Source organism: Cucumis sativus, chromosome 7, assembly GCF_000004075.3.
Source record: "Cucumis sativus cultivar 9930 chromosome 7, Cucumber_9930_V3, whole genome shotgun sequence".
Lineage (NCBI taxonomy): Eukaryota > Viridiplantae > Streptophyta > Magnoliopsida > Cucurbitales > Cucurbitaceae > Cucumis > Cucumis sativus.
This window is the reverse complement of record NC_026661.2, coordinates 16122991-16195079: the sequence shown is the minus strand read 5'-3', so window position 1 is coordinate 16195079 and position 72089 is coordinate 16122991. Positions and strand designations below refer to the sequence as shown.

At 32.5% G+C, this 72089-nt stretch overlaps 6 protein-coding genes across 10 annotated transcripts; 2 read left to right on the top strand and 4 right to left on the bottom strand.

The window, feature by feature from the left end:
• Positions 1-6051: 6051 nt before the first annotated feature.
• LOC101215949 (13S globulin basic chain) lies at positions 6052-7621 on the top strand. Its single transcript, XM_031889293.1, has 2 exons — positions 6052-6562; positions 7290-7621. Exons 1-2 carry the CDS (start codon positions 6138-6140, stop codon positions 7414-7416), a joined length of 552 nt encoding a protein of 183 aa, XP_031745153.1. The 5' UTR covers positions 6052-6137; the 3' UTR covers positions 7417-7621.
• A 6780-nt stretch (positions 7622-14401) lies between these two features.
• Positions 14402-32546, bottom strand: LOC101213787. 2 transcript variants are annotated; one of them, XM_031888459.1, is made up of 15 exons: positions 32108-32245; positions 29026-29189; positions 26822-26931; positions 26335-26397; positions 25989-26181; positions 25142-25246; positions 24931-25061; positions 24299-24845; positions 24047-24112; positions 23759-23835; positions 21002-21283; positions 17107-17440; positions 16841-16993; positions 15090-15629; positions 14402-14909 (listed from the first exon to the last, which is right to left on the bottom strand). In XM_031888459.1, exons 2-15 carry the CDS (start codon positions 29077-29079, stop codon positions 14721-14723), a joined length of 2844 nt encoding a protein of 947 aa, XP_031744319.1. In that variant the 5' UTR covers positions 29080-29189; positions 32108-32245; the 3' UTR covers positions 14402-14720. The 2 variants fall into 2 exon arrangements, with proteins under 2 accessions (XP_031744319.1, XP_004149321.1); XM_004149273.3 differs by lacking the exon at positions 29026-29189 and having other exon boundaries at positions 32108-32546.
• A 2184-nt stretch (positions 32547-34730) lies between these two features.
• LOC101214033 (ras-related protein RABA5e) lies at positions 34731-37374 on the bottom strand. Its single transcript, XM_004149274.3, has 2 exons — positions 36788-37374; positions 34731-35394 (listed from the first exon to the last, which is right to left on the bottom strand). The coding sequence occupies exons 1-2, from the start codon at positions 37122-37124 to the stop codon at positions 35084-35086; spliced, it is 648 nt and encodes a 215-aa protein (XP_004149322.1). The 5' UTR covers positions 37125-37374; the 3' UTR covers positions 34731-35083.
• Positions 37375-39955: 2581 nt separating this feature from the next.
• LOC101216192 (asparagine--tRNA ligase, cytoplasmic 2) lies at positions 39956-44564 on the bottom strand. Of its 2 annotated transcripts, none has more exons than XM_004149283.3 (8): positions 43884-44564; positions 43103-43339; positions 42086-42661; positions 41706-41891; positions 41541-41611; positions 41326-41455; positions 41163-41221; positions 39956-40423 (listed from the first exon to the last, which is right to left on the bottom strand). In XM_004149283.3, exons 1-8 carry the CDS (start codon positions 44280-44282, stop codon positions 40240-40242), a joined length of 1842 nt encoding a protein of 613 aa, XP_004149331.1. In that variant the 5' UTR covers positions 44283-44564; the 3' UTR covers positions 39956-40239. The 2 variants fall into 2 exon arrangements, with proteins under 2 accessions (XP_004149331.1, XP_031745191.1); XM_031889331.1 differs by lacking the exon at positions 43884-44564 and adding an exon at positions 43440-43652.
• Positions 44565-56395: 11831 nt separating this feature from the next.
• On the top strand, positions 56396-64718 carry LOC116405216 (EPIDERMAL PATTERNING FACTOR-like protein 9). 3 transcript variants are annotated; one of them, XM_031889146.1, is made up of 4 exons: positions 56396-56671; positions 56768-56835; positions 57675-57847; positions 64349-64718. In XM_031889146.1, the coding sequence occupies exons 1-4, from the start codon at positions 56566-56568 to the stop codon at positions 64413-64415; spliced, it is 414 nt and encodes a 137-aa protein (XP_031745006.1). In that variant the 5' UTR covers positions 56396-56565; the 3' UTR covers positions 64416-64718. The 3 variants fall into 3 exon arrangements, with proteins under 3 accessions (XP_031745006.1, XP_031745008.1, XP_031745007.1); XM_031889148.1 differs by lacking the exon at positions 64349-64718 and adding an exon at positions 64073-64278; XM_031889147.1 differs by lacking the exon at positions 64349-64718 and adding an exon at positions 64055-64115.
• LOC101216437 (TBC1 domain family member 15) lies at positions 60680-71013 on the bottom strand. Its single transcript, XM_031889145.1, is given in 13 exon segments — positions 60680-61029; positions 61265-61348; positions 61461-61712; positions 64427-64524; positions 65417-65522; positions 66361-66449; positions 66694-66816; positions 67741-67976; positions 68733-68794; positions 68796-68837; positions 69478-69573; positions 69869-70011; positions 70667-71013. Coding segments are annotated over 12 exon segments (1329 nt in total). The 5' UTR covers positions 69998-70011; positions 70667-71013; the 3' UTR covers positions 60680-61017.
• Positions 71014-72089: the final 1076 nt, after the last annotated feature.

The following is a 72089-nucleotide window of genomic DNA, read 5'->3' as shown; positions in this document are numbered from 1 at the left end:
AAACAATTTATATATCATATAATACAAATATTGTTTATATTATATATAATATAATCAATGGTTTAGATATCTCATGTGACTTACAGTTTTAATATAAATCGGATTGATATTAATTTTAACCTATAATTTATTTATTAATCTTATTGATACTATTATTATTATTTGAATCATATTTAAATATTAACTTATCTCATAAAAACTTTATATTATAATGTATCAAATACATTATATTAATTGTATCATATACAATTTATTTTCTTTAATCAATTTGAACAATTTAAATTTAAATCAAAATAAATTTAGTTGTCATTTATTCTTATTAAGCTAACGAGGAGATCTTATGGACCTACATATTGGAGCTCCATTGATATGAGGTTAATTAATTAAACTCTTTAATTAAATTAATCTTCATTCATTAACTATCAATCATTTCACTGAAGACGAACAATTGCACTCTTCTTATTGTAGATATATTTTTGTGTCCATTAGATATAACCAATCAACAATGTAATGATCCTTCACAAATTGCTCGTAAGTACAAAACTAGGCCAAAAATTATCGTCTTACTCATGTAGTTACATCTAACATCTGGGTACATATGATATATAGCCTAAAATGTAACTACTGGAACTATAATAACTTATTTTTAAAGAGAAGAAAATAAAAGATCATTTTAAAAAAAGTCTTGTGTTTTTTTCTTTTTCTCTACTTTTTACGGAGAAAAAAAAGAATAAGGTTTTTTTTTTCAAAAAAATAACAATGAAAATAAAAAAAAGCAAAAAAAAAAAAATCTTATATATTTCTTTTTCTTTCATTCAAAAATCTTATATATTTCTTTTTCTTTCTTCTATCTTTAAAGAAAAAAAAAAGAAGAGAAAAAAAATTCAAATTCCAAAGAAAATTACTCGTTGATAAGTGTGGATCTTTGGAGAGTAAATTCTTACAACGAGATTTGGTTTGCTTAAGAGAAACATAAAAGAAAAAGGTACCAAACAAACAAAAAAAAGGGTAAATCTACTAAAAAAAAAAAACTACTTTTGCAGACATTTTTCTCCGAATTGATATAGATTCTCTAAAAAAAACTTTTCTCTAACAACTTTCTCTAAAGATTTGTTTGTAAGAAAATTTTCTCCCATTTTCCAAAGGACAAAAAGTCCTATTTATAGACTTGGGAAGTACCACACATTGGAAAAAAAATAATAATAATAAAATCAAAATTGATATCATATTAATAAAATAAATTTCAATTTTTTCTAAAATGAAATATTATGGGATTTTGTAAAAATAAAAATGATTTATTTTTTCCTAAAATAAAATAAATGAAAATTTATGGGATACTGTAAAAACAAAAATGATTTATTTTTTTCTAAAATAAAATAAATGAAATATTATGAGTTTTTTTGTAAAAATAAAATGATTTATTTTTCTTAAAATAAATAGATTTTTTTTTTTTACTTAAAACAAGTTAATTTCTCCTTTTCGTAAAATGAGTTAAAAAGAAAATTTTATTGATTTCTTTTTTTCAAGAAAAATGAATATAAATAAGTTAAATGTGGTATTACTAAAGTGGTTTTTCTTTTTTCTTTTCCTAAAAGAAATTAAAAAAAAATTTAAAAACATTATTATATAAAAAATTCTTTTTTAAAAAAAATAACAAAAATATTTAGGATAAAATTAGGTGGTTACAACAGTAAAATAAATGGTACGAGGAGCAGCCATGAATTGACTAACAATGTGAACTACATACGCAATAATTGGACGGATCACAGTTAAATAAATCAGTTGCCAACAAGCTGCCGATACAAAGTGGAGTTGTCAATAGGAACATCATCAAAAGGAGTGAGCCTCACATTTGGATCCATGGGCGTTGAGGAATATGTGGTAGAATCAGTAATACCATATCAACTAATTAATGAGTCAGAGACATATTTTGCTTGAGATAAGTAATAGCCGTTAGATGAGGATGAGATCTCAACGCCAAGAAAATAGCTGAGAGTTCCTAATTCCTTCATCTCAAAGTGCTTACCTTGGTAACATTGCAAATCATATATGGCTTGAGGATCACCACCTATAATAATCATATCATCAACATATAAAAGAAGGAGAACAATACCACTCAATGTCTGGCGATTAAATAAAGTTGAATCGTGGAAGCTAGAGGTGAACCCAAATTGGGTAATAGTGGAACTGAACGTTGCAAACTAAGCTCGAGGAGCTTGTTTGAGACCTTAGAGAGCACATTGAAGAAGACACAGTTTCTGAGGTGACGGAGTAGTACCAAGTGGTGGTTTCATATAGACTTTTTCAGATAGGGTTTCATTGAGGAACACATTTGTAACATCCATTAGAAGGACGGGTCATTATCTTGCAGCTATGATAGCTAAAAGACTATGAACAGAGGTCATGCGAGCTACTGGAGCAAACGTTTCTTCATACTCAATGTCATATTTCTGATAATAGCCTTTAGCCACAAGTCGTACTTTGTAACATTTAATAGAACCATCAGAGTGAGTTTTGATTTTATAAATCCACTTACAGCCGGTAGGTTTATTTTCGGAAGGTAAATCAACATAGTCTCAAGCATGAGTCTTTTCTAAGGTGTGAAGTTCTTTATTCATTGCTTTCTGCCACAAGGGTAGTACTAGTTCCCTTACATAAGGAAGGTTCAATCAAAGACCTAATAGTGGAAAAACAATGATAATCTTTGAGATGAGGAGGAGTTTCTCTTACCCAGGTGGAGTGTCGAACAGGTGCATATTCAGGTTCCTCATAAGGGTTGGTGGAAGATCCAAGAGCACATAGATATGATCAGATTAAATGAGCTTAGATGTGCATAGAGGATAAGGTGTAATGTCGGGTGGAGAGTTAGAAGTGAGGAATAGATCTAAATAAGTAGAAGAGTTGGTGAATAGTAGGTGAAATGTAGATGAAGATGCATGGAGTGAGGAAAACCTAGAAAACATACGATGCTCCACAAACGTGACATGGCAACATATGCGTAATCGTTGAGAGACCAACAACAAAAACCCTTATGTTCAGTACCATAACCCAAAAAATAATATAGACAAGCAGGGGGTTTAAGTGTGGTATGTTTACAAGGATGTAATAACACAAAGCATGCACAACTAAAGACTTTGAGACTAAAGTAAGAGGGGGGAGTAAGGCATAATTGTTCAAAGGGGGAAACATTGTTCATAAGGATGAATTGGCTCGTTATTTGATTAACAACTGCGCGCGGTTGACGAAAACCTTAGACAACAGAGATCTTACTGGATGGAGGACGTGAACAAAGTGGGGAGACGACCGGGATTGACGATGAAACGACTTGGACAGAGGACGACGTTAGGGAAAATGAAACAGCTGCCAACGAACGTTTACGAACGAATGGGCTTCATTGGATGGTAATCAGAGACATGGGCGGCTAGAGTTTTGAGAGGAAGAAAATTGGAGAAATGAAGTGCACGCTTCACGAGCTGGGATCTTAATATATTATTATTATTATTAAATATTTTTACTTTTTTCTTTAAATAATTTCATTTTCCTTTTTCTTTTTACCTTTTCAAAACAACCAACCAACTTCTTCTCTCTCCTCATTTTCCTATCAAATCTTTAATAAAATACCCTTAACAATTATATTATCCTTAATATATTTATTTTTCACTCTCAATAAATGAATTATACATATTTATATATAAATATATATAATTAACCAAAGTTGTTGAATCTCACCAAATTAAATTACCAATATCATTCCACATTCATCAAATCTTTAACATCGAAAATTTCAATGAAATGATTGCATTATGAGAATTCTTTATCATATACCCATTACCATCTAAATTCATTAGCAATCTTAACTAAAAGATTGCTAAATTTACCATGGGCATCAGCTGATTTCTAAACAATAATTGATGAAAACGAGAATTACATATAAAATAAATAAATATAATGATAATACCGTTCAAATATGGTTTTCCTTCGATCCTATATAATAAATTTGAAGTAATTACCTAGAAATAGAATCATAGATTGAATATCTACAAACGTTTTATCAAAATATATATATATATTTCTTCATGTTTACAATATTAGTAGGGAGTAGGGATGTCTTTAACTATTGGGTTAAAAGTTGATAATGGCTTCCACCATATGTTATTAGAACAATAAAATGTCCAGGTGGTAATTGGTATGAATCTCTTTCATGATACAGTAATAAAAGGTTTACAGTTAGAAAATCTATAAAACACTAGAAGACAGATCATGAAAGTGAACCGTAGAATAATCGTCGTATGAAAGAAGTGGCCTGAACCCAGACTAAGAAACGATCCAATGTTCACACGTATGAAAGAAGTCCTTTTCTTTTTTAATCTCTCTCTGTCCATAGAATTGAAATCCCTTACGTTTTTCGTAAGCTCCCCATATGCTATGTAAAAATTTGAAGAAATTTCATTGTGAAATAGGGAAATTCATCCAAGCTTCATAAATTTTACATTAAATTATATGTATTTTAACGACTGTTCCATTGTTCATGATTATCGATTACTATTTTTCGCAGTGAGCTGTGAGTGAGAGAGAGAGATCGCACCTTTGGCGCTAAAAGAATTCTGAAAATCTATGCAATCAACGGAATGTAACCGGAGAAGGGATTTTGGTCGGTGGCTTTTGGAGAAAATGAAAGGGTTTGTCCTCAGATGAGTAACGTCAAATTTGAAAATGAAAGGGTTTGCCCTGAGATGATTAATGTCAAATTTGAAGAAAAAATGGTTTAAATTTGTCACCCAAATTTAAATTACCAAAAAATTTGGAAATTTGAAAAAATTAAATTTAAACATCTTTGACCAAAAATAACTAAATCTAAACACTCCACTACAAATAATTTTTGTTTTCCAAATTGTTATATATATACACCTATTGTAATATCTTTTTTAAAAATTCCTTAGTTTATTTATAATTTTTATTTTTATGACAACAAATAAATTTGAAAACATGAATTTTGACATTTATTACATTTTTATTCTCTCCTTTCAATTTGAGTTGTGGTGAGGTAACAGCGTGACTAATTTTTTCATTAACAATTAGATGCATGCAGTCTAATTAATTACATGTCACTATTCATCTATTCATAGCTTATTTTTTTATATAGTAAAAATAAATAAAATTTATTTTTGAGGAAAGTACACGTTTTAGTACGACAAATTTTTTATTGGAAATATATAGAGTACACGAAAATGCATGGGTGCAGCTAGAAATATAATGAAACAGTAGTGGACTAATTGGCTACGTTTTATGAGTGCAACTTAGAAATGAAGTGAAATAGTTGTTTTGGCACTTGGCTAATTCCCTATATAAACGGCCAAAAGCTACAACCCCTCCTCATTATTGAATTTCAAAACGAAAGAAAGAAAGAAAGAAAGAAAGAAATCCTTCACTTCAACCTACATCAATATGGTGCAAAACATGAAGGCAATGAATCCAAGAAAATACTTCCAGGGAGTTGGCGGATCATATAACAAATGGTATCCTTCTGACTATCCGCTCCTAGCTCAATCCAAAGTCCGTGCCGGTATGCTCCTCCTCCACCCTCGAGGCTTCGCCATTCTTCACTACTCCGACGCCTCAAAAGTTGGTTATGTTCTTCAAGGTAACAATGGAGTAACTGGATTCATCTTCCCAAACACTTCCAATGAACAAGTAATCAAACTACAAAAAGGAGACCTAATTCCGGTCCCTGCCGGAGTCACTTCGTGGTGGTACAACGATGGAGATTCCGATTTGGAAATCGTCTTTTTGGGTTGTTGGTGATATATAATTAAATTTGCCTTCAACCACTAACTTAAGCTTTTGAATGAATCGGTGATTTAGTATGGTATCAGAGCAGATGGTCCAGACAGGTCCTGTGTTCAAGCCCCACTTATTGGATCTTTTAAATATTTCAAGTTCACAAGTTCACAAGTGAAGAAAGTGTTGGTGATATATAATTAAATTTGTCTTCAACAACTAACTTAAGCTTCTGGAGGTTTAATATGGGACGTGGAACCAAATACACACCCTTACTGTCATTCTAAGCGACCCTCGAGGAATCTTGCAAGGCTTCTTTCTCACAGGACTATGTAGCCAAAACTTTTAACTTGAACGAAATGGAAACCTCTACACTTCTAAATAGCCAACAAAATGGACTGATTTTTAAGCTTCAAAAAGGCCAAACTTTGACGACTCCAACTAAGGCGACCAAGTTTATTTATAACCTTGATAATAATGAGTCCATTATGAAGGTCTCTGAATCTGAATTTCCATTTATTGGAGAAACTGGCTTGGCTGTTGTTGTGGACAGGCTTGGTCCCAATGTGGTTCGGTCACCGGTGCTTCTTGTCAGTCCGGCGGATCAACTGATCTATGTTGCTGGAGGATCAGGGACGTTTCAGATCGTCGGATTACCATCGTCAAGCAAAACAGAAGTTCATGTGGAAAGTGGTCAGTTGGTTTTTGTTCCCAAGCATTTTGCTGTTGGTAAGATTGCCGCTGAACAAGGCATGGAGTACTTCTCCATTCTCACTACTAAAATGTGAGCATCTCTAGTTGATTTTTTACGATATACATGAATTTTCACTTACCCAATTTGTAGTTTTTTTTAAAAAAAATCTATAATTCATCTCTTTAAGGAAAAAAAATGTTTAAAAAATTCTCCTTCAATAATTTAAAATCAGATCTAAACACATCTTAAATTATCAAATTTTAATTTCAAAAAAGTTTATAGAAATAATTTCTCTAAAAGGACTTAAATTTTTTCTTCTAGACATAACGTACCAAAATTTCATCTTAAAATCAATTATCAATAAGGGAAGTAGTTTATTTATCTTATAAAAATTGTATTGTCCTTAATTTGATATAATGTACTCAACATCTCTTCGTAATGGTGCTTTTATGGATTTACTAACTTTTGCTAGGATTCCATTTTTTTATTATTATCATATGGTCAGATATCATATTAGTTTGCTAGCTTTGATTATCCAAATGGTTAATTAGTCGATTGGACTACGAGAAGTTAAATTATATCAATTAAATATTATCTTAAGGGTAATTGGAAGGACAAGGCTAATAGTCTCTTGAGTTGATTTAAATTTTGTTATATCTACGAGTTATTTTTGCATGTCATATCTACTAATACTTTGGACATTATTGCTATATAATTTTTAACAACCCCTATCTTTACATACATTAAGAATTATCTAATTAAAATATTATGGTTTCTTTTTATTTTTAACTTATGTTTGTGAGGTTTTTGATAATAGGGGTTTGGTGGAAGAATTGAAGGGGAAAACATCAGTTATGGAGGCTTTATCTGCAGAGGTCATTGCAGTTTCATTCAATATCACAGCTGAGTTTGAGAAAGTTTTGAGGTCAAACACAACAAATTAAAAAGAAACATATTAAAGCTTCATCTTTGGATTAAAACTGGATGTTCTTTTTCATGCACGTTCTTCTTCCATGTGTAAATGTGCTATGAATTTTGGTTAATTACCTATAATCTATCTATTTGTAACTATTGAGTTTGGTGTGTGCTTTTCAGCCATTGTAACTTGTGCTTCTCTTATTTTGAATAAATAAACGTGTGTGTTGTGTATGTGTGCTCTTTTTTCTTTAATTATAAGTGTGGTGAATGGTTATTATTTAACTTTATGTTTGTGTTTGTTGCATATATAGAATAAATCAAGGAATCAAGCCATCAAGGAATGTGGGGAATAGTAAATTAGAGAGAAATTTCATTGTTACAATTAGAGAGTGAATTGAATGTTAATATGTTTACATTGTTACAATTGAAAAAATTTTAATAGAGAAAATGTGTGACCTATATAAAATGAACAATGCATATTTAACAATACATTGACACCCTAAATATTCTAATATTTCTAATATCCTAATACTCTCTCGCAAGATGGAGCGTGAACATTCATCATATCCATCTTGGACAATAAAGAAAGAAATTTTTTGGATCGCCAGGCATTTGAGAAGACAATCGATCTTGAAGACAGGCTCTGAATACAAGGGATGAACATTTCTAGAGACAGGGAGCAACATCTTCAGCTTAATTTAACAAATTAATGACTAATAACTAAACGTAATATATATTTTCTTGATTTAAGGCAACTTTCTTGACTAATAACAAGTTAAGGCAACTTTCTTGATTTTCCTCTCCTTTTCTTTCTCATATGTTTAAAATTAACTATAACAAACCCTTAGTAATTTAAAAAATGTTTGCCACCCAAAAGTCCATTAATGTGATTTGTGTCAATAGTTGTAAAAATTCGAAGATTAACATGTTATCATTTGTGAATCAAAAGACGATTGCATTTAGTAAAGGATATCAACCACATACCAAAGGATGAATAATGCTAATAATGTGTGATCATACATTATTGGAAGGACACATGATGTGTGATTGTGACTTTACCAAAACATATTGGTCGAAACTCACAAACAAGACAACTTTAAAGGGGCTCATTAATTTCACACCATATACTTCTCTCAAATGAAACAAAATTATGAGAGGGATATAATTCGATCCTTTAGCTGTGTGAGGGTATTTTACACATTGTTAGATCTATCGTGAAGCCATTCGTCACATGTTACTCATCTCCTTGAATAATCAATCCATTTGAAGGATTTGTAAATAGTAATATTTTGTTCAGTAGATTTCATAGATTAATCAAAACCATAAACCTAGCAAACCCTAAATTCAAACGAGGGTTTGGCTTAAAAGGCACAATTATCACCACAAACACCCTTCAAGGGGTTGACCACCACTTGTTGCCAACCAAGAGAGCAATTGCTAAGGGACCATTGTAAGCTTCTTCCTTTTTTTTCACTTCATGACAGTTAAAAACCACTCCCGTCATGCTTGAGTGAGAGATTGAGAAAGTAAGAAAGACTTTAGTGGAGAACAATGGATCATCATATGAAACAAAATGCTCAACTTTTTTTTATTATTGAATTAATGTGGGAACACAAGCAACAATAGTTGGTGGAAAAGAGTGGGTAAAAGAATTGCAATTTGCTTGGTTGGATTTTTGGACTAAGAAGGTGTCTTTACAATATGCTTCCTTCCTCCAACAAAGTTTGGGAAAGGAGAAGGCATTATGTGAATCTCAATTCAATGCACAAAAGAGGAACATCCACCACTATTTTAAAGAGGTTGAGAAAATTGGCATAGAATTCCAAAATTCTTTCTTAGTGACCACAACAACCACTTATATAAGGATGGAGGCAAAATAGTTCCAAAAGATAAAAGGTTTTATCAAACTTGCCATTTCTTTTTTTTTTTTTTCCTATTTAACGCAATGAGATGGTAGCTTATGACATCATCGCATTCAACAGCACAAGATATGGCCTAAGAGGGGAAAAAGAAAGGGAGATAACTTTTAACCCATTAAATTAGATACAAGTTACATATTGATCCTTGAAAGTTTCAAACTCAACATCTGCATTCCTTAGGTTTGGAAAAACCATTTTCTTATTTCATGCATAATTGTCAACATATTATTTTTCATGCACATACAACTTTGGGTTTAAGTTCTTTTGATGCTGAAAAATTGGGTTTTCAATGATTTGTCAACATAGAAATCAGAAACAACAAAAGTTCAAACCCAATATTAGATGGAATAACTCTATGTAAGCCAAAGTGATCGAGTTTGACACAGGTGACATTGACATGTGACTTTCACCTTTAAGGGTTGAAGATTTAATTCTCCACCTACGCATATTATTAAAAAAAATATAGAACATTATGTGAGAAGCTAAAAGCACCCTTTTCCACCCTACTAGGGTGTGCAAACACGGAGAAAATTATCATACAAAATCTAAAATTCAGTTTTATAGTAAAAAAAAAATAATAATGTTAGAATTAGTGGACTTGGCTCATAGGGTATTTATGGAAATATTTACCCTAATTCCTAAATCTTTTTCTTTTTTATACCATTTGTATATTCTACTTATTCTTCCTTATGGTACCTATTATTCATCGGAATACAATAAAAACAAAATATTGTGATTTTTCTTCCAATACTCAAATATCTATGTAAATCAATGTTTCATGTTTATTCATTTCAATATGGTATCAGAGCAAAACAACAATGAAACCCTAGAAACCCTAGAAAACAATTTAGAAGAAACCCAGACCAACCCAGTAGCCGTCGTTGCCGTCACCGTAGAAAAATTACTCCATCAGACTCATAAGTCGTTGATCTACACAATGGGTCTACCCTCACCGTGGTCTGCATAATCAAACGGTTAGAAACTGTCTCACGCGTTACGTCTGTCAATTGTGTGGGCCTACGCATCATCGTTCGTTCATCTCACCACCCAGATCAACCTCTTCTACGCGTCTTGTGTATAATTGCCGCACCCTTTTGGTCATTCACAGCTCCACCCGCTGCCGGCATCCTCCGGTTACGGGCAGCCATCAAATCCTTCTCTCCACACACTGGTGTCATTTGACCCTTTACAACAGCCATATTTTTGTGGTCCCATAATTAACCAAATCCACAACATATCTGGTTTTGAAGTTGGTGAATCCTGGGCACACTCTAAATTGACTAATCTATCAATGTATTCAAAGAAACTGGTAACTTCACTCTTTAATGTGACTTCGAATTATATAACTAACTCTGCTGTCTTTAGTGCTCGGTTCTTGAGTCATGATAATGATCAAAAGAATAGTGAAAAACTAATCCTCGTATGTGAGCACTGCAAGAAACAATGGCACACCAAGGATCAGCATTAGAAACTCCACAGTCAAGAAGGTAATAAACGTTCCTCCATGGTGCAACAAAACTCAGGGCGTGTCAATGTTAGGGCGATTGCCAACACCTCTTAGTCAACTGGCCCTATTTCTAGCCAAACCAGCACTCCTACTCTAGGCGTCATTGCTCAATTCGGTATGCATCAATCCATTGGCCTTATTAGTGTTTATGGAAAGAATCCCTGAATTTTGGACTCGGGTGCCATAGATCACTTGACAAGTTTTTCAAAGAACATTGTCTCTTATACCCCATGTGTCAATAATGAGAAAATCTAAGTAGTTGTCGGCTCTTTAGCCCCAATTTCCGACAAAGGAAAAATAGTTCTCTTTGACGGTCTCTCTCTCCATAATTTTTGCATGTGCCTAAGCTTTCTTACAATTTGTTCTCTATTAGTAAGATCACTTGTGAGCAGCACTATAAAGCTACTATCTTACCTGAATCTATTTATTTTTCCAAAGAGGACAATTGGCACTGCTCGACATAGTAAAGGACTTTACATCCTTGATGACAATACCTCTAGTAGTAGTATCTCTAAGACTAGTTTACTGTCTACCCATTTTAGCACTTCTGAATATGACTTTATGTTGATGCATTTTCAATTGAGTCACTCAAACTTTACTTATATGAAATATTTTCTTTTCCATTTATTTTCTAAAATTGATGTCTCCTCTCTCTATCTTGTGATGTGTGTATTCGAGCAAAACAACATCGGGTTTCATTTTTCTCCCAACCATATAAATCTATATAATCGTTTACCCTTATCCATAGTGACGTTTGAGGTCCTTTCCAAGGTCACCACCCTAACTGGAAAACAGTGGTTTGTAACCTCTTCATTGATGATCATGTCAATCTTACCTAGGTTTACCTTATTACCGACAAATCTAAGGTTTCCTCTATTTTCCAAAACTTATATCACATCATTGAAACACAATTTCATACAAAAATTGCAATTCTTTGGAGTGATAATGGTTGAAAATTTCAAAACCATAACCTTAGTGAATTCCTAACCTCCAAGGGGATTGTTCACCAAAACTTGTATGCCTACACTCCTCAACAAAATGGGGTGGTCAAGCAAAAACCAATCATCTTCTAGAAGTAGCTCGTTCCCTTATACTACCTACTTCATTTCCTTGATACCTGTGGGGAGATGTTATTCTTACAGTAGCTTATTTAATCAATCAAATGTCTTCTCATATCCTCCACCTTCAAATTGCCTTAGATTGTCTTAAGGAGTTCTACCCTTCTACTCGTCTAATTTCTAAGGTTCCTCTTTGTGTGTTTAGGTGTACCGCTTATGTCCATAATTTCGCCCCTAATCAAACCAAACTTACCCCTCGCGCTCAGGCATGTGTGTTTGTTGGGTATCCCCTTAATCAACACAATTATAAATGTTTTCATCTCCTATCTAGGAAATATTTCGTCACTATGGATGTTACTTTCTGTGAGGACAGACCCTACTTTCCTGTTAGCCATCTTCAAGGGGAGAGTGTGAATGAAGAGTCTAACTGTACCTTAGAGTTTATTAAATGTACTCTTAGTATTGTGTCTGACTTTGATCCTCATCTCATTGTCATACCCATAAACCAAGTTTCCTGAAAAATGTATTATAAAAGTAATCTCAAAAAGGAAATTGGGTCCCCTACTGGTAAGCCGCCGACTCTAGTCCAAGACTTTAAACCTCCTCAAGGTTAAGGTATGAAAAATCCTACTAAATCTTGTACCAATAATAAGTTGAGTGAAAATGGCACGTCTGGTGTTGTTGTTCTTAAAATTGTAGAAGAAAAGAAAAGTGGTGATGAAACTGAGGTCAGAGCAGGAACCAGTAATAATAAAGCTGAACAGGATCATATAGGAAAACTTGATGAGTATGATCCTTCTCTTGACATCCTCATTGCTATAAGAGAAGGTTTCAGGTCTTGTACTTATAAACATTCCATTTGTAACTATGTTTCCTATGATAATCTCTCCACAGTTCACAGCTTTTACAGCAAGCCTTGACTCTACCGTAACACCAAAAAAATATCTACACTACTTTAGAGTGTCCTAAATGGAAGAATGTTGTCATGGAAGAGATTAAGGCTCTTGAAAAGAATAAATTAATTTAGAATATTTGTGCTCATACCCAAGGGACACAAAACTGTGAGATGCAAATGAATGCTCCCCCTAATATAAAGCAGATGGCGCACTTGACAGACAAAACAAGGTTCGTTGTGAACAAAGATTGCCTCTATACCAATTGGATGTAAAAAAATACTTTTATGAATGGAAACCTAGTGGAGGAAGTCTACATGAGCCTCCCCACCTAGTGAACAAAGATTGCCTCTATACCAGTTGATCGACAAGTATGTAAAGTCTAGAAATCCATATATGGTCTTAAACAGTCACCCAGAGCATGGCTTGACAGGTTCACTAGTTTTGTCAAGTCTCAAGGGTACAGTTAGGGGCATTCTAACCGTACTTTATTTACAAATGTTTCCAAGACAAGGAAGATTGCAGTTCTTATAGTTTATGTGAAAGACATTGTGTTTGTCTGGAGATGATCAAGCAGAAATCAGTCAACTAAAACAAAGAATTGATGAATTTGAATTCAAAGATTTGGAAAATCTAAAATATTTCCTTGGAATGGAGATGGTCAAACCTGAATTAGAAAACATCTTCATGTCTCAGAAAAAATACACCATTGATTTGCTAACCGAGAAAGATACGTTGGGATGTTGTCCTTTTGACACTCTTATTGAATTAGCTATAAACTAAGAAACTTTGATGATCAAGTTCTAGTGGATAAAAAACAATATCAAAGCCTTGTGGGTAAATTGATTTACTTATCTCTTGTCGTGAGTGTTGTTAGCCAATTTATGCAGGCTCTCTATGAGTAACACATGGAAGTTGTCAATAGAATTATGAGATACTTGAAAACGGCATCTAGTAAAAGGTTGATATTTAGAAAGACGAACATAAATATTGTTGAGGCATATACTAACTCAAACTGGGAATGATCTGTTGTGGACAGAAAGTAATCTACCTCTGATTATTGTACCTTTGTTTGGAGCAATCTTGTAACTTGGAGGAGTAAGAAGCAAAATGTTGTGGCCAAAACCAGCGCTAAAGTCGAATACCGAGCTATGAGTTTCAAAATATGAGAGAAAATTTAGCTCTAGAAAGTTCTATTGAGTCTTAATCAGGAGTGTGGGACACCTTTGACACTTTTTTGTAATAATAAAGTAACTATTAGTATTATAGAAGCATATGAATTTCGTACATCCTTCGAGCCAAAGGGTTGTTAATGTTCTCACCAAGGAGTCGAATTTCTCAAACCAAACTTCAACTTTTGTATTGGCAAGTTGGACCTCATTAATATTTACGTCTCAACTTGAGAGGGAGTGTAAAATTAGTGGGCTTGGCCCATATGGTGTTTATAGAAAGATTTACCCTAATTCCTCAACCTTCTTCTTTTGTATTCCATTGTTTATTTTATTTCTTCCTCCTCATTGAACCTATTATTCATCATAAAATAATACGAACAAAATATTGTTGTTATACTCGGATTTTCACATAAATCGGAGTTTCGTGTTTATTGCTTTCAATAAATAATGACAAACTTTTGCTTTTAAAAAAAAAAGAATCCAATTTCCTCTAAATAGTCTACAAAGATGGTGTTTTTGAGAATACAGCTGGTAGAATAGGAATTGGGGGAGCTAAATTTCTAATGCTGATCTGTACATTATATCCAATCTTGCGAAATGTGTGAGATCCAGTTTTCTTCCCTATTATAATGTTACATGAATAGAAAGCAAATAATGCATTGTATGTAATGGTAAATCAATAGAGGAACCTTAACTAATTAAATAAACCACTATGTAAACAAAACTATTCATCTCCTTTCATCCACAATATTCTACTCACAAATTATGGTGAGATGAAGGATCAAGGTTTTCTCAATGCAGAGGCTGCTCCCATAACGACTGCCAGAACAATGCCGAGGCCAGCGCCGAGGGAGGCACCAACTGCTGCAGATGTTAGAGAATTTTCCTTGGCTTTTGCATCTCGAGTTGCATCCATGGACATTCCACGTTCGTATTCCAATTCCATGAAAAGCCTCTCTCTAGCCAGCTCCTTCAGTTTCAAAAAAAAAAAAAAAAAAAACCATTGATGAGATGAACTTCAGAATCAGACCATGCGAAACAAAAAGGAGATCATTACAGAAAGACAAATTTTCTGGGGAACTGAAAACGAAAGCAGAAAAAAAGGAGATGATCGTGTTAAAGCCACAGATTCTGAGTTAGATGTTTGAACCTGAAATGATGTCTCCTCATGGCTACGAAGCACACGATGGATAAGCTGACAGAGAGAGTTGACACCCTCCACTGGTAGAACAGTCTCCTTCCTCTGAAAAGGCCTCCTAACTAGATTGATAGGAGCAAGGAAAAGCTTTTGAGCAGCCATTTTCACATCCGAGTTTTCAATAATTGCGCTGGTCGACAAGGAAGCAGTAGCAGCACCAGGAATAAAAACATAAGGACTCGAATTGATTATTCCAGTAGTGGATGGAGATGCTTGATAAGCTTGCAAAACGGCTTCGATTACTGCTTTCTGTTGATGCGCACTTACAGAAAACTTGTTTGTTATGGCAAGGACCCAAGGAATACCAAGAGATTTAGCCTCATCCAAAAGTAGACATAGTGCCGGCTTTGGCTGTGATCCATCTGATTGCATGCATAAAGGTACTTTATGCGACAGATTATGAACTAGAACTAGCAAATCGGTTTTCCGACTGAGGTCACGAATCCCCATCCATAATTCATCCCTGAAATTTGATGCTTCTTTCTTAAGTTCCTACAACATAATGATAAAGTAAGAGCAAACTCCATATATAAATATAAGAAACATATGCATGTGCACAAAAGGAGTAAAATCTTTAACAACCAGAATAGAACCACCTCTAATATACAGCAAGTCACATTCCTCTACATGGAGATCCATTCAACAGAAAAACATGTCAAAGCAAGTTCAAATACAAACCTACTTCATATGTTTCAGAACACTAAATTTTGCTTCGTAGTATAAGCTGCATCGAATGAAACAGTATATTTTATTTTTAAAAACACAAGATCATCTTTCGGTAATGGATGATATTTTATCAAAACCCTGGACAAAGATTGTAAAGTGCAATGGCCAACCAGTACTCAATCCTGAAGTATTAAAATAGAAAAATATTCTAAATTTGCCTTAATACAGAAACCCATAAAAAGGCCTTGGAAAATAAACTCTATGTCACACCAAAACCATACAATTGCAAATTCAAAAATTTCTTGAAATAGAAACTCTCGGATTTCTCTGCTCATCATTTACATTTGAAGTTCCAGTGTTGAGAGAAATAAAGGAATGCACACTAACTTTTTACAACATAATTTAATATTGAACACAATATATACATTTTTGGTCCTGCATTTTGGTTTTTGAGTTTTCAAACACATTTTAACGCCTAGGTTTGAGATGTTCTCGCTTTTTCTCCCTACTGTGGCCTTCCTGGAGAAAATGATGTTGCCGGCAGAAGAATGGGGTTAGGACAGTAGTTGAACAAGGAGGAGAGGAGAGAGAAGATGACTAATATTTATTTTATATTTTTTGTGCCCCATCAGTCCAAAAATATTTTTTAAAAAAATGTTTGGCCAACCCTACATAACAAGAAATTACCAGAATGAAAATGTTAATGGTAGGGACCAAAAAAATATTTTTTTTTTTGAGACAACTTCGAATTTGATAACTTAGGTACAAAAACACTACCAAATCCGAACTTCAAGAATCAAAAGTTCAATTTTCGCTTTAATATTAAAGGTAAGCCTAGTGAAGGAAAGACTATATATTACTTCAGAGCTTACATTTGCGCATTTAAAACCATAAAGGGAATTGAGAAAAAGAACTCATTGACTGCTATGCTTATAAGTCTACTAACAACAATACAAAATAGGGAGGAAAAGAAAAAGTGAAACCTATACATAGTAAAGGCAGAGCATTGAAGAACTTTGAACGAGTTAAAGTCAAACCTGCAGATTCACTCCTGGCGAGTCACAATAGCAAATGCCACCAGAAATTGCTTCTTCAGCACCCATTGCAGGAAGCAGATCCTCAATACGTGGAATGGGAGTCATCCTATCCTGACTAACTATTGCCTTGAAAAGTGAAGTTTTGCCCGAACCCTGGACATTCAATGAGTTATATTCATCACATGAGAGGAGGGGGAATTTGTGTTTGAGCGTGTGTGTGTGGTGGTGGCAGCTGATGGGTGGGTGGGTGGTGGGGTTGAGCATACCTCGAGGCCAAGTAACCGCACCCTACGAGTTCTCACATGCACCTCTTTCATGATTGTTGCAAAATCACTGGTACAGAAAATGAAAAGATCACCCAAGCCTTCGGGGCGGATGAATTTCTCTATATTAAAGGGTAATCTATGTTCTGTGCTAGAATCATCGACAGATGAATTAGTCACTGGGAACAGAGGACTTGCTGAATCAGCCACTGCCTGATGGTTTGGTGGTCGTTTCAGAGGTGTTCCGATCACAACTCGCATTGTTTGAAGTTCAGGGGCTCCCTGGCTTGACGAGATGGTTGGAACTGGGGGGAATGATTCCACCCTCGTAGAACACCTGAGTAAATGCTGAGTAAGACCTTCAATATTTAATTGTCCATTCAATATGTATTGACTACTGCTAACTTCGATACAATACTTAAGAAGCTAAGGACTTGTTTGGAAAACTTTTTTCAAAACAATTCATTTTTGTGTTTGTTCAAAAAATGTTTGATATTTTAATATATTTGATAGGAAGACTTGTAGGAACTAACTTTATTCCGCATATTTGAAATATTACTCACAAACCTATACTTTTGGAAGGAAGAAAAACTTCATCAGTACAACGATAATCATAAATAAACAAATACTAATGAGAACACATTCAAACAAGAGGGAAACACAACTTAAACAGTTAAGGCAACATTAGATAAACATTTCGTTTTTGAAAATTATGCTTTCTTTTACAACTCTAGCATCTTCTTATCATGGTTTTCAGTTTCACCTTTCTTATCTTATCAAGGTTTTCATCTTTCCAATCTGAACACTTTGAATTCTTATCCATATTTCAAAAACAAAAACAAATTTTCTTACAAAAATTATTTTAAATGATAAAGTTGTTGAAAACAAATATAGCAAAATATAATAGTTATCAATTTCCCAGATAGACCACGACAAACTAATTTGGGTCAGATAGATACAGATAGATAGTAGTCTATCGCAGTCTATTGTGACCTACCAAGTAAGGGGTCTGGAGCACGTGCTCCTGACTTATCACGTTTTGAAATAATTTTTAAAAATATATATGTAAAACCAACTTAATAACCCTCTTCCGAAACTAGCAGTAGAAGGGCCTTTTCCCCAAGCTGCAGCTAGTGGGAACAAATTGTTTGTTGTGTTCCTACACCTACTCCAGTATAAAAAATAAACTTAGATACTTTATAAAAAAGATTAACTTAAATTTTCTAACTAATAGTAATTTCATTTAATCAGAGACACAAATTTTGTTACTTAAAATATTAAATACAAATACACGTATACATATAGGTTAAAGAAATTAAATTCTATTTTTATTTTTAACGTTCATGTTTATCTACAAATATTTTTTAAATTTTAGACTCGTTTACTAACTATGTGGTTAATTGTTTTTAGTTTAAAAAAATTAAGACATAAACACCATCTCATATAATATTTTTTGCTTTATTATTTACTCTTACCATTATTTTAAAATTACATTCAAGCCAATACAAGCTTAATTTTTAGTTTCTAAAATTATGACTAATAAATATCTAAACTTTCAATTTTAACTTTAATAAGTATCTTATAAATGTCTAATTGATATATAAACTTTCAAATTAGCATCTAAAAATCTAGATATAAAAAATACTTAAAAATTAGTCTTCATATGAGACAAAAGAAATTATTTTTGTTCCTAATTAAACCTTAAATTTTTTATTTTATAACCAATAGAATTTTTTTTTAAAGGATACGAGTCTCACTATTATTAATATTGAAAAATAAAGAGAAAGCTCAAAGTACATGAGGGATATACAAAGAGCAATAGGGGGAGGGAGGATCAACTGGCGCACTTGGACATCTCAACTAGGTTGACACGCCCTTAGCGCCCTCATCACATCCAAAAAGCAACAATCCAAAATTAAACAAAAAACCACAAATACAAAGCCAAACAAAATTGTAAAATAATTTGTCCAAAGCAAAATCATAAATCATAGGCATATTTTTTTTCAGAAAAAATGTTTTGTATTATATAATAAACACACAATAGAGATGTCGTGATCTACTATAAATTGTTTAAAGATGACAAATTAAGACATTGATGAGATAAAAATTTAACCTCATATAAAGTTGTGCCTCTAACATGAAATTTAAGATCTGCCACTATTTGTGTAAGTGTATGAGTTAGTTTTGCTTGTTTTGATGATATTATATGATTTGAATATTGTATGGATACATCCAAACTTATATTTATATGAACTTGTTTTCTGGCTCCACCACAGGATTAATTATTTGTTTTCTGGCTGCTGTTTATCTATGACTTGTTGGAAGAAGTTTCCTATACTTTATTTCTAGTGGGTGTAGATAATTCCTTCAAGCCTCAATCAAATTTGATTTGGTCCATTGTGGTAAAAGAGTTGTTTACTATTGGTAAGAAACCAAAGGATCTTTCAAGACAGATCTCTCATGTCGCTCGAGTGTTCTGAAGTTGCAAGGCTTTTTGTTCTCTCTTAGTGTTCCTCCTGGTGCAAGAGAATTGTTTGATTTGATGTGTTTTTATTTTCTTTGATTAGTTTTATTTTTGCACTTCTTCCGATGCATATTTTGTACTTTCAGTCAGGGGCAGATTTATTAAGGGGCCTCACATTCTCAGTTTTTGTATTTTAATTCTCAGTTTTTGTATTTTAATATTCATTTTGCAGTGTTAAATTACAATATACATTAAATAATGCTTTATTTTTACTAAATTCTGGTTTTTGTGTAGTGGTTGTGCCCCTGCAAAACCAAAAGGTTTTTTGGGTTCGATTCTTGCCTATTACAATTATTTTTACGAAATAGTTTTGTTCCAAATATCAATAATTTTCTTCCCCAAATGATTTACTAAAAGGAATATAATTTGATTTAAAGGAATATAATTTGATTTAAAGGAATATAGTTTTTAAGAAAGAGAAAAAAACCTATCTAAGATAAAACTCTACCTTATTTCCTAGCTTTCATTTGTTATCTAACAAATATTTAGAAAAAAATGCAACAAAGTCGATGATCCATACTTCCACTCTCTTAACAATATTCCATGAAAAATGTATTATTATTTCTTTTCTCTTTCTTTTTTTGATGTAATTTTTAAATTCACATATTTACATTACAAAAAATCATGTGGAAATCGTCGGTCTTTCTTTATTGCTACAAATGTAGTGAATGTTATTGGAGCATTAGTGAAACGTCAAGATATTTTTTTTTTACATTTCATGTGTTTATTATATAGTGCACGTGCCCCCTATATAAAATTTTTGGATCCGCTACTGCTCTCAGTATGTCTGTTCTTATTTCAATTTCATTATAATCTCTTTTCCTTCTAATAATCAATGAGGTCCTTCCCCTTATATGCCTCTCATTTAACCAAAAAGCATATTCCACGTATGCTCATAATGAGGTGAGCCCAAACTAGCACTTCCACCACCTTCTCCTTAAGCAAAAGATGTCCAATTTCAACCTCACCAATGCAACCATCTCTAACCCATGTTACCATTATTGAAGGTTAACTTTTAAGGTTCTAGACTTTTCTTCTATCCAACTCCTTTCTCATCACTATTCCGACTGAAGGCAAACCTCTACCATTCAACCTTTACTTCTCTCAAAGTATCCCCCTTACTTTCATCAAGAGAGTGTTTTAGGCCGAATAACCTTTATCATTCAACTGCGTTAATTAGAGTGATTTGTGAGTTCTGTGTTTTTTTTCTTTCCCCGAGATTACTTTGTTGTACATTTTCACACATCAATCAGTAACATGTGCTTCCCTTCCTGTGTATGTGTGTGTGTGTGCGCCTAGTTGATCATGTGAATCAGGAGATAACAGGAAATAAATTAAATAAATTTAAAAAAAATTAGAAGCCATAAACCTTACCAGTTACCATTTACTTGAGCATGCACAAGAGTACAAAGATGCAACCCAAATCCAGTAATATCAACTTTTAAAGGGTCACAGTTTTTCTGACCGGGTAGACCACTCCATCCAAGAGGAACAACAGAAGTCGCGGTTCGAATAACTGGAGATTCCACTATTTGTGCAAGCTTGACGGTACCTGCAACGGCAAGTCCAAGCCACTGCTGAAGATGTGGAAATTGTTGCATTTGTTCCACTCCCATGATGGATGAGGCATCATCTTTCATACATGATTCATAGATTCTGGACAAAGACCAGTTTTTTACAATATAGAAGTATGTCATTGAAAACGCCACATTTATTGCGTTAGAAGACAATATAAACAATGGAAAGAAATAGAAAGAAAAAGAAATACTACATAACACATTCTACTGTTCTAGCACATTCCTAGTTTTTACAGAGGAAGATCTAGTCCAAAATCAGAAACACTGGTTGGTGTCAAGAAGTTGTGAAAATAATCAGTTAAGTGTTTCCTTACTGCATGCTTCATGTATTGATGGACTTCTTTATCCTTTTTTTGTCTCAAGAAACGAAGAGAAAGATGTAGATTTGTATATAGCATAATTATGTGTAGATTAAATACTGGTCTTTACTATTTTTAATTATCATTCAACATCCTTTAGTCTACTTGGTTGAAATGTCTCTTCTATTATATTCACCCATTCTTTTGGGTCCTCAAGACAATTTCTTCCCCCACCAAAACAAGAAAAAATAAAATGAGAGCAGACTGACGCTATATACATACATACATACATACATACATACATACATACATACATACATACATACATACATACATACATACATACATACATATATATATAGCTCTGGGAGGAGGATTCATTTTAAATTTTATATCACATTTTGGCATTCTTTGAAGCTATAGCCAGGCTTAAAATCAATAGGAGTAAGTGTCAGCTTCTGGGCATAAATTGGGATCGGTATAAGTTTAGCAATTGGGCTGAGATTGTTGGCTGTACCATAGGTGGTTTTCCTTCGTCCTATTTAGGCCTTCCCCTTAGTAGCAATCCCAAACCTTCCATGTTTCAGAATTTGATGGTTGATAAAGTAAGGAAAGCACTGAAATCGTGGAAAAAATGCTACTTTTCCAAAGCACGCTGATATACTTTGATTGTACTTGCTTCTTTTCTCTGTAGAGCCCTACTAATGTTCGCTCTCTGTTAGAGGCCCTAGTAATGTTTGCAATGATATTGAATAAGTTCGGTGTAATTTCCTTTGGGATCGGGTAGAAGAATAAGGTAGAGGTCTGCACTTGGTTAAGTGGGATATCATTGAGAGGTCAGGTGAACAGGAAATTGGTCACTTAAGGATCGCACAAAACCCTGTTCGCTAAGTGGCTTGGGAGTGTTCTCTATCCTAATACCCTTTGGCACAAGGTTATTCCTAGCAAGTATGGGCCTCAACAATCATATCTTTGAGTTGTTCTCGGGTAGGGTGAAAAGACACACACCGAAATATGTGGAAGGACATCTTTCTCCCATGTAGTCTATTGTGTGGTTGGAGAGGGTAAACAAACATGTTTTCGAGATATTAGGATAGACATCTCTGTTTTATATTCCCTTTGTGTTTTCACTTATCATCCCTAAAAAATCATCTAGTTTCTGACATTGATTTGGTCAGGGAGCTTCATCTCCTTTCCTTTCAGGTTTAGTCACTCTTTCACCGATAGGAAAGCAATGATGTCATCCCGTTGTATCATTTTGGGAGAGTTTGACTTTAGGTGCTAGAGAAGGGATTTGTGTGTCTGGATCCCTATCCTTTGAAGAGCTTCTCCTGTAACTCCTTTCGTTATTTGTTCGAACCTTCTCTCATTGGTGAGTCTGTCTTTTCTGCTCTTAAGAGGATTAAGATTTCTATGAAAGTGAGACTCTTTACTTGGTCAGTTCCACGTGGATGTGTGAACAGTTTAGATTGGCATTTGAAGACAATGGCTTCATTAGTGGGCCCGTTTTGTTCTAATATTTGTTGAAAGGTGAAGGAAGACATGAATCACATCCTTTGGAAAAGAAACAATCAAGTGTTCGAAAGGTTGGACAAGAAGCCTAGTGATTCTTGGACCCTTACTATGTTTCACGTTTTCATTAGGCTTTGCACTATTTTACTTGATTGAAACCCTTTTCTTTAGTGAAGTTCCCTTTTTGGGAGCTTGATTGTTTTGTATGCCCTAGTATTTTTTCTTTTTTTCCCTCAATGGAAGTGGTTGCCTTTATAAAATAAATATAAAATAAAATATAATAATTTAACGAAGTTTATACATGCAAGAAAGTGAGAGATTCCAGAAGTTTAACAAATTTCTGTTATTAGCCAAATAATGCAAATCACTATGAAAGCACCACAAAGCACGTAAATAAATTGGCCTTCCTTTACACACCTTAGAGCTGTATTTTATTTTCATAGGAAATGTTTATATGATTCCACGTTAAAAATAAAATAAAATAACTAAATTTAAACGGTTGTCTTTTTTGGATAAGAATTAAAATATAGTAGTCTAGACCAATAATTTCACTAAGATCAGTTTATTGAAGTTAAAATCTTTTCTTTTTCAGGAAACAAAATTTTATGTCTAAATGAGTTTAGCTAAGTGGTAATTGGTATGACACTCTACCCTAAAGGTTAGAAGTTCGATCTCCACCCTCTAGTTGTTACTCAAAAAATACCTTATAAGAACTAAGCTTCAAATAAAGAGTGATTGACTACCTCTGGAATCGAGACCTATATGATTTCATTGAGTGTGATTGAAACCGTTCCCGTAGTTCTGCAATTACTGAACTTACCTGAAAATACCTTTGCCAGAAGAAAGCAAACAACATGAGAGATTCTAAAACAGAACCAAGAATATCTTCAAATAGTTTCCCAAACTAACTGCTAGTACAGGAAAAAAAAACTTTCTTTTCTAAAGAACCAAAATTTAAAATAAATAACCAATAATCTAAGGAAGTTTTGGTATGATATCAAATCAGATGGTTAAGCATAAGAAACTCATACCGAAGTCAGCTTTGAATATTCTGATCCAGAAAGTGACTCAACAGTAGAATTCCCCAACAGATAAAGCTACAATTACAATATAAGAATAATTGTGTTTGATTTACAGCACTTTTTATGAAGAGAACTTCAAATATAGAAATAGAAGAAAAGAGGACAAAGGAACACCAAAAATAACAATAATAAATAAATAAATTCAAAAGAAGAAAGCAAAGGAAGTAAATAAAAAATTTCGTACAAAAGAAGAAAACATACTTGTCCAAAAGGAACATATGAAGGTAAAGAAGGCACTTGACGCCAGTTCCTACCGACCCCATTCTTTTTAGCAGCTTTTACATTTGCAGGTGGACAACTATCAGAATCAGAAATTGGCTTCAGAGATATACCATCCACACCCTCCTCAATTTCAAGAGATTGAGGTTCAACTACATCATCTTCAAGTAAGGCCGTTGAAACAGAATCTGATGCCGAAAATGTCCCAACAGTAGCCTTTTTTTTTTCTCTGTACTTGTTAACATGCCTTCTAACACTCTCCAAAGGAACAAGCTTCGAAATTCTCCAGAAGGAAGTCTGTACAGGGCCCAGACCTAAAACCAACTGCTCCCCATCCTTCTCTTTTGCCTTCTCGGCCCCTTCCTCCCGTTTGTTTGTCAGTAGATTAGTGCCTCGAGTCTCAGGTGATGCATTAAGAGGCTGCGCATTATAATGGTGGAAATATGCAGGAGACAATAAACGTGGGACCAAATCTTCTGGAATGCAGTAACTCTTAAAATGATGCTGCCACCCTTTCTTATTGACGTAACTGGGGGGATGTTGAGGTGACAAAAATTTAAAAATAATTTCTTTAAAATATAAAAGGAAACTAATGATCATATATGAAGACATACTCTCTCAAGGCTGCATTGCCAACTGGAGGCTGGGAAAAAGTAATGCATTTCACTTGAAACTTTTCACTCTCCTTTAGAGAAGAAGAGGCTGCAATACCCCTCAGAATGGCAAGAGTAGCTAAAACTGCTACCTAAGAAGGACATCAACCAGAGTTAACGTTGCAGTTTACCACATGAAATCAACTGCTAACTAAATAAGAACAGGGCTTACAGCTCCACCAAGTGAGTGTCCACATAGCACAAGTTTCTGTTTCTTCTTCTGAGCAAGCCTGTATAACTCCAAAGCAGGTATTCCATTGGCACGAGCCAAGAAACCCTGAGGATTCATATAACATGAAGGATAACGTATTTTGGAAACATATTTGGAGGGGGGAAATCCAAAAAAAGACTTTAAGAAAGTATTTTCATTTCGTTTATAGGCAGAATCAGTACAAGCCAGTGACCAGAAATTTAAAATTATTTAATTGTTTAATTTTAATTTACAATTAATTAAAATTTTAAAAAAACTACAAATAATAAGGAATGTTGCAATGGTCTTCCTGTGCAGGAGAAGCGAAGAAGATCCTAACCAAATTTTCAATAGTTCTCCTTCTACATAACAGCCTAGATTTATCAACCATTTTCAGAATATTATTGTGTTGCTCCAAATAATATCGAACTCTTTTTGCTCCAAGCAGTCTATTCAAAGGCAAAGCTAGAATTCTTTACAGCATTTTGCTCAAGGCTACTCTTAAGAAAAATTAGTTAAAGAGAAGTTTAAGATCCTTCAAAGTTCAGCGGTGGCTGAAATCTTCTTTGTTTTATAGCTTCCTCATAACAGCCCCCTAACTAAGAGCTTATGCAATTACTCTCCTAATCAAATAAAAGTTAAACAGGTCGGTTGTTACAGCACGGAATTTTGATGGATATATTTCCCCACTTAACCTTTATTGATCATTTTTATCAATAAATTTGGTTTCTTATAAAAGAAGTCTAGATACAGTACGTAAGTTCCTAATTAAGTTCTACAAAAGCTGGGCAAAAAGAAGGGAAAAAAACCCTCCAACTACATTAGTTACCCGATGGGCAGCAGGTTTGGATTTATTCTTCTGCTGCTTAGACTTTGACTCAAGGGGATTCCATGAGTTCTCAAATTTTCCCTTCCGATTCTCTTCTTCATCAGAACTCAAAATTTCACTTCTATCAACACCATCCACTACATCTTCATGGAATATAGCTCCTTGTAGTATATTCACATCAGCCATTACATCCCTTACATTTTGCAAAACAAAACGTTACAAAACGAGAGACAAGGGGGAGAGAGAGAGAGAGACAAAAGAAAAAAAAGCTTCCACACAAAAACGCAATGAGTTCTATAGTAGACTCAACTCAAGTAGCACGAGAATCAACTACTTCCCAACTTACTTGTATTGCTTTGTTCCAATGAAGGAAGCAAACAATGTATCACCAGCTTCTGCTAGTAAATACCTGAAAATAACAATATAGATAAGTAGCCAAAGAAAAGTCTAGATTCAACCACCTAAAAGCCCACAATATAAGAAGATGGATAATAAAAGGAGATCCCACAACACATGTAACATGAAACTTAACATGAACTTCATTCATTTCCAGTTATTGGTGAACAATCTGATTTAAAATAAGAGAAGTTCAGATCGGCTAAAGCTCACAGTAATCATACGATTGCTGAAATCATTTTTCTCAAAAAATTATAAAAAAATCCTTGTCGAAAATAATGGAGCCTAGAGAAACAAGCACGGTACAAATCCATACTGACAAGTGAAGTTAAAAGCAACCCATGAATATGAGTTTAGACTGTATGATACTAAGATTAAAGAATTATCAGGAGCAGATGTACACATTACTGAAAAAAATTCAATAAATGAAGGAAAACCTGTGTGGAACGTGATCCGAAGATGGCTGCACACGCTCCAGAGAAACAACTTGTCCTCCAAAGTCAGCCTTGAATTTATTCACAGCTCGAACTAACTCACTTGCAGGTCTCTACAGTTTGCATTTCATGCAAGGATGATGTCCTCTTAGATCAGTTAACAAAAAGAAGAATATAGAGATTGGAAATAATCGGTGGCATACAGAAAGAATGCAGCAAGAAAGCTACAAAAATTTACCAGAATGTAATCATCCAAACGTCTATCACTTTTTAATCAAAGTCCAGCAGAGTCTAATGTCAAGTTGATAGTCATGAATCTATTGACATGCTAACCCAAATCAATTACTAAACTAATATTCGGCAAGAAAATTAGATGTTTCCTGAAACACTCACTGATGGCCACTAACAATTTGGAAGGTTTTATAGAGTGAAGACAACAAGGACCTTGCCGCACAGTTCCACAAAACCCTTCCTTTGGCTTCTTTTTTTCTTCCTTTTTTTTTTTTTTTTTTTTTTTTGAGAGAGAACTTTTCATGGAAAAAATGAAAGGAGACATAATAACCTTCAAGGATTGCCTTTAAGAGAAAAAAGAGAGGGAAAGAAACCCCCCTCAAGTGAGTAAAGTAACAAAGGAAACCAAAAATGGACAATAATAGTGAAATATATTGAAAAGATCTCCAGACCAACAAATCCTTTTAGTCCTTACAACCCAAAAAAAACTGATAAATACATATCCCACCGACAGAGATCACAGAAACTTTAATCCAAATGCCAACAAAAAAACCAGCAAGCAACGGAAAAATATAATCCCCAAATTGTTGAAGAAAACCCTTTCTTTAGGGGGTTTTTTGGGGCTTGTCGATTTTTTTATGTCTTAGTATTCTTTCATTTTTTTTCTCAATGAAAGTAGATGTTTCTATCAAAAAAGAAATGCAATCAGAGGAAAAATGATGCAGTAATGCAAAGCTTAGGAATTTTTATGAATAATACTTCTGATATTTTTTATTAATGAGTGGAGAAGCCTTTTTATAGGCTAGAAGTTTTACAAGGGTTGTTAGGAGTTAGTTATTTTTGAACTAACTTGGAGTTGAGTTAGTTATTTATGACTAACTCAAGATACAAGATTGGTAACTCGAGATACACAAGATTTAGCCAAAGAATAACTAATCTCAAGATACAAGAATGGTAATTCAAGATACTCAAGAATTAGCTAAAGAATTGTTAAAGAACTTAAAGAAATATCAGGAAAGGAGGATGTTCTACATCAAACCCCTCCCTCAGAGAAAACTCGACCTTGAGTGAAAATTAGGAAGCCAAATAGAAGGAATCTAGAGCATGGTAAGGAGACAGGTCAGCAACATTGAATGATGGGCTGATTCTCATGTTTGCTGGGAGATCTACACAGTAAGCGTTGGGGCCGAGTCTCTCCAGTATTTAAAATGGACCCATGCGTTTGTTTGTCATTTTGGAATAATGACCAACAAGGAATCTTGATTTTCGAAGGTACACCATAACTAGGTCACCCACCTGATATTCCTTAAAGCGTTTGTGAGAGTTAGCGGCTGTTTTATAGGAGTTATTAGCAAGCTCTAAATGATTCTTGACTTCTTGGTGTAGCTTGAAAATACGTTCAGCCATTGCTTCAGCTTCCATACTGACATTAACAACATAGGGTAGATTAGCTAAATCAAAAGTGACCCGAGGGAGACTAGTATATACAACCTCAAATGGGGACTTTCCGGTTGAGAGATTTGCCATGTGGTTGAAGACAAATTCTGCTTGGGGTAAAGCTAAGTCCCACTGTTTAGGCTTCTCCCTGCTAAGACACCGAATGAGGTTGCCAAGAGTTCGGTTGGTCACCTCTATTTGGCCGTCAGTTTGAGGGTGGCTGGCGGTACTAAAGAGAGGGTTGGTGTCGAATTTCTTCCATAGGGATCTCCAAAAATGACTTAAGAATTTTACATCTCTATCCGAAACTATAGTTTTAGGAATTCCATGTAATCTAACAATTTCTCGAAAAAACAAGTTAGCTATATTCAAAGCATCATAAGTTTTTTTACAAGGAATAAAATGAGTCATTTTGCTAAAGCGATCTACAACTACAAAAACAGAATCATGACCCCTTTGGGTTCTTGGTAAGTCTAAAACAAAATCCATAGCTAAATGCTCCCAAATAGTAGAAGGAATAGGTAAAGGAGTGTACAAACCTGTATTTTGGGTTGTTTGGCAAATGGAGCATCTTTTGATGAAGTTAGTAACATCCTTATTGAGTTGTGGCCAAAAGAATTTGGAGCAAACTGCAGCCAAAGTTTTGTCTCGGCCAAAATGTCCAGCTAACCCACTAGAGTGTGCTTCTTTAATTATTGCCTCTCTTAAAGATGTATGAGAAACACACAAAACATCACCTTTAAAGAGAAACTTATTGACAATGTGGTAGTTTTTACAAGGTTTATGGTTAGAGCAAGTTTCCCAACTACTTTTAAAATCAGTGTTTGTAGGGTACAATGTAGGTAGGCAATGATTTGAGATTGAAGAAGGGTGAAAAGTATACCTTTTCGGCTGAGAGCATCAGCAGCCTTATTAGTCTTACTCGAAGTATGTTTAATCACAAAATTAAATCTTTGCAAGAATTGTAGTCATCAAGCATGCATTCTATTAATTGTATTTTGAGAATTTAGAAATTTAAGAGAGAAGTGGTCAGTGAGCAAAATAAAGGTATTAGTAAGTAGATCATGTTCCCATTGTTTTAAAGCACACACAAGGGCATACAATTCTTGTTCATAGGTACTCCAATTTTGTCTAGAAGTGCTTAATTTTTTCACTAAAATATTCTAAAGGATGACCTTCTTGACGAAGGACAGCTCCTATACCTAAACCCGAAGCATCTACAATGACTTCAAATGGTTTATCAAAGTTTGGTAGTTTTAAAACAAGGGGACTAGCTAAAACTAATTTTAATTGACAGAAGTAGTCTTCTTCTGCTTGACCCCATTGGACACTGCCTTTTTTTAAACAGTTTATCATAGGTGCTGGAATAGTGCTGAAGTTTTTTATGAACCTTCTATAGAAAGAGGCTAAACCTAAAAAGCATTGAATATCTTTTGGAGTTTTTCGTTGTGGCCAAGAACTAATAGGATCAATCTTTTTAGCATCAACAGAAATACAATTACAACTTATGATAAATCCAAAAAAAATGAATCTATCGCACAAAAATTCACATTTTTTAAGGTTAATTTGTAATTAATTTTCTTGTAAGGCTGTAAAAAGTAGTTGGATGTGTTTTAGGTGATCTTCCTTAGAGGAGCTATCGATGAATATGTCATCAAAGTATACCATAATGAATTGATTCAAAAAAGGTTGTAGGATTTTGTTCATTAATCTCATAAAGGTGTTAGGGGCATTAGAGAGACCAAAGGGCATAACTAACCACTCAAACAACCCTCAGTGGTTTTGAAGGCTGTTTTTCACTCATCCCCTAGTTTAATTCTAATTTGGTGGTAGCCTCTCTTAAGATCTACTTTGGAATAGATGGAAGCCTTACCTAATTGATCAAGGAGGTCGGATAAACAGGGGATGGAAAACCTATATTTGACTGTAATTCAAACCCCTCCCTTAGGATAAAACTCAAGAAACATCAAGAAGGGGGATATTCTACACCACTTATCCTCATGATATCCTCATGATATCTCACCTTGAACTTGTGCCTCCACGTTTGAAACTCCCCCTGACCAAAATACTTCATATCCTACTATTGTTGTAAGTTCATTTGAGTTTGCACCTTTGCTCAATTCATCTTTTGTTCTCAACAAAATCCTATGATTACGAGAGGGAAGAATGGTATCTTTAAACCAAAAGTTCAGTATGTTACCCTGTTAAGACTCGAGATTGCCTACACTACAGTGTAAACAAAGAGTGCCATTTTATGCACTCTCTTAATGAAAGTGTAAACAAAGAGTGTCATTTTATGCACTCACTTAACATTTTTCATTGGCAAACAGTGAAGCATATTTTACAAAATCTAGCAGACACTTTTGATCATGGTTTGATGTTCGAAAAGCCAATATATGTGGTTACCCAAGGTTTTGCTGATGCAGATTGGGCATTTTACCTTGATGACAGAAAATCAACCTAGATTTTTGGTATACTTTGGAAGCAATTTGATTCAATGGGCTTCAAAGAACCAAGCAATAGCCATTGGTGTACTCGCTGCCGAAACGCCTCATTGTGGTGTATCTTCTCAAAGTGCTTTGCTAGCTACAACCCTCAAGATCTCAATTTGAATTGGAGAGCTTTCCTTTCTCCAGCCTATTAGACTTTTTTATCAAGTTTTTGTTTCTCATGTATTTTGTTCTTGTTTCTGTATTTCTAAACTCTTTCACCGCTTGTGTTTGCCTGTGATGGCCAAGGCTGAGTAGATTTTGTTTGGTCAATTTAGTTCTTTATTAGTAGGGGGTGAATATGATGATGTCGCTATGGGGTGTCAACCTAGTTGAAATGTTCAGGTGCCCCTCCCAATCCATCTATATTTTTATATTGCTCATTGTATAGCCTTCTTATACCATGAGCTATTGTCTCATTATTTATATCTTTATTAATAAAAAGACATGAATCCTTTTTGTTAGAACAAATGGGCTTCAAAAAAGGAAAGTAAGAAAGAAAGAAGCAAGTAAGCAAGCAATTATTTCTCGAACTAGTACCCAAGTTTGGCTCATGTGGATTTGCATGTGCGTCAATGTCAACCTCCTATTTTATAATGTGATAATCTAATTGCCGTTCACCTAAGTGCAAATTTCATTGGACATTCTCAAATTAAGCATGTGCAAATAAATATCTACAATGAAGTTGATTCGTCATCTTCCAGCTACTGAACAAGTTGCAGACATCCTTACAAACCACTCCCTGCTTCAAAATTTCTTCCTTTCAGAGACGAGCTCAATGTCTGTTCTTCTCAATACATTGGATTGAGGACGGCATTATGGGAGCTCATTAAGAAGTGTGTTTTGTATTTCAATCTGTTAGCTATTTTATTGTTACAACTGTACAATTTGTTTTACTCTTCTGATTTTCAGTTTGCCTATAAATATCGAGCCCTGTTCTTGATCACTAATATAGAAAAGATATTCATTTTGTGGTCATTCCCTATTGATATTCTCAAATCACCTTACTAGACTCCCACGATACACGACCACTCCAAGCTAATCAAGTCCATTTCCATGCTCCTAAACTTCCAGAATCATCAAAATACAAAGAAAATAATAAATAAAAAAAAGCATCCCATATTGGCAATACCTTGTAAACGCATTCGGAAAGAACCATGCAACAGAGAATCTCCTGCAGGTCGACAACAGAGTCAGCCTTGAGAGCAAGGCAGAGTTCGTGAAGTTGCTGCCTCCGGAGTTCGTATTGTTGGTGAATCTTCTTCCTCTGGTCCCTGTAGTCGGAATTCCAGAAGGGCCACCTCATTTTCCATTGAAGAGGGCCCCATGAGACCTTGAGAACCTTGTCGCGCTGATCTTTGATCCAAGACTCGACTCGGCTTTGTATGGACTGCATACGGTCCATCCAAAAGCCCTAATCGGATCCACTGGGGGAGAAGAAGAAGAAGAAGTGAGCAATGCAGTATGAAATGAATGGAAGGTTTTGGTGAAATTTTGATGAGAGAAGAAGAAGATGAAGGGAAAGGGACCAGAGAAGGGAAGGATGGAGTTGGGCCTTAAGGAAGAATATGCTACAAAGCTTTTGTCCTCTTTTTCTTGTTTAATTACAAATTTGGTCACTCTACTCCTAAAGAATTTAGATCTCACCCTACGTTTACCCCAATCACAACCTAATATAACCATAATAGTAATAACAAACATTCAAATGTAATCAACATACTTCTCACCTACGTATTTGATACGCAACTTTGAGTATTTACTTTTATACTAATGTATAACAATTTCTTTAACATTTTCCAACTCAAAACTAAACCACCTATTTAAAATATTTATTTAAACTAAATCATCTAATCCTGTCTAATGAAATAAAAATTATTTATTTTTTTATACTTTGCTCTAATCTTCTTCCTCTTCTTTCGTCCATGTATTTTATTAACTATTATACTTCAATATTTTCTATGTCGTTTTTGTTGATTGTACTTCATAGTCTCTATTGTATTTTGTATCATTATCATTAATTTGACACTTTATGTTATTATTTTATTTTTTTTTGTGAATTCAGTTAATCACATTTAGTATCTCTATGTTAAATTTACATGTATCCAAAATTAAACACTCGTAAATTTAGAAGTTTGAAGATTTATTAGACACACTTTCTGCATCGACAACATTTAATACACGAACTAAAAAAGGTGAGAGACTAAGTTAATATCTAAAGATAATTGTACTTAATTTGTATTATTGGAATCACATGGGTTTTAGATTAGGGTTTGAACATTTTGTTGCTAAACTTCTCCCAACAACCAATCTCTTGTCAAAAGTAGCTACCCTACTTAAACATGTTAGAAAAAAGTAGATGGGTTATCCATCCATGAAGCATTAACAACTACTAGCATGTGTTGTAAGTTGTAGCCAAATTATTAAAGTTTCATCAACATTTGTACATTTTTATATAATTGACCTCAATATTTGAAGATGTAGACTACTTTTTTAAATAATTAACTAATGGTGAGGGATTAATAATAAAAACAAATTTAATGACAAATTTGCATATTATCACATTTTTTACTAATCAATAGTTGGCATATGTCTCAAATTAAAGTCATAAGTTGGTAAATATGTCCTCCAATAAAATAGTTTGGTATGGTTTGATATTATTACACAAATGTTAATATTTTTATTGAACTATATCTACCTAAAATCAATATAAATTCATGTTCAACTCCATGAAACACGTTTCTTCAAAGATCCGAGTGTGAATAACAATATTAATGAGAAAACTGTATTTACTTTCTTTTTTTAAATATCTTTTTTAGAATAAAATGTCTAAGACATGTTCATGAAATAAGACCTCGATATATATAACATTTGTGTTGAGAGTAGATAAGTTAAACTACAATGGCAACATATTCAACTTCTTAAGCCTTGAGTTAGTGAGGTAACTTGGTTCCATCTCACTCTTTTGATTGACATCTCTTACGTTTGCTCTTCTATTTAGGAATTACCTACTCCAAGGGGCTGTTTCGGTCCATGTTATCACTGTGAACTTAGGTTACCATAACCCTAATCTTTGTATGGGATCCAAATTATGGAAATCCTAGTTTTAGGGTTTCGGTCATAATCCCCATTTTACCACAATACTTCCTCAACCCTATCATAGTCCTCCCCATTCTCCTTCCTATAATCCCCCATAGTCCCCTCTCTCCTTCCATCTCCCTTTGTTTTCGTTCCTCTCTTCTTCCTTCTCCCATGGCTAACCCACTCTGCCAAAATGAGCTATGTCCAAGAAGCCTGCAAGGTAACACGACACCAAGATCTCATTCGATCCTTGTCGAAATTTTTAAGCACCGTCAAGCTAAGGGCCACAAAATGGGCTCGAACAAGGGTGTCAGTGACGATAATAAAGATAAAAAAAGTGACAGAACTCCCAAAGAGGTTGAAGAACAACAAGCGGATGAAGGGGAGAAACATGACAAAAGTTTGGAACTGTGTGGAGGTGTTTGAAGCCGCCATGATGAGCCTCACAGGTCGTTTAGGGTTCTTAGAAGATTGAGTAGGAGGAATTTTAACGTACAAATGGGGAATCTAACAACATGGGTTAGCGTTGCGCTTGATGAATGAAGATACTTGCATTGAAGGTGAGAGGGAAAATGTAGTTTTGCCCCAACCTTATTATTTTTGTCGTTAGTTTCTACTTTAAAAAATTTATTCAAAACTAAACAATAGGATTTTAACCAATATTATATAAAGCTTTATAAGAAAATGGAACAATACTCATTTCTCATGTCATTGAACCAAGATCAAGAAGAAAATAAAAAAGTAAAATTACAAATTTAGATCAGGAACCTCCAAGCCGAGTTTAATATGCCATTCGACATCCATATGCGATTACTATGGCATAATTTTCAATTTGCCGTCTAATATTTCTCCTTTTAGAAACTTAATTATAGACTTCAACTTTCAATTGTGTCTATTAGCCACAAAATTGAAATTGAGAGTTCATAACAATTAACTCGAAATTAAAAAATTTGAGACCTATTACACTTATCGGGTACAACTTTTTAACTTTTTTAACTCCAAAAAAGAATTGAGAGAGAGAACATTATACTCATTGAGAACAACAAGAGAAGCCTTTTTTGGAAGAGGCTCCTCCATCAGCCAAACTTACTCGATTTTCAGAAAGCTCAGCCTTGTAAGAATCAGAGTTGAGGACTTTCCTGCTGACATTGTTGTAAATCTCCCTAATAACAAGCTCAAAGGCTGTTCTTACATTGGTGGAATCAAGAGCAGAGGTCTCCATGAAGAATAGTCCTTCTTCTTCTGCTAGATTCTTGCCTTCCTCTACACTCACATCTCTGATGTTCTCCAAATCACACTTGTTCCCTACCAACATCCTCACTGTTGCTGTATCGCAATGAACTGCAATGGTTTTGGGCAGAGTAAGCTTCTTCAGTTTATTATTTTATAAAATGCAAATGACAATGAAATATGAGATTCATTTACTTCATCAGTTTTTGCTTGCTTTATTGACCTATCTAGATATGGGGATGTAAATGTAACACATCATAGCAAGACAGACAACTATGTTGGGAATTAGAGAGTGGAAGATGAGTCTGAGCAACGTCTTTATAATGAGGCAAACCATGTGAGCTTTAGTTTTAGGGTGGACAATAACATACTATTGTTTTTCTCTGTTTTCTTTGTTGGAAACAACTTTCATTGAGAAGAAAAATGGAATAATACAATGCCATACAAAAAACAAGTCCATAAGAAAAGAACCTCCCTCAGGAGGAAGAGACACTAGCTAGGCAAAATAACAACTATAGAATAGTAACTCAAAAAGAAACATGAAAGCGAACAAGAGATTAAACCTCGCTAGGATCTCTTTTCACCCATCTAAAAACCCTACCATTGCGTCAACACACAACATAAGATCCCACACACCCCAGCAAGCCCTAAAAAGCGAATCGGAAAATTGAGGAGGAACTCCTCAATCACAACACTAGTGTCCATGTGGTAAGCATACAAAATACTAAACGTCTAAAAGAACAAGTCCGAAACAAAAGTCGCAAACTCACAAAATACTACAGGAACGGATGAACAAGCGAGGGCATACTATGCCATAGAAAAAATATGGAGAGACTCAAAAGGTATATCATATGTCATTTCGTCCATTTCAACCCTGGAAGGATGAGAAAGCTCGAAAAGCATCTATTCAAAACCTGAAGAAAAAGGTTCCAAGATTCAATAGACCAACAATTAGTCAACACTAAGCAACTATTCCTTAATAACTTCAAATGCCAGCCATAAACTGAGTTCAAACCCATTCTCATTGGTTCACCTACCAGTCAAGGGTTTAGCCAAATGCCCGAAGACTAAGGTGGTTGGTCCTAAATTGACTCTTATGAGCTAAGAAATAGGGTCTTTAGCCAACTTTTCTTTTCATATCTATTTCAAACCATTACACAGGGCTAAACTATTCTGTTTTTGTTATCAATTTGGCAAACCTCATCACCATTCTATTCTTTAGTTCATTACAAATTACTCACTGAAGTAACTCCAAAAAGTAAGAACGAAAGCAAATCATTCATCCCAGCTTTCCAGCCAGATGTTGGCATATTGCAGAATAACCAACAACACTGAATTTTCTCTTTCCACCATTCCCACATTTCTTACAAATCAAAGAATCCACAAACCAAACCAATAGAAGATTCTAATAAACACGAGAAAGAAATTCGATTCACTTCCACAAATTGGTTCTACAATCAAACAGAAGAGTAAAAACAATCATAAAGATTCGAAGAGAACGTACCGCCCAGCTCGTCAAGCCACCGCTTGGCACTGTCAAAGGTTGTCCGACGGGTAATATCGTAGACAATAAGCGCCCCAACAGCACCACGATAGTAAGCCGAAGTGACAGCCCTAAACCGTTCCTGGCCAGCTGTGTCCCAGATCTGAGCCTTAACCTCTTTGCCGTCAATTTCCACCACTTGGGTCTGAAACTCAACGCCGATTGTAGCCTTGGAGTTGTTATCAAACTCATTCCGAGCAAACCGCGAAAGGAGGTTAGATTTCCCCACCGCAGAGTCGCCAATAAGAACAATCTTGAACAAATACTCCTCCCCACCTTGGTCGTCGTTGGCAGCCATTGATGAAGAAGAAGAAGAAGAAAGTTGGAATGGAGGTTTTGGTGAGGTGGGAAATGGGTATAACTAGAAATACAAAGAGATGAGAGGAACAAGTAATGAAAGACGCCATGATTAACGGGGAATACATAAATATAATCAAGAATTTGGAGCTTGAAATTGGGACCCAAATGGGTATTGATTTTTGTGTTGATGAATTCACATTTGCGCAATTTATGGCACTCACTAAAACTTCAACGCTTCAGTTAGGCCTTCATGACGCTCTACCTCCACTCTTCTCTTTCTTACCTTCTTTGGTTAGTCAAATGTAGGTCAAATTATATCATAACAACAACACTATACACCGACTGTACCACTCAAATATTTTCTATAAAAAATCCTTCAAAATTAACAACGCTACTTCTAACTTTTTCAATTAAACTAACAACTCTAACGATTTAAATTCTAAAGTATGGTAGATGTATTCACTATCATTTAGATTTCTTTCAACCAATATCTATAAAATTTGTAATTTGTACCAATAGAGCCAATTTAAACCCTTTCATTATAATTGTTGAAAATCATTCGTACATTAATTATACCATGTAAGCCTTTTCAAATATTAATGAAAAATAAAGTTGATATATTGACAAATTTTAGAGAAATTTTTTACTGGGAATATAAGATGTTCTTTTTTTCAAGATTAAAAGTTGACTGATGTAATTATAAGCATTGATTTCTTTCTAAAAATTCAAAAAAATTGATTAGTATAATTATAGGTCTTCAAGATACAACCTTATTTTCAAAAAAAAAATGAACGGATACACATAAAACAAAATATATAATTTAAATTTACATAATTATTAGTTCAAGTTATTAATTTACAATTATCTTGAAATTGTTTTTATTGGGGGGGAAAGCATTATTGGATTTTTATTTATTTTTTGTTAAAAGAAGAAAGTTAGAAAAGTGGATAGGAAAGAAAAAGTAGTTTAAAGAAATACATATTTTAGAGTTATTCCTGACCCTAAAGACACGACTCAATCTTGATTGGCGAAAATCGTAAGTGGAAGAAATACATCAATTTGGCACTTCAACATTCTTCATTTTCATCTCTTTAATAATAATAATAATAATGATTTTGTTTACAATAAATAGTTGTAAACAAAATTAGTATTATTATTGTGTTACCTCTACACTAAATAGTTAGAATCCAATTAAGTCTAATTGTTGCATGTCATAATTCATTTGGAAAAAGTTGAAGCAACTTACTAAACACCATATTTGGTTCATGGTTTAATTTGGAAATTCAAAGAAATGAGACTTATTATGAAATAGAGAAAATAGAGAGAAAAGTTTACAACTCTCATTTAACTTAGACTCCAAATCCCCACAACTCAAACAATTTTAAACCAAAATTGATATGAACTTTTCTTAAAAGAAAATTTTTGATTGGAGAGATGGAAGATAACACATACCAAAGAAATTCAAATTTTTTCATTTTAATATAGTTTATAGATTTTTGGAGTTTTTTTATATAATTAGTATTTATCACTTCTTTGGAAATGACTGAAGCACTTATGTCTACCGCAAAGGTTTAGGGAATGAGAATTTTTATCGATTTTTTTTAATGTCTCGAGGGTGTAAATGTCAAAGCATGTTAGTAGTGAGACTAAAGTGTGTTGTTGGTGATACTATAATCTTGCCATCACTATTTGAACAAGTTGATGGATTTTAGTTTGGGTAACCGTGTTTAAATTAATTTTTTTTATTACTTATTCCTTTAATTTTTTTGTAACTCTTATATTAAAAATTAAATATAGGGAGGTTGAGAGTTCTTGAAATTTTGGAATGGTGTAGACTATTTTTTCTTTTATTATCAAAATTTCCTTCTATTTTCTTTGCATTTCAAGATGGAGACCGTAACAACAAGTGAGGGATGGTATCTTCATTGATAAAAAAAACACATTTTCGATGACCGAACGATATCATTCTATTGTAGTGGTACTTGAACAACCTATATATGAAATGTTGAGACCGATAGTTTAATTGGTATCAAAATGAGCTCTTATTATAGTAACTAAAAGTTCATTCCCCTTCACACGAGGAACAAATTCCTAGAAGTAGATGATACTCGAGAGGGCGTGAAGTAAAAGTTGGTCTATAAACGAGAATTTGATACAAACATATTAGAGACAATTGCTCGTTTAGTTGAAAAAATAGTTATGGCTACCAGAGATCGAATGATGTACTTCTATAAGGATAATTGATGTTTTACGTATTGAACTAGATCGTAATTGACTTGTTAAGTTAATTGTGAATATAATTATCATCAAAGACAATTTTATTAAGGTTACCAAGTGTCGTACACTTTTATTCTAAACTTTTAATTTCATCCAATTTCATCCTAGATTTACATAAGCTTTGCAATTTCTACCCTCTATTCAATTTAAACAATTCATCCCAACAAGAAACAATGTGAAGATCTCCACGAACACACTAATTACAATAAAATAAAGTTAAAGTACAAATTTTAGTTTGATTAATGCACAAATTATTAGTTGTATATCATTTCCAAAACTCAGAGGCTTTAACAAAAATATAGTTAATAAAGCCATTTTTCATTGAAGTTTCTATCAAAATTATGCTGAATATGTTTTATAATTGAAAATACATGAGAATACTCAATTTCATGTAATGAAATTTCTAACAAAAGCTTATAAAGGAGTAAAATAATTAATATCAAATTACGTTTGATTTTCATTTCCTTTTAACTTTTTGCCTTACTTGATGGCTATTTTTTTTTCACTATTTAATGTAATCAAAGCATTTAAAACAAAATGATTTGCATAAGATTTTAATAAGAAATCGTAATGATTGAAGCTAAGAATAGCAATTAAGAACTGGAGATCACAAGTTTGAATCATGTCTTCTCAACAAATAATCCAAATTCTATTTTATTTACAAGAACAAATCTTAGGAAGCAACAAACACAAGTCCTCTAGTAACAGAAGTCATTTTCCCTTTACTTCTTACAGTAACAAACACAGTTTTCAGTTCCATTTTTCAAGCATCACCATTGATCGGATGCCAGCAACGTTGTGAAACATTTTTGAACAATTTCATCTTGGGTTTCTCTTTAATTGCTGACCTTTCCAAAACTTCTTGGAAATGGAATAACATCTTTGATGTCAGTGAGACCAGTAGTAAACAGAACGAAACGATCGAATGCCAAACTAAAACCAGAGTGCTTCACTATTCCATGCCTTTGAATCTCTAAATACCACTCGTATTGCTCCCTTGGCAGACCCATCTCCCTCATCCTGCCAACAACCATCAATATTCAAACAGATATCAATAACTCTCACATTTTTTCTTTCTAATATCCGTGAGCGTAGTGTTGTCAAACTAGTAAGATTTTATCCCAAGCCAGCTATCGCTGGGTTTGAACTCATGATAGTTAAACTAAATCTTTTCAATTCAAGAATATAGATTGCAGCTGGAATGGCATTTATAGTCCTTTTTTTTTCTTTTTTTTGAGTTGTGGGGATGAAGATAAAACCTCTTACCTTTAGGCTTTAAGATGAAAAATCATGCAAATTACTCCTGGGCTAGCTCACTTTTGGAATGTTTAGTTTTCGGACTTCTATCCCTCTAAGTTTTGATGTTTTTATTTTTGCTTATAGTTTTTCCTATCTAACGTTAGTTTCTTTTCATTACCTCAATGCAAAATTTTGGTATTCTTTTTTAAAAGAATTCATGAAAGTTAAAATTTCTTTTGATCTTGATCTCAAACTATTTCATCTTCCTACTTGATCTTCAACCTTCCCATTTTATTTCATTAATTGTTTAAAAAATCCAAAATCTATAATGGAATCCCCCAACATCCAACCTATGTAGATATCAATTGATGTAGTAAATAAATAAAAGAAGTGACAGACAATGTGTAAGTCTCTGTTGAATAATTTATTAAAAAACAATTTTAGAAGATTTGGAAGTCTGGAATGGAATAGACAAGAAAAATATCAACAGAATAGTAATCAAAGCAGTAAGATATCATACCTTGTCATCAATACATCAAGACGCTCCTCCTTTTGGCTGCCAGAAATTACCACTCCACCCTGCAAACAGTTGGGACCCAGATTTCAGAAATAATTTTTCATTCAATTCAGGATCCATCTAAAAATAAATTTTCCCACGGGTAAATAGATGCCCATGTGCTAACCTTTGGAAGAACCACATCAAATGCTGCCACGGTTTTCCCATCATCATTCAGGCGGACATTAAATGGCTTGGTTTCTTTTGGGTAGTTACACACTATTACAGGCTTTTTAAAGATGGTATCAGCCAGATAACTGTTTAACGTACAAAGAAGAAAGAACTTTTTATTTGTAACGAAAAATTGCTTAGTGACTGACTGTAATAGCACATTTTGCACACCTGAGATGATCATCAGTTAAAGCAGCACCAAATTTAAGCTTTTTTAAGTGTGGAGATTTTTGATTGGTTGCCTGACAGTGAAGATTTTTTTTTCTCAACATTCAGATGGGCAGGGGTAGAAATGAAAAACTGAGTCACATGATAGAAGAGTAGATGAGATTTCACCTTTTCCAGGATTTCAATTGCGGTAGTGTAAGAGACCTTCTCAAATGAACATGATATAATGGATTCGAGGCGATGGATGCTATTCTTGTCAATGCGTTTTTGAACAAATTTCATATCATCCATACAGTGTTCCAACACCCATTTGGAGAGGAATTTTACAAGGTCATCAGCACAGTTCATGGCATCCTTGATTCCAAATGATGATACAAAAATCCAAGTTAAAAGATAGAAAATCTTCATTTCAATGGTGCAAAGTTATTATGATAAAGTATTAACCACAGAAAATAACATTGGATTTTAATGGCTAAATCAATACGGAATCTTAAACCCATAATATAAAGTAGCCATCTTTAGAAATAAGTAAAAGATCAAATCCATACCTTCAGTTCAGCAAAAGCAATTTCAACCTCCACCATCCACATTTCAGCTGCATGTTTTGCAGACTCAATTTTATCTGCTCGAAACCTTGGTCCACACGAGTAAACATTGCCAAGGGCACATGCATAAGTCTCCAAATGGAGTTGTCCAGAAACCGTTAGATAAGTTTCTTGTGGGAAAAAATTTCCAGGAATAACTTTATCTTTCCTTGATTTGGATTTGGATTTTTCTCTGGCTTCTAATTGTAATGCAAGTTCATTTGTTTTCTTTAAATCCTGAACTGCAGTTACTAGGGCTTCTCTGTTGCTTTCGCTTCTCTCAAGCTCTTTGACAAGATTGCTTTTCTCCGTTATAGCAGCCTTAACAGTTTCAAGACTTAAACCATCGGGTTCTTTGTCTTCTGTTGGTTCCACTCTCTTACCTTTACCTGCAAGTGTTGTAACGTGGAACTTTTCGCTGAATCCCTCACTGTCTGTGGTTGTGATGGTGGGTAATTGAACGTAAAGAAAGCTGTTATTTTGGAAGAACGTGTGATTTGCAAAAGTCAAGGCACTACGGATTCTCGTAACAGATGCTACCTGCATAAGTAAAGAATGCCAATGAAGATCAAGATCCAACAATTCATTAGTTCTAATGATTAGATATGCAAAACTCTCTTCTCAAGCTTTGACACCAAATTCCATTGCACAGGTTCTATAAAGGTCAATGCAAGCGATCCTACCAAGGAGATTTACAATGAAGTTACTTTAATCCATGATCAGGAACGTTGAACTATATATATCAATTCTTTCTTTTAGCAGAAAATGAGCTGTTAACTGTATAAATCTCCTGTTCTCGAATCTCAAGGCAATCACTAGATATAAAATATGAACAGAACGCTTTGTTCTAATTCACATGGTGCTGTTGCATAAGCAGTAAGCACGATCTTAAAGCTAATAGGCACTCTAATTATAGGCATGCAAACAGAACCATAAAATAGGAAATAAATGGAACGTATGGTTGAAGCTTATGCATATTACCGTAGTTGTTCGAGGACGAAAATAAGAAAATTTCCTCAAAAAATCCATTGGCAACTTTTTCTGGGACAATGGGTACTTTTCCTGTTCAACCTTTCCTACATGAAGGATTTTCTCGACTTCAAGCCGAACAACATGTTTCCCAGGTACCGGGACCTGCTTCAATACGCCCTCCACCAAGATGCAAGTTCCCGTTGGCAGCAGATGGGTGGGATGATGTAATGAGGACTCAACGACAACCTACAAGTTTCTTATTACTGTGAGAATGCAAAAAACCAAGCACAACCAAAGCTTAAGCAACCGACTATCCTCCAACACATTGTAATAAAAAATATCAGACCTTCCTTAACTCTGCATCAACTTTAAATTCTGTTAAAAGTTCCATATTTCTTGTTTGGTTAGGGAAGAACATATATTCATCCATATGCGACACAATTTTTTTTTTAAAACAGATACAGGGGAAAAACATTAAAAGTCATTTTAATCATAAAAAGGTCAAATTATTCAATAGTGTAGCTGTCTCGCAAGAACCATTGGATGTGAATTCAAAATTTGTATGCCTCTAACAACCATCAGATATGTCATAGAATATACAATGATGGAAAACTGTGGCAGGATCACAGAATAATTTCTCAACAAAAAGACAAAAGACAAAAGAAATAGTACCATTGTATACAAAATAATAAAGTTTTGATAGTGAAATACGCCAAACTTTTAAGTTAGTCACATCCTATACGCAAAACAAAGTAGCAAAGAGTTTGCGTGCATAACAAAAAAGAGGTACCTGAAGGCTTGCAACACAAGACCCATCATTAATAGCCAGAAAAGCAGTGGAAGGAAGCGGCGGCTTATGAACAGGAGTCTCCAACTTCTCCCCATCGTGCAAACTATTTCCATACAACATCTTAAGCAAAGACCTAACAATCGGAATCCTTGACTGAATAATCTCAATACAGCTCACATCCTTATTAACCTTAGGAGGCAGAGAATCAGCCGGAGCCGGAGCCGGGGGAGCATCTCGAATAACTTCCTTGGAGGACTTGACCCATCCTCCGACCACAAATTTCTGACCCACAAACGAAAGACCCCCATCGGTGGTATCCAAGAGGGTTTTTAGAAGAACCCTGTTGGAGTATTTGGAGAAGGTGATGGGGGTGAAGACTGTAGGTTGTTGGGCGGCCATGGAAGAGCGTGGAGGAAGAAAAAAGAGGGAAATGGGGGGATTGAATGGTGAAGGAGAAGAGACATGGATTGAGAGATATAAAAGAAGAAGAAGATTGAGATGCTTTTCTTGGGTAAGTAGAGGGGGAAATAATCAAGAGAGGTTGTTAATGGAGGGAAAAGGATTGTTTCAGAGAAGTGATTTGGGGAGATTTTATGGTATGAACTGAGAGAGATTTAAAAGAGAGTTTGAGGTTTTGGAATACTTTGAAGTTGAGATTTTCTTGAAGAGTTTGTTTGTTTCATCTGAGAGTTTGTTTTCTTTGATGGGAAATTGAAACCTTGCTTGAAAGCGACCTGTTGACAAACTGTTTGAATAATAAAAAAATGCAACTTTGAAAACAATAGACTCTCCATCTAAAGTTCAAAGTTTGGTGTTAACTAACTTAACTAACTCATTCACATATTTTTTTAAAGCTTAAATTTACATTCTATTCATGAAATTATTTGAAAGGTAATTATTTCCTTGACTCATTTTCTTTTAAGTTTCAACTATTTATATATAATTAATCATAAAATAAGTTGATATTCCTTTGTCTTTTTTTATTGATTTGATTATTCATGCGTTTCGAGTTTTTGTTTATGTTTGGTTGTTAAAAAATTTAGTGTACTAATGCTACAATTGAGAGAGAGAAATGAGATTATGCATAATGACCTACAAGAAAAGGAAGGGTATCTATATTAAAATTGGTTGTTTTCCCACTTAAGTAAACTTAAACGAAATTGACTATGCTAAAACACATTTTTTTTAGTTTGTTGTAAAGATTAGAAGTATTAATAACTTTCAAAAGTTTAGGAATATTTTGAAATAAGGTTTTAACAATTTTCATCCAAATACTAATAGTAAGGATGTTTTTTAAGATTTTTTTTTCTTTATAGTTGTAAGTGCTACAAACGATTTGATCCAAATTGTTCATATATAGACATGTCAGTGAGGGTGTCCTATATAGTGAGATTGTAGAAGACTGATCCTGAACTATATAATATCTAGTTATAACACTATTAATTAAGTATTTCAAACAATAACTATGTAACTAGATTTGAATTCTAGGTGAGTTATGAATTCCTGCTCATGAGGGTTGTTCATTGATTTGTATCGGTGGAAGTGATCTTAGTTGTTGAATTAATAAGTCTACCGTCTTGAGGACGATATTGAGTTGGGAGAGGAGAACATAATGTCACAAGATAGAATTCACTTCTTCCTTCCTTTAGGGTAAGTAAATAGGTTGCTCCTTTAAATGTTGTAACGTCTCGACTTTAGGAAGGAGACATGAATGAACTAATGTCACGTCTAAATGAAAGGGATCTTGAGGACATGAAAGTATGATTAAGAAATGTTTTAAAAAATTAAAAGTTACTACCTATACCAACAAGTTACATTTTCCTTTTTCGTGGATCAATCATAGGAACTCTAAAGTTAAATGTACTTAGCTTGAATCAATCCTATGTTAAGTGATGACCTCATGGAAATTTAAAGGGTTTATAGTGGAGTGTCTTATGTCCATTTAAAATTTAAAGGGGCCTTTTTAAATATAGTAAAAATGAACATAAATTTTATTATATTTTGTAAACATTTTAAAAAATCTTGCTATTTACAATCATTTTTTCAATTAAAATAAAATAAAATTCAAATTCAAATTCAAATTAAATTAACTAAAGTTTGTTAAACTCCCTTGCATAGCCGTGATAGATACTTAAGACATGCACAAAGGAATAAAGGATCAATAACACTCTAATTACATGTAAATGATAAGGTATTTAACACTACAAGAAATGAGGGCTCTCCCAACGCAGCAAATTGTTGGGATATATATCAAAATGCATAGAAATGATCTCTCGACGCATAAAGGACCACGATGGATTGGAAGAAATGCGTTGGGAGAAGATTTCTTGACACAAGAATGAAGTGCGTCGGGAGTTCTTAACCTGACATGCATTCAATACGGAGTTAGGAGTTCCTTAATTTCTGATGTTGCTACGAACGCATTGGATGGAATGGAGACCTAGTATACCTAAGAAATGACAATGCTTGCAAATTGTAAGCATTAGATTGATTACACTTAAACTCAAAGATGGGACAACAACATTTCATAGGAATGTGAGACATATTCCATCCTTGAAAATAAATCTAATTTCTCCGGGTATGTTAGACTTCATAAGTTGTGAATATAAAAGTTTTGTAGAAAAGTTTGAAATATTGAAAGACTCCAAAATTGTCCTTATTGGTATAAAAATCAATGGATTCTTTCTTATCAAATAAGTATCTATGAACCATGTTGCCTAATTGCTTCTAATGATAAGCTAACTAAAGGAGATTTATGGCATAGAAAACTTTTCCATATAATTGGAAAGAGATTGACAATATTGTCCGAACAAGGTATTATTCATAAAGGAGTAGTTGAAAAGCTTTCCTTGTGTGAGCATTGTGTAGTTGGAAAGTCAACGAGACAAAGCTTTCAAAAGGTTAATCACAACACCAAAGACATTATGGACTACATTGATCATTTCGGTCTATGAGAACCCTATGTAACACCCCAAAATTTTAATGAACTTATTATGAATGTTTCATTAATTGGAATTAAAAGTTATGAAATTTATTTGGTATTAGATTAATTTAAATTAGAATTAGTTAAGAAATTTATCGGGTGTAATGTGTTGGATTAATTAAATATATATATATGAGTACTATTTAATTAAAGATTTTGGAATTTGGTGAAAAATATTATTAATTATAACATGAGAGCCAGTATATCGAGCTATTCGAGAATTAGAACTTTCGATGCTTAAAGTTTCTCAAAGGAGAGAATATTGTAACGTACGTCCTAAAAATTAAGGTAATATTGAATTTAATTATCTTAATTTTATTTAATTAGGTTGAAATTATTAGACATTAATTTGAAATATTTAATTTGTAATTTGTGGTTTTGTGGAATTAAATATTTAATTTGAATTATTTGATTTATAACGTGTGGTTTCGTAGAATTAGAATTAATTAAATATTTGTTGGTTGAATATTTAATTAACGAGTAGAATTGGATTTTTGGTGTGGTTGACATTCAATTTAATTAAATAGTTTGAGGGTTATTTAATTAAATTAAAGAATGAAATTTTTTGTAAGAGACTTAATAATGATGTATATGTGGTCATGCATATATAATTATTAAGAAAAAGAGTAAAGATAATTTTATTTATTGAAAATTAGTTATTGTGGACGATAATTAATTATTTTGGAAAAAGATAAATATTGATCGTGAAGATAAGTTGTTATAATTGGGTAAACGTGGAAAGAAAAGAACTATGATTTATTTAAAAGAAAAATTGATAATTATATATTGGAATATCAATTGGGAAAAGAAATGTAATATTTCAAATCTTTAAGAAGATTTTATTAATTATCTTAATTTATTTAGGTGTTATATTAAGGATTGGAGCTAAAATTTAATTATTGTGTCAAAATAATTCATATTGGAATTATGATATTTTAAAATGAGTGATTTAATGGAGAATATATTTCAAAAAATTGAGAATTTAAGTTGACCTCGGGTTTTGCTCGAAAAACTTGATTTTGGTGGAATTGAAATAACTAAGTATATATATATAAAATATATATATAAAATATATATATATATATATATATATATGAAATATATATATATATAAAATTAAGAATTTGAATTTTTAGTAGAATATCCATAATTCATATGAAAAAGTAAAGTTAATTATATGATGAAATATAATTATAATGGTTGAAGTTAAGATATTAATGATGAGAGAATATGATATATTTAATTGAGAGAAAGAATAATGATTTAAATAAATATATACGTTGGTGAGAGAATAATAATAATAATAAAGAAGTATTATTGTTATTAGTAATGGTTATAAATGTATATGATTTTGTGCATTTAAGGAATTTATTAAAAAAAAAGAATGAAAATAAAAATATATGTGTATATTTGTATTATATATATATTCTAAAAGGAAAATGAAATAATAATGATAAATATTATTATTTTGGTTTATAAATTGCATCAAATGCTTAAACTGAAAATAGAAGGAAAAAGAAAAGATTATTCATCTTCTTCATTAAGATAACTCTCTGTTGTCGGTTTTGGTTAAGATTGGTAAATTAAGTTCCTTTGGCAAATTTTGAAGATTTAAATGATGAATTTTTCTCATCAAGATTGAATTGGTTTGTTGGAAAAAATGTGATTGTTAGCTAGGGAATAAACTTTTGGCTAATCTCAAGGTAAGAGATCCTACTACTACACCTTCGAACATGAATTTAAGAGCTTCCATGTATTTACTATTATGCATTGATGGTAGCTAAAATTCATAATATGATAATGTTAATGGTGACCAATATGCTTATGCTAATGATTATGCATTATATATTAATCACATGATTAAAAACGTTATGATTGATATTTCATGTCATGTTTATGATATTTATGATGTTGCTACATGCTATGGACTATGGTGTTATGTTAACTTTGTCTATTAAGGTTGTACCTAAATGAGTGTCCCTCGGGATCACCCACCTTTCCCAAATTTATGATCGTGTGCGTTCGACGAGACTACCTGTATGTCATGAACATGATTATGCGTGGTTCAACGGGATCACTTACAGCTCAACATCATAGATGTTTCTTAAGGTTCACCGACAGATGAGAGTGTTCCTACGAGTTCACTAGATTGTATATGTTCGAAAGCACGATAGTTTTGGATACCTCCTCACGAGGTCTTAATGAAAAGTTAATAGACACCTAGCAGAATAGTAGTGAGTTCCTTACCGAGTATATATTTCTATATCTAATATTTCAAACACAGGTAGGGGTAGAGGAAAGTTGGCGAGCGACAAAAAAGGCTCGTGACATGTCATATGAGAACTTAGTTTTGTTTTCGCATCTATGTATCAGTTTTTCAGTATTTTGGTTTTAGAAATCATATTTAAAGTTTTGTCTCATTTATTTATCTCTATTTCTTTAAAGAATTGTCACAATTCGTGAGCCACATTCTCATATATATATATATATATATATAATATGACCACATGAAAAGCTCTCTAGTTTTTTTTTTTTTTTTTTAATTCTAGTTTTGCAATAATAAATTTTTTAAATCTAAATGAGACTAGATTTGCATGGAAAGTTATGTTTCTTTTTATATTTAGAATTAGTTTCAAATTGCCACTTTTAAAATGAGATTAAAATTTGATAACAATTGAAAGGATAAGGTTAGGGAAAAAGTAAAAAGGAATTGAAACAAGTAAGTTAGGACCTTCCCTTCTTTTGAAGGTCCTACTACCCTAAACCCCAAACTTAACCAAACTGCTTTTAAACCATGGAAAATGGAAAAATGAAAAACAAGTGAGTTTTTCTTTTCCTTTTTTTTTTTTTTAAAAAAAAAGTATAAAAAGACAAATAATATTTATTTGGTGTAAAAGAAAGGCTAAAAGGAAAGACAAAAGGAAAAAGAAAACTTATGGAATAATCTAAGTAGGGTAACCCCATAAACCAGAGACAATATGTCCTACCATCTTTTTACACCCCCTAACATCACAACATGTCGCTTACTTTTTGGCATCACCTTTCCGAGATTCTTTTTTCAGACCCTACAAAATAAATCCTTAAATTTTTAATGGTTGTCGCTAAATTTTACCCGTTCGACAATGTCGACTTGAGTAACTCAAACATTAGTGAGAATCCAATGTGTCTAAACATTTAAGTTTTCTGTTTGTTGGGAAAAAAATCTTCTACTATTACCGTTGGAATAAGTAGAAAAATAATAAATTAGTTAAATAAAGAAAAATTAACGTGAAAAAACTCTAAACTAGAGAAAAACTACACCGTCAAAGATTTTCACTATATAAGTGAGGATTGACAACTCAACATGCTAACTATTTCGGGAGTTGAGCTAAATAGAGAGCTAAAAACATAATTTCGCAAAAATATAAAGTGTAAGTAGATGAATAGTTCCTTAAGTGATGACCCTTGAAGTTGAAGAGTGACTAAAGTCGCTGACTCAATATGCCATTTTGGGGACTTAATTGAGAATAAGGATGAAATTTACTCATTCTCATTATATAGAGTAAGTAGGTGTGTAGTTTTTTTAAGTGGACTTTGGGACTTAATTGAGAATAAAGACTCAGAGACTTAGTTTATGATTAAACCCTAAACAAATTGTTCATTAGAAATTACATGGCTAAAACGAACTTTTGATCCAACTATATTTTCAAACAACTCATGAATGATTAATTTGCTTATAATGGTTATACCCATTAGCATAACCTGTCCAGTGTAGGTCTATAGTCATTTGCCCTCTATTAATGAATGGAGATTAATTAATGAAAGAGTTTAGTTAATTAATTTTGTAACGTTGGAGCTTATAATCTCTAGATATATATGTCCCTTGTTAGCTTACCAAAAATCAACTAAAATTAAATGTAACGAAAGAAAAATTTGGAATGTTTTAATTTATGAAGGATAATATATTAATTGTATTTAACACTATTAATGAAAAAGTTATTTTCAAATATAGCAAAATGAACTAAAATATATTTACAAAATATACCAAAAACATCATCATCTATATGTGATAGACTACTATCTATTTGTTGATCATGGCATATATAGACAGAGATAGTAGCATATTTTTGTCTATCGCATCTCATCATAAATAGACTATGATATATTGTAGAAAAATTATAAAAAATAGTAAATTTGACGAAATATTTACATTATTGATACTAATAGAATCTAAAATTACGTTATAACTTGTAAATATTTTAATTTATTTTGCTATTTTTTAAAATGTCCTATTTTTTATATATTTTATTTTATTTTACTATATTAAAAAAATAACAGCATTAATTATTCACAGAAAAAACCCACATAATTTGGTATAACCTTATTTTATTTTCTATTTTCAAAAAACAGAAATGTATTTTTTAAAAGTCTTTTTGTTTTTTAATTTTCAATTTTCTTTCATTATTTTAAATACAAATACAAGTTTCTTAATGAACTAATTACCAAATACCCTTATTTTTTTAAAATTAATTAAAAAGTAACAAATGTGTCAACAAACATGCATATCCTCATGTTAAAATAGATAATTCTATCAACTTTTAACACTAAAAAAAAAAAAAACTATAGGGGAAAATGGTTTTTAAAGAATATCATTTACATGAGAAATTTTCTCAAGTGTTTGATTACATTTTCTTCAAAAAAATAAAAAATAAAAAATTGTTTTTACACGTAACTTTAAGTTTTATTTGGTATATACTCAAACTATTTTGTGAATGTCAATTTATCACAGAAGACTTATAAAAAATTACTATACAAGAAAAGAAAATTATTGAATTTTCTTTGTATACATAATGAGCAAGTTGGGTCATTAAGTTAGTCATTGAAAAATGATAAACAAAGTTGGTAGATGGAGTTAGTCATAGAAGGTGATTGTCAAAACTAGACATCTCTAGAGTACTTAGCATTATTGGAGATGGACTTTGCTAAAGTTTGCCACTCGAGTTGTCATCAAAGGTGGTATATGCCAGAGTATACTGACAACGACAAAAGCTAGGCAAGTGGTGATTGTTATATTGGTTGTCAAAGTTACCAGTTTAATTTATGTTGGAATAAAATGGTATGTGACCATTCATGTACAAAGTTGTATTATGTTTCATAAGTGCACACGTCTTTTAAAAATAACTAACTTGAAGAAGGGACACAATTCCGAATGACCACAAATAGTCTATAAATACACATTTTCTTCAAATCGCTTAAGAAAACATTTTTCGTTGAATTTATTGGACTCAAAATTTATTTTACATATTAGGTTCTATATTTTCTCTATTATTTTTTTTAATGATATCATTCATATAACCGTTTAAAGTCATTGAAAACATTAAAGGAAGTGAGAATTGAGTTAAAATAACTCAACTCAACATCGGAGGTGAGGGAGTAGAATGAGTTAGTAATGTTAACCAACTAAGTTAGCAAAGCAACGTACGTTTTTGTTTCTTTTCTCTCACATTGATGAACAGTACAAAGTCGTTAATGAATATGGTTGCTTCCTGGTTGAATAATTTTTGATGGATGGGAGGCACCCTAGCTACAAAGGGAATCTATATATGTAACCCACACAAAAAAGAGTTGGGTCCATCAAGAGTGAAGGACATAATTAATTGAGTCCTACAAACTCGTCTCATCCCTAACATACCCATTACCCATCTCCCTTTCATCACAACACATCTCCCTTTTCCTTCCTTTGCATCACCTTCAAACATATTCTTTCCCAAATTATAAAAATCTACTCACAATAATTATTCCTTTAATTTTTAAAATTCCACTTTCATATACTCGTATAACTCGATAATTCAATTTTATTATCATTTGGGTTCAAACTTTACAAGTACTATCTACTTGTTCAATTTTAACACTTTTAAAAGTTTAAGAGATCAATTGTTAATTTTGAAAGAGTGTAATTATACCTCTTAATATCTTAAGGGTAATAATAATTATAAAAGGAAGATCTTAGAAAAACTAAACTAAGTCCTACTTAGTGTTTATATTCATTTAAGACACCACAGTATAAATAAAAAAAATTGACAAAATACATTGAATCTGAAGTTTTATTATTTACAATGATCGAAAAGATATGAATAGAAATAGAAAAAGTTTCAAAATCACACTTCAAAATATTTTTATTTTCAAAAGTTAATTACAAGATTGATCCTAGCTAAACTTTTAAGATTAGATCTAATGGTTCCTAAATTTCAAAAATAAATTTATTATATGTTTAAAATTTCTATGTTGTATCTATAGGATGTTTATCCATTAGACATTATTTTTTTAATTCATGGTCTTGATGTATAAATTAAAGGGTTTTCTATTAGATAAATAAAAATTGTTATAGTGTCAATAGATTTGGAAGTCTTAAAATTATTGAAAAGGTGAAGGTTCCTCTAGTGATATAAACTAAAAGCTCATAACCTATACAATCAATTAGACAGACAAGTCTAAAGTTCAATTTCTAAACTTTTTTTAAAAAAAAATTGTAGTGTTCATTAATTTCTTTCAAATTAAATACAAATTTAAGCTAAAACGATAAATAGTCAAACAATGAATTTTAATTATTAAAACACATTCAACTGCTAACTTCCAACTTTGTTAAAATATTTAAGTCTTAAAATGATTAGGTGTTTTTATTTATTATATTTTTTCTTATTATGTAATTTTATTTATTTCAGATAATAATTAACAAAAAGATGAGTATTAAAATACTAAAGAAATTATAGAAGAAATAGATGGAAATGAAGAGGCCGTAGAACTAACTATAAAAATATTTTAAACCCATCTTAGTATTTTTAGAATACTTGAAACTTTCAAAACAATTTTTAATACAAAGTATGAAATCTAGGAACATTATAGTTTATATAATTTAGACAACTTACTATATGGGACGACCCAAGGTGTAGTTAAAAAGGGAAGAGTTTGAAATATGAAAATTTGAAAAGGTTGTGAATTGAATGATTGAAGTAATAAAGAGGTAGGCATGAAATGAATGAAAGAGATTTGTCATTGTTTGTAAAGTTTTGAAATTTGGTAGCAATCAATGAATTGTCTATCAATTTCTAAGGTTTTTTTTTTATTATTAATAAAGTCCTAGATTCTTCTATATAGAACTTGGCAGATCCATCTAGTACCTACTACTTTTTATCACCAATATAAAAAAAAAATATTTGATTTGTTCATGTCTCTCTTGAAATTCCTTTTCTGTCCAATAACAAATAAAACATTTTAAATTAAAATCTAAACCTTAATGTTATGTTTTGAGGTACTTAATTAGACCTACATTGTTCAAATCACCTCAATACATAACCTTTAAATAATGCAATTTACAGTTAATTAACTAATAGTAAATACAAAACTTAAATGAGAAAATTAATTTATAACCATCATTTTTAGGAGTTGAATTTAAGTAATTTAAACCTTAGCTAATTATTGTTTCAATTTAAAAGGAGAAGGTATGGATCTATATAATTTTTTTGTTATCTTTTTTTGATTAAACAATGTGAGAGACTAAGTATTAGTAAAGAGTGAATGAAAACATAAAAACTCAACGTGGTTTCATCATATTAATGAGTGGATGAAAGATGTTGGGAAGAAAAAACTTACAAAAAAAAAAAAAGATGAGGGGTTACAGTAAGAGATTTATTTGCTTAGGGGTCACGTTGAAAGTGAAAGGGTGGACGGAGGGAGGTGTGTGGTGGCTCTTAAAAACCGATGGGTGGGGGGTAGCCAAAGTGAAGGGAGAAAGATTGAACGTGAAGTTGAAGTGAAAAAAAAAAAGTTAGGGATTTAAGTTTCGAACCTATGCCAAAGCCCAAGTTGTATAGTTGTCAGCATAAATAAGGTATATCCCGACGCCTAACTAATGAGCATCGATATAGACTCCATCTATATGTCGACACCTACAACATGGCGTCTACATCATACCATTTAAGCCAACTTATTTTTATTCGTTGGCGTTTATTCTCTACCCAATGCATTATCAGGGGCATCTGCAAAAACTTTATTATTATTTTTTTTTTTTTATATTTGGTAGTGAGTGATGCAAAGTGTATCCATACACATCATGGCCACATTTGGAACCTGAGCTAAGACTTGCAAACATATATGAAAGTATTGACAAATTTTCTAATTTTTTTTTATGAAATCTCAACTACACTCTACAATTCTCAATTACAATGAAGAAGGTATGTAGTCGTGCATATTGATATGTAGGTGGGAAACCCTCGCTCTGGAGGCCTATGAAAGATAGCTCACAAGCTTCAAGGATTGAGGGATCATTATCATTATATATCATTCAATAATATATATCCTCCTCTCTCTCCCACAACTCTATTCTTCATCATTTTATTTTGTGCATTTCTTTTTGTTTCTATCAAGCTTTCTAGCCTTCTCTCATGAGAGTCGTCCTTCCTGGAATTTTGAACTTCTCTTTGGACTCCATTTCAAACTAAAAAGGTTTCACTGTTATACTTATGGTGTAACTATTGAGTTTTTTTGTTTTTTTATTTTCAAAAATTAAATATATCTTCTCTCCAATTCTTACGATAATTTATACTTTTTTTAATTACAAGGGTTGAATTCTTAGTCAAATTTTAAAAATAAAAACAAGGTTTTAAAAACTACTCTTTTTAGCTTTTGAATCTAAAAAGAAAAAACTGGCGATGAAAGTAACGTCTATAAACTTAATTTTAAAACAAAAAACAAAAAAAATTGTTTACCAAACACGACATAAAAAATCCCGATTAGCTTTTTCTATTGTTTTTGTCTTTGTTTTCCCTACCATAACTTGTTTGAGTGGTTTTCATTCTCTTTTCTTCCACACGCATTTTACGTTCAATCTTTTTATTTTCTCTTTCAATATCAATGACTTTATTTCTCCCTTTCACCATTTTTTTTTCCTTTGTAGTATGACTTTAGACATATATATAATTTAGTATTTTTTTTATATCATAACAAAATGAGATAAAGCCTATAGTCTAGAGACCAACATCTTATAATTTAATTGTGTAGTCTCCTCAAATTCTTCAAGAGGGGAATATTGAGTAAGAGATAATTTTGACAAAATACCGAAAAGAGTAGGTTTACAAGGCGCGTGCATTTTGATTGCATGCTCTATAAGTTAACCCCTAATAAGTGACTCATGTGCGTTGTGAAAATTCTAATGTATTTTTATTTTGAGACGCCAATCTAATGGGTGGATTATGTAGCACGTGGAGATGATAGTGTTTGCTCTTAAACTCATTTGATGATGAGTAAGAAGGTAGTCTTGTACAAAGTTAATATGTTTAAGTTAATATGCAAAGAAATGTATATATATGTGTATAGGTGTGTGTATATAGTTTGAAAAATGGGGGGGCATTATTGTAATTTGGTGGATGAAAGATGATTCCATGAAGTGGGGACAGAAGAAGGTCTATGGGTATAAGGTGGGGATGGGGACCAAAGCTGTTATATTTATTTGTTTTAATTTTTAGATTTTTTTTTCCCTTTATATATATATAATTTTAACATTAATTGTTCTAAGTTTTATCTCCTTTACCAACACAACTATTAATATTATTTCACACCACAAATATATATATACACACATATTTTCTTCATTATTCCCATTATTATTGTTTCCTTCAAAAACCTTCTCTTCTCTTTTTCTTTTCTCTTATCCTCTCTTTTCCAATGGCAAAAGCTGCAAAACCACTTTCAGTACTTCTTCTTCTTCTTCTTCTTCTTCTTCTTCTAACCCTATTTATTACCTCTCTTTTCTCAACAATGGCAGTGCAAGGTCCCTCTCCCTCTTATCTCTTTCTCTTTTTCTCCTCATTCATCTTCTCACCTTTTTCACTCACATGACCTTTTTCTTCTCTTTTTTTGGTTCCAGGATTCTCCACTCGAGATCGGCCAGTACCCCAATTCTCTTCTCTACAACCAACAATACTCCCACTCGAGGTTAGTCGCATTAGCCAAATAATCTCGTTTTTTTCTACCCTATATATTTCACATGAACAATACTGTTTTTCGAATTCTACCTTTAGTTTAATAATGTTATTGTTAATTTCTTTTTACTTCTACTAGTTTTGTTTTTGTGTTGGTATTGATTTAATTTTGTGTGTCATTTTCATTCAAATTTGAAATTTAAACTATAGTTTTTGGTGTAACTATCTTTTGTTTGGATTAACCTTTTTTTTTTTTTTTTAATTTATAAAAACAACTTATAGTGATTTTAATTCATGTTTTTAAATTACCCATTGATATAGGGGCTTTTTTATGTTTCTTTTTCTAATTAATAAAAATTTATATGAACGGTTGTTTCAATCTATATTTATAAAATAAGAGTTAACCAAAATATAATGAAATAAGCATAAAAAAAAATTCAAAATTTTGAATTCACTTTTATAGTGTAATTTATTTTACCTTTTTTCTATATATATATATAAAAAGAAAAGTAAAATAATATATTTTATTTTCATATATATAGAAACTTGAAAAACTTGTCTTTATAAAAGCTTTATTATATTAAGTTTCAACTTTCATTTCACAAACTACTTTAATCTCTATATACACATGCTCCAATTTTTAGATAGGAGAAAGAGACAAATATATATATATATATATGTTTTAACATTTTTAGTTAACATATATTATTATTTTTGGTCACTCTCATACAATCATCATAATTGAAAGAAAATGGAGGTATGAATGATATATAAGAGAAAGCAAATTGAAATGAAGGAGGAGTAGTAGTAATTAAAGAGCTAATTTAGAAGTGTTATATTTATGGAGTTTAGGGTAGAAAAGAAAGGTTGAGGAAATGGAGAAGGGTGATGATTGGTTCAACAGCACCAACATGTACTTACAATGAATGTAGAGGATGCAAATACAAATGTAGAGCTGAGCAAGTTCCTGTTGAAGGCAATGACCCAATTAATAGTGCTTATCACTATAGATGTGTTTGTCATAGGTAATTTCTTCATTACTTTTATATTTCAATCCTCTTCCAAATTTTGCTCTCTGCTTTTTCTCTTAATGTCTAATCTTTTTTTCTTTTTCTCAAATTCATTCTTTTTCTTTAAACTCTTCTTCTTATTATTGTTATTGTTATTGTAATTGTAAGTCACTTGAACTTATAAATATATATATATTTTTCTTCGAATGGTGTATTTTGGTTTAAGAGATATATCTTTTTAGAATATATCATATTTTTAAACATTTAGAATGCACATCTCAAACACCAAACACTCTAAACACTCTATATTGTATAGTTATGAATAAAAGAGAATGAGAGAGAAAAATTAGTGAAAAGGATCAAATTTTCATTTAATTGTTTCTTATTTGAAAGGAATCTCTTAAATTTACTCTTGAAAACTCAAGAACACTAAAATGGTTAAATTGGATGTGAAAATAGTGAGTCTATATGCATATTTTTTGGAGATGAAGACAAAAAATCAAATGGTTATCAAACGGAGCCTAAATATACATATTTTTCTAAACTTGAAAACGATACAAAACAAAGTTAAGCTAAGATAGAATTGAAGTAATTGAAAAGTAGAAATGTTGTTGGAATGGAAGGGTCGATGAGGATGAATTTGCGAAAATGAAAGAAGGGGTTGATGGATATGGAGAGAGTACTAATTCACATGCCTTTAATACACAAAGGACACTTTGGGTTTGTCCCACACATTCACTCAATACTCACTCCAGTCAAATCAGATACCCTCTTCCCTCTTACCCCTTCTTCTCCCTTCTCTCTCATTTCCTTTTATTTGTTTTTTGTCTCCACATTTTTATTTCTTTTTCTCTTAAATCATACCTACATCTATTTTTATCACTATTTAAAATCACACTTATTCTAATCTATCCAAATATTACGTTTAGATACTCGTTTCCGTATGGTAATATTAAACTCATTTTGTTTAAATTTCACTTAAATTCTATTCCATTGTTTTCACTTTTTATGATTTTTTTGTTGGATTTTAATGCACTCATCAAATATGGGGTTTTTCAATTTCGTTGAAAAAATCTTTTTTATAAAATACATTTAAATTTTTTTTTCAATATTCCTATATGTACACCATTTATTTTTAAAATTTTAAAAATAGCAAAATAAATTAAAACATTTTCAAGCTATAACAAAAGTTTGGATTTTATCCATGATAGCCAATGATAGACTTCTATCGCTCGCTATCAATGTCATTGATAGAAGAATATAGCATCGACTATCAAAGGTTTGTTATTATAGAATCTAAAGTTTTGTATAGTTTTATAAATATTTTTATCAAATTTTCTATTTTTTACCATTCTCCTAAATTAAATATTATCAACTATGTATTTTGTTTTATTACGTTATATTAGAGTTGTTTTATTTTTCTAAAAACAAGATATTTAAATTTAAATTTAAATAAGTATTTATTTTATAAAAAACCTTAAATTATTTTGAGAAATTCAAATTAATATAAACCAAGTTGAACTTATATTAAATTAACTATAAACTATGAGCAATTTAACATATTCTCGTGTAGAAATTATCGGTAAAACAAACATAATTATCTAAATATTACTTTATCTTTTTACAATTATTCCTACAAAACAAACATGGTTATCTAAGAATGACATATACTTGTGATTATAGTTTTTAGACGTTTAAATATTTTATCAATATTCTTGAAAATAAACCGCCTTTACAAGTAATATTTTAGTCGGTAAGTATGAGTTTATGTAAATTTTTCGAGTTTTTTTGTAGTATATGACTTTAAATAGCACATAATTTACTATTACATCATGAAAAAAAGAAAAACAAGAATTAAAACTGGCTGTAAAAGTCTCAATCATAACTATTGAAAATTCAAAAGCAAAGTTAACTTTCTTTAGTCAAATTGTTGTCTTACACGATACATCCATTCGATTTGAATGAAATTGGTATTTAAGTTTACTCTTTCCTTTGCTTAAAGAAAACATTGTTAATCTTTTCATTAAAATGCTACTAATCTATGGGAGATTGTTAAAATGACTTGTAATTGTAATCACTTCTACTTTTTAATTTTTATCATTTTAATTTTAAAGTTTGAAAATTATGTTTACAAATAATGTGAGTGTTTGATGACTACAATTCTAATGTTTAATTCTTCCTATTTTTTCATCTATTTGATTTTCTATAAACTAGCATACGTATGAAATCAAAGGTTGTGTAAATCTTGAAAAGTAACTAGTGACTACAATTTAGCACCGAAGTCGATTTTGTTTTCATGACAACGAATCTTCTACGACACGAACAACAATTAAGATCTATACATTTAACAGCGAATAACAAAATTTTTCCTTGCAATTTGAGTGCATCGATAATTTTGAACTCCAACCTAACAACAAAATCAAATGTTATATGATACTTGATAGTTGTCTATATCTTTCATTTTTCTTCCTCTACCTTCATTTTGACAACTTTAAAAACCAGATCTATATTTTCTTTTCTAATATAATAAACCTTTTACCTTAATCAATTTTTGTCAAAATTTGAGTTGCTACATTCATGGAATGATACCAACACCAACATTTTAAACCTTAATTTATGTGTTATAGCTTTATGTAAGAAGATTTGCCTGCTCAAAACGAGAACTCAAGTAAGAAATTTTAGATTTTTTAGGAAAATTTTAGATAACTTAAGAGAGGATTTTTAGATTTTTTGAAGGATAATTTTGGACTTGAGAGCCAGGAAAGAAGTTAAGCTTTTGGTCTTAGAAAAGGCAAAGAAAAAAAATACTTAAAAATCCTACAAACTCAATAAAATAGTCAGGTCAAGTTGTCTCAAAAAGTCTTGTAGCCTTCAAAAAAATATCTTACGTTTAACCCAAAAAAATGTATAAATGCTATAAAGCAATGAAACAAAATAGAATCTAAAGGATGAGTGAAGACTTGAAGGAGAGATTAATATCCAAAGGGCTAAAAGTCACAGTACACAATCATCTCACATATATACGAAAGCAAACTTGGGATTTTCCCACCATTTCCTTGGAGTGGTAACTGGGAATAGAATGAGAATTGATGAATTTTAACAATGGTGGAAAAACTGAATCCATTGCTGAAATAGCAATCATCTTGCTTACATTTTTGTACCACTTGAGGCTTAAGCATCATTTGTCAGTTCTTGATCTGCAATGTAAACAACCATTAGGACTTTTGAACAATGAATAAAAGTAACCAACCATTTTGTTTTATTCTACTTAAATCACATTTTAGTTTACAAACTTTCGAGCTTATTTCATGTTGATCCATGCGATAGTACGAGCTTTAAGTCACATAACCTGACTAAGCCAAGTATTGGAAGGGTAAATACAAAGTAGAAAACTAATAGGTAACTCAAGTGAAAGTCTCCATGAATCCATACCTTGCTCAAGTACTTCTTATGTAATTTCAACGCCTCATTACACGCTTTTTTGGCATCCAGATTTCCAGTTACATCACCCAAGATCTAGAGCCAAAATCATGGATCAAACATTAAAAAGAAATATCCACAATAATTCTATCATGAATGGTAAGATACAATGAGAGGGAAAAAGAAAAGAGAGGTACATCCTACTTACGTTTACAACATCATCCAAACCTTTGGCTTCCTTGAGAATTCGCTTATTCTTGGTCTCAAGAACACTTGCAACTAGAAAAACTGGAAGTGGAAGCTGCTGGTCATTGGATCCCATCTTCACATTTTTCCTCTCAAATTTGCCAAATTGTTTTAGGTGTTTGTCGTTCCCACTGGTTCCTGCTCCTCCCTTTGAAGCAGATCCTGACTCATAGGATAAGAACATATTTGGATTGTATTCCATGGCCCACATCATCTGAAACCAGTCTATATTACTGTATCAGTTAAACAAATTTTAATATATACATACCAAAAATATGGCTAATGTCAAACATTCAGGAATTTTTACAATTTAGTCCACATCCATATTTATCAAAAAGTTCATTTGATCCCTTACTTTAATATTTTACAATTAGTGCCCATTTCAGTTAGTAAATGTTAATATTAGTCAACGATAAACTAATACGACGTGACATTGACCGAGTTGGTTGATATTTAGAGGAAATATTCAACTACTTATTTTGAATTCCTTTTTGCAGAGTTTTTAAGAAATTAACAGACATTTTCACTTTTCTTTCCTCATGTGGCCTAGTTCTTCCTCTAAATTTTTACCAAGTATTACCATGTAAGCTTTTAATATATGTTAATTTTAACGCTCACCAACAAGAAAAGTGTAATTAGAAGATAAGAGACTAAAGGAAACTTTTCAAACAATAGGGACTATGCCTAAACACCCTAAGGATTTAACAGTATATTTAGCCTAAACACAGACAACACTAAGTAATACAGAGCTCCTCCAGTTTTTTAAATGAGGCTGTAAGTTTGAAAGGTTAAATAAAATTTGGGTAACATTTATTCAGTACTTATAGCCACCACTTTTTATTTTGTTTTCAACAGGTCAGTTTTCATTTAAAGAAATTGTAAAGTTAATAGTTTTGAAAAAAAAAATTGTTTGGTATCAATCTGCAAATTATTATTTAAAATTCAATCAATGTAGCAAGAAAAGTACAACAATTATAAAAAATGCTTGATAACCAAAAGTTCAATACTAGATATGGGTAAGTAAAAGAGAAAAATGATTTATTGTTATTAATATTTGGTTTAATTTAAAATGATTTTAGAGTGGAAGAGATCCAAGAGGAAGAGTTCGGTCGTAAAGTTTAATTTGGAGAAGACATATAATAACATTGGTTTGGATTCCTAGTTGGATGTCTCAACACCTATCTAATCTAGTAAAGATTGTAGATTGTCTAACTAGGAATAAGGAAGTGGTCATCCATCCTGAAGGGATTAATTCAGGGAGAAATTGGTGAATTATCAGCACTGTATGTCAAATACAAGGCTTCTAGGGTTACTAAATCTAAAACACAGTAATAGATAATAGAGGTATATTTATGAGGCTTAAGAAAGGTGATCCTTTTTCTCCTTTACTTGTTGTTTTCCTATGAGAGATGTAACAATGATTTTATTGAAGGATTCTGCTAAAACTATTTTTTTTTTTGATAAGAGACAAGTATATTCATATAACAAAACAGAACAGCCTAAGGGCGAGGGATGAGAGGGCCCTCCCCGGAAGAAGCTAAGGAACTAAGACATAATGGCCTTCCAATTGTTGAAAATCATAGAAAGGCTATAATTACAAAAGTGTTTGGTGTAATTCGTACTCCACCAAGAAGCTGTGTGTTGAACCACAGTCCAAAAAGAATCAAAAGAATTAAATCTATCGTCAAAGATTCTGCTATTCCTTTCTTTCCAAATGCTCCACAAAAGGGAACGCGTCGCGCATTTCCATAAGATGTTTCCTTTAGGGCTGTAACCTCTAAAGTTAAGACCTTCAATCATCCATCTATCAATCTTGCTAGGAAGGCAAAGCTCCAAATCGAAAATACCAAACAGAGTGTACCAAGCTTTTCTTGTGAAGGGACAATGTAGAAATAAATGATCCAACTTTCTCATTTCTCATCTTGTGAAGGATTCTGCTAAAACTAGGATTCATATTTTCTCATTTTCAATTAGTGAATGTCACAATATTGTTTTGCAACGATGGTCTCAAGAAAAACTTGAAATACGTTTAGAGGCCTTAAGATTGAAGGGTGGGTCTACTAGGATAAATCAGTGATTTATGGAAGAATGATTTAAGGACCTCTCCACTTAATTTATTTTCCTGAAAATGGCGAACTCTAATAAAATTTTGAATAAAGAATTCCCTTTGGTGATTTCTTTTCTCAAAAAGAATGCTCATAGTTATCAGGCAGAGATTGGAAAGAAACAATAGAATACATGACAAGAAATCAAGAACAAGTCTCAGGAACCAGGGCCAAACTCGGTGTATTTACAAAAAGGAGACATAACCTCAATAAATAACTAAGAGGTCCTCGGTTCAATCTAGTGGCCACCTGCCTAAGAGTTAATTTTCTTGAGGTTTCCTTGACAACTAAATGTTTTAGGGTTAGAAGGATTGTCCTATGTGATTAGTCAAGGTGTGCATAAGCTGGCCCAAACACTCATGGATATACAAAAAAAAAAAAAAATTAGTGTGCTTATTTATTCTTTTAAATTCGAGGTTTTGACTTTATAACATGTCTATAATCAATCTAGATTGGGTTCACACTACAGGCTGGCATACCAAACGTTGAGGTGGTAATGGAACAGGGAGGAAATGAGTTCAAGCTCCATGGCAGAGATCTATCTAAGACATTAAAATCCCATGAAGTTGTTGACAATCAGATTTTGTAGTAATATGCGATAGCGTGTAGCTAAGCGCACATAGCACTTTAATATGTTTGCTCTTGTAGTAGACACGACACGTCTTCACTATTTCAATTATTGGTTTCCTTTTATTTCTAAAGAATATTATCTCATTATTAATTAGTCCCAACAAATGTTTTTCAGGATTACATGTTACAGCATTTCACATCAAGAAGTCCAGACCACATCTCCTACCAAGCTCATCAAATAATAACTCTTTACCTCCCAAAGATATAAACTGTCCACAAAGGAGAACTCTCTGCGAAAAAGCACCATCAACATCCGAAATGCAAACAAATACTCTCCACCATCTAACTCCTCTGCAAATATGAAAGTATAATCTTCTGTGACACAATCTTTAAAATCAAACTTCAAACCCAAAAAGAACCACGAAAAGTGAGAGTAGTACGGACAAAAATATTGTGAGTAATGTGAAATCAATATTTGGTATTTTATGAGAAATACGTATATGTTGTATTTTAATTCAACTCTCAAATCAACTTTTGGAAAAGAATGCATTGAGCTGAATAAAAGCTTTCCAAAAAACCAAAAAAACAAAACAAAACAAAAAAGCATCTTCCAGAAAATAAAAAGGCGTCATGGATGAATAAATGATGAATGTTCCATCTTCGAGGTTTTAGGATGAGTATTCATCAACATAATTAGAATTCTACCACGTGTATAATGCAGCATTTAACATTTTCTTAAGCTACCCTATCATTACCATATTAACACTTTTTAATAAATGGCAATAAGCTAATGGTTCCTATTTGGCTAATAGGGTAGTTGGCTTTATCAGGATTTATGTTAAAAATAGAAGAAAATAGTTTTAATGTATCATCAAACCATATGGACCGAACTAAACCTTTTAAAATCATAAACACCAATTTTAAACTGTTCAAACAATACAACTAAATTGAAACTTTTATAACAACAAGGCACTGAAATGGTGCATTATAAAGAAACTCAGCATACATTTTCTGAATTTGGAGAGTGGTCATGACCATGATATAAAGAGTGAAATCGCAAATAAGTAATTCCAAACTGACATTTGGAGTTGCATATAAAATTGGAACAAAGAAAAACAAAAAAAGGAGAGACAAAAAGAAGAAGAAATCACTCCTATTGTATCTTGGTAAACAACATAAGCAAAAAATGTAGTATGTGGGTCCCCTACTATTAGAAGATGATTTTGAAAAGAAAAATCCATACCAAGATGCTGATGAAGCTTAGGATCAACAATTTTAATTACTTGTGATAACGTACTCAGCTGAGACTGCACACCTATTGTACCAGTACTGCACCTAAAGTTTTCTCTCTGCCATTACGGAGAGGGGAAGAAAACAGAGTGAGAGAACTGAAAAGGGGGCCTTGTAAATAATAGATTCTAGAATTGACAACATTGAGCATTTCATTTTGGTTAGAAAATGACTTTACTTGAATAGGATTAGGCTTAAAGGTTGTACAACCGTGTCCTTAAGTTTGAGAAAGTTTTACTCACGTTTCAAGGATGTGCATATTTAATCTCTGTACTTGAAAAATTAATAATTTGCCATGGCCACATCTAATCTTGTACTTATGTTTTCAATAAGTTCTTGAACATTTAATTTTGTATCTAATAAGTTTTTATTTGGTCCTATGGAAGGGAATGTAAAGCCAAGTATCCTGGAAATATTTGTCCAAGTAAAATTCCAATTCAATCCTTATAATTTGAATTTAATTCCAATATGATCTTAATACAATAGTTTTAAAAAATGATCATTTGGTCTCTATGGATTAATTGAACCTCACAAATCATCCCTAAAATGTGTTTTATCCAATTGAAAAACCCACCTATGTCCTTCCATGTTTTATTCAACCCTAACCTTAAAACAGTCCACTATTACTGCTAGCAAAATGAAAAAAATTGCGAGATTTATCTTAACGATGAGAACCAAACTATGATTTTTAAAACCATGGAGAGCCCTTCAGAACTAAATTGAAATGGTTAAAACCAAAACCATGTGGGACCAAATTGAAACTATGCCCAATCTATAATCCAACTTTGTAATTTAAACATATCTTTTTTCAAAGAAACGTAATATAATCACATTAAACCCGGAACATAAGATGTACAAAAAAATTTATCACCAACATAAGAAGATAATAGTGCACACCAGTCTTCGCATTGCATGGTCAAAACACCAAAAAGCATCTGCTTCATTTTCTAGTAGAATTATAATTGGTGAGCAAATATCATTCATCCCTGCCAAAAACATCAGAACTTCCAATTGGAATGTATCTCATAAGAACTTTAATGAGTGGACTTGAGCATTTTACTGTGTTTTGTGAATTAGGAAGCATTTTTAATTTCCAAATAGTTCTGTTATGTAACTTTCATCTGATAAAAGAAAATTTGGATAATGCCTTGTAAATTACTTTTATATTTTAAGCACTGTCTTACTCTAAGAAAAAATTGGGGGGGGGGGGGGGGGGGGGAGGGTACTTGCCTTGCATATAACCAACTTCTCCATCAATCCAAGCATAAACGGCAAGAATATCCCAAAGTTTTGCTTGATTAGCTTCATTCTCATAATATACAAGAGCTCGATCTGTACGAACTACATCCAAACCTGCAAGTCAAATTCTATAGCTTGAGTTAAGCACAACTCGTAAAAACAACATGAGGTAAATAAAATCATTGGTAAGATATGGCATACAATGCTTGAAGGCAAAAGCATTGGAACCTCAGACAATTATCCATTTTTTGCTTAAAGGGCAAATCACTAGCTCACAACTCAAACAGAACTTACATCTCATCTACAACACCAAACATGTTGTCATGTTAAGATCAGCACAGCACACAGATAAAACGGCAATAGGTCGTGGTGCTTAATTTATATCAATATGTTTCATCTCTGAGTATGGGTTAATAGAGTTAGCTCTTCCAAATGCATGAATAATGCAATAGTTAAAGAAAATGTACTGCACGAAAAAAGAAAGAAAAGAAGCTTTCCTTTGAATCTAAGAAACTCCGACACTACTAAAATGGCTAAGTGTCGGTTGTCCAACACTGACAAGCCCCCACACACCTCTAACACGACATGCCATCTGGCGTGCCATTATTTTATTTTAAATATTTTATTTCCAACACAACGACAACAGCTTCACGTCCATTGTTTAAGGCACTTTCCGTTGTTTAGGGTGGGGCATTGCAGTGTAAAATTGGGCTCTCTCAAACTAACTTTTTTCCCTTCTGAGTGGTTTTCCCTTGTAAGAAGGAGAAGAAGAAGAAGCAGACATTCCCTTCTGCATGTTGGACACACCACACATTCTCAGAGCGTGACACAGTACCTTTTGTAATAATATTTCCTAGTTTATCATCAATACCCACTAATTACTTTTCAAGGACCAAAATATTTCTCAAGTTCTATTCTTAGAGAGAATCAAAGATCCAGTACAAATATTTACAAAAAGATGAGAATGAATGAATATAAACAAATAAAACCACCTTATTCGTTAGAGTTGACATATACTACCGTTAATCAAATCCTTACCTATCTGATGTAAGGTTAGCTTCCATTCAGTAACTTTCTTGTCTAAAGCAGAATTGTTTGCATCTAGAGAAGATCTGGAGGATGTGCCCACGGTATCTATTTCTTGTAAATTTCTACTTCTTTCCTCCTCTACCGGCCGTCCATCCTCAGTGACAATAGCAGTTGTAATGAACCTTCCAGTACCAATAATTGGAACCATCTTTTGACATTCATCTTTCCAGATGCCATATTGCTCCCTTAATAAAGTCAATAAATTATTTTTAAAAAAAATGTGCCATCCTGCTTCCTAAGATCATGAGAGTACATTGGTTGGTGTCTTGGTGATCTAAAAACAAGACGTTGACATAAGAAATTTAAGGATAAATAGCGTTGTATTCCATTTTACTGTTTTAAGAATGTACTTGGTAGCAGATTCAGCAGCAGCAGATTTAGAATACAAGAACACCAAACATGTAATTATTGTTTAAAAAAGTTTCTATTTCTGATTTACAAAATTCAAAGATACAATCCAGAAACTATTTTTTGAAGTATTCCAGAACAAAACAAAAAAAAAAACCATTGGGCTTATTTGATTCGACAAATCAGAAAACAAGAAATTGAATCAAGATGCAATACCATGACAAGGAAAAATGATTCATTTGAAAAAAGCTACAAATTATGTGGAAAAAGACCGCAGTACAATGTATACTAATATTTGGGAATATAGATATATTATTAGAAAGAAAAGAAAAAACTTAAAAATAGAAGCATGCTTGTTTTTGTAATAAGGATGTAGTTTTCTGTTATAAATCCAAAGAACTTGCAGATTGAGATCTGATAATCCTTGCAGAACACTCATATAAAAAGAATACTTTCTCAAACCCATCCCATGAGTAAGAAAAGAGAACTAAACTCAAGTTACAAGATGATTTGAGGGGAACATATGTTTCCTACTATGACCGAGTTTTGAGTTCCTATTTCTACAAGCCACGCGTAAATATGAAGAAATATACCTACGTTGTCGTCTGATTCCATTCCTTTCTTCAAATGTGCTATTTGGATCGTAACAACCCAAACAAAAACTCCCAAACTGCACCCTTGATAGAAGGGTGAATGCCCTATTACAACGAAAGACATAATCAGGGTTAGAAATAGTTGCACAAGCCTTTTGCTACATTTTGACATATTAAATCAGCAATAAACTGTCCCGAGAGTAAGAATATTGCCATTTTCAAAACTAAAAAGAACTTAAACTTGTTATTGGAAGATTTGAGGTTGTGCTAGACAGAAGACTGCTGCATGTGGTGAGTCAAATAAATCCGTCTGATTTTATGTGAAATCCTTTATAGAAGAGCCATGCCCTTCTTCATTACCAAAAGATTTATAAAAGGTTTCAGTTAGCTACAATTTTACATTCCAACATAACCCTACAAATAGGACCCAAATTACTTAAACTTGTTAAAAACTGAAGGTGCCTCAGCAATGGGTATGGTAGTACTTCATACTCAACCACGGTAGAAAGAGGTAATGCACCTAATAAACTCCCCATCCCCAACAAGTTCAATAGAGAAAAAGCTTCTCGATCTGTTAATGGTACCAAATAATCTCATTGAACAATTTAAAAATAAAGAGAAAATTCAGCCTGATAAACTTTAGTGCTATGAGTAGTTTATTGTAATAGGTGTACTATGAACATAGATGATGTAATGATGCATACAAGGTTAATATTATAATTGTTATCAAATAAATATATATTACCCCACGGTGAATTCGTCTTAACACTTTGGCTATATCCAAATGGCCATCTTTAGAAAATGCTGCATCCCATCTTCTTGCACTAAGAGTTTTCCCCGGCTGCGACATAACAAAATAGAAACAGTTGTATGCATAGTCCAATATACTTGAAATAACTGAAGTCATCATCACAAGGAAGATCAAATTCTAGGAGTGCAAAGCATAAAAAGTTATGAGTGAGTTAACTGAAAACAAAACATATTCCCTTCTTTATGTATTTAATTTTTTGAAGGAGTGAGTATATTGGGAAAATAATTCCAGAATACTCAACTACTAGCACAAATAGCATTCCAAAGAGGATTTTTCTTCTCATTTTGAAGTTTAACTGATCAAAAGACTTTAAAGGTTCTCATACCTTAATTTTAAAGCGAGTCTTCGGAATATCTGCTTGGCATTCAGGTCTGATTGGATAAAATGCATCCAGCTCAGTAGCTGCTGCAGTATTCGTCATAAGAATCCCAGATAACTTCACGCAACCAAGCATCCAAATCAATTAGCCTGTCTCAACCATCCAAGTAAGTAATTCTGTTAAAATAGTTATCAACTTTAAGGGAAAAAAAAAAACAATTTTCATTAAGACAAAGAGAGGTCAAGGAAAATCATTTTTAAGGGAAAAAAAACCAAGTTGCTAACAATAAAAGAAACACAAAAAGTACCCAAAAAAAGAGAAGCTAAACGAAATATATGTCCTTTTTCTAGTTGAGAAACATGCCTTGTTGGGAATTTGAACCTCTAATCTTTTTGGACAAAATCACGACACGGTAACCAGTTGAACTATTCTCTAAGTTGATAACAGATACACAGAAATTGAATACATCCACACTTTGAGAGCAAAAGGATAAACATCCTGTTCCATATGCATTCTGTAGTTCATAACATTTTCACCACCATAAGACACCAATCTCCCAAGTTCTAAACCAATGTAGACTCCCTCAAATTGAGTAACTACAATCCCATCTCCTAACAAAAACCATTCAAACAACAAAATTTATAATATTAAACCAACCCACATATTTGAATGTAAGATCAATCCTCTCAAGCATGCCAGAAATCACGTCAATAGCCCAATCAAGAATGCAGTGATAGGATTTCAAGAATTCATTTCAGATTACAATCCACGACGAAACTTCAACATAATAAATGGGTTGGTTACCTTAATTACAAGCGATATAAAGAATCAAAGGAGTATGTGAAAGGAGAGTCAAAAAGGTTCCTCGGTGATTTTCTTGTCAGAAGAAGAGGATTGAAGAGGCAATGGAATGAATGAGAGAGAAATTGGGAGAGATTGAGAAAGCGAGGAATTATGCGAGGAATGGGGAAGACGAATCGATTATGAAATATTTATGGGTCGACGAAGATTGATTTGATGAAATCGCTTTGAATCGCTGTGTTCCTCCTACTAGTTTTTGACTAATTTTAGAGACTCTCTCGTCTAAATGGGTTGGAGGACTACAAACAATGTCCATTGAGCCAAAGAGCTTCCATTTTTATAACAAAGAAAATGTAATTCAAAATCAACATTACAAGTTTTACATTTGACACAATTCATTCTTAGGATGAGAACAATAAAAGTTAGGTTCAAATCATTACCTTTTGTAATAATAGCAATTCAATTTCAGATACTCTTAGTTTAGTCATTGCCATTGCTTTTTATTAGAGTTGATAACCATTCTAGTTTTCTTTCCTTTTTAAATATTAGACTTCATTTTCTCAATTATTTATCAACATTTGTACCTTCTTCCATGCACCAGTCTAACTTTCGGTCAAATTAAAAGTTTAATTTTAAATAATTGACATATCTGAAAATTAAAATTAATCACAAACTCTATATTTGGTAAATAATATATTTATTTCTTCTATTCTTAATAACTTTTCACTTCCTTTAAAAAATTGCTTCAAAATTAAAGTATAGGGTTGATTTATATTATACAATGACTTAGGCTTGGTTAGTTTATAAATCTCCATGTAAGATGTCCTATTAAAATCTTACTATATTTATAAGATATGGATACAACTCTACCAAAATATTCTTTGTTGAGTCTAATATATGCAATTGATGAGATTTGATTGTACTCGTTTAGGGTAGAAGTGGTTAGACATCGACTCTTTCACTGTGTGTATTTGAGATGTATTTGTAAAGAAAAACAAAATAATATATTTGTTTATAGTGTCAAGAAATAATTTTATGTGATCGAAGTTTAGGAAATAGTCTAAAAAAATTGCGATGTACCCTAAAAATTTAATATAATAAAAATATCATTCCATGATGTTCATTTTTCCTAATTGTTTTTTTTCTAACATTATTCCAAAACAAAAATTGCCATGTTATTCCATTTTGAAGCTTCTTTCAACCTTACTAAATTGCATAATGAATAATGCAACTTAAAAAAATTGACCCAAGACTTCAAAAATCACTAAACTTCATTTAAAAGATTATAAAAAATAATAATTTATTAATGCATATAATTGTTTAATCCCAAATTCCCATTGACTTGAAAGAAACTCCTAAAAACATCTCAATGACTAACCAACCACCAAGCAATTGAACTCTTCAAAGATCCAAACGCTTAATTCCT

Coding starts and splice junctions, on each gene's coding strand:
- LOC101214033 (XM_004149274.3), bottom strand. CDS start 37,124: ATGGCTGCCAACGACGACCAAGGTGGGGAGGAGTATTTGTTCAAGATT. Junction 35,395..36,787: donor GTGGCTTGACGAGCTGGGCG/GTACGTTCTCTT, acceptor AAACCATTGCAG/TTCATTGCGATACAGCAACA.
- LOC101215949 (XM_031889293.1), top strand. CDS start 6,138: ATGGAAACCTCTACACTTCTAAATAGCCAACAAAATGGACTGATTTTT. Junction 6,563..7,289: donor TCCATTCTCACTACTAAAAT/GTGAGCATCTCT, acceptor TTTTGATAATAG/GGGTTTGGTGGAAGAATTGA.
- LOC116405216 (XM_031889146.1), top strand. CDS start 56,566: ATGGCAAAAGCTGCAAAACCACTTTCAGTACTTCTTCTTCTTCTTCTT. Junction 56,672..56,767: donor CTCAACAATGGCAGTGCAAG/GTCCCTCTCCCT, acceptor TTTTGGTTCCAG/GATTCTCCACTCGAGATCGG. Junction 56,836..57,674: donor CAACAATACTCCCACTCGAG/GTTAGTCGCATT, acceptor TATGGAGTTTAG/GGTAGAAAAGAAAGGTTGAG.
- LOC101213787 (XM_004149273.3), bottom strand. CDS start 32,380: ATGGACCGTATGCAGTCCATACAAAGCCGAGTCGAGTCTTGGATCAAA. Junction 24,113..24,298: donor CATATGTTCCTTTTGGACAA/GTATGTTTTCTT, acceptor TTGTAATTGTAG/CTTTATCTGTTGGGGAATTC. Junction 23,836..24,046: donor AATATTCAAAGCTGACTTCG/GTATGAGTTTCT, acceptor AGGTATTTTCAG/GTAAGTTCAGTAATTGCAGA.
- LOC101216192 (XM_004149283.3), bottom strand. CDS start 44,282: ATGGCCGCCCAACAACCTACAGTCTTCACCCCCATCACCTTCTCCAAA. Junction 41,892..42,085: donor TTGCTTTTGCTGAACTGAAG/GTATGGATTTGA, acceptor TTTGGAATCAAG/GATGCCATGAACTGTGCTGA. Junction 40,424..41,162: donor CTTGATGTATTGATGACAAG/GTATGATATCTT, acceptor GGTTGTTGGCAG/GATGAGGGAGATGGGTCTGC.